Source organism: Ruditapes philippinarum, unplaced genomic scaffold, assembly GCF_026571515.1.
Source record: "Ruditapes philippinarum isolate M1 unplaced genomic scaffold, ASM2657151v2 ctg2598_1_1_1_1, whole genome shotgun sequence".
NCBI classification, from domain to species: domain Eukaryota; kingdom Metazoa; phylum Mollusca; class Bivalvia; order Venerida; family Veneridae; genus Ruditapes; species Ruditapes philippinarum.
The window spans coordinates 61841-133929 of record NW_026864386.1 but is presented as its reverse complement, the minus strand read 5'-3'; the positions used below and the strand labels follow the sequence as shown (position 1 = coordinate 133929).

At 32.0% G+C, this 72089-nt stretch overlaps 2 protein-coding genes across 8 annotated transcripts in view; one reads left to right on the top strand and one right to left on the bottom strand.

Annotated features, from left to right (window-relative positions):
- Positions 1 to 16264: 16264 nt before the first annotated feature.
- LOC132725421 (5-hydroxytryptamine receptor 2A-like) lies at positions 16265 to 46790 on the bottom strand. 3 transcript variants are annotated; one of them, XM_060710547.1, is made up of 4 exons: positions 46671 to 46790; positions 32203 to 32268; positions 31095 to 31445; positions 16265 to 17732 (listed from the first exon to the last, which is right to left on the bottom strand). In XM_060710547.1, exons 3-4 carry the CDS (start codon positions 31360 to 31362, stop codon positions 16351 to 16353), a joined length of 1650 nt encoding a protein of 549 aa, XP_060566530.1. In that variant the 5' UTR covers positions 31363 to 31445; positions 32203 to 32268; positions 46671 to 46790; the 3' UTR covers positions 16265 to 16350. The 3 variants fall into 3 exon arrangements, with proteins under 3 accessions (XP_060566530.1, XP_060566531.1, XP_060566533.1); XM_060710548.1 differs by lacking the exon at positions 46671 to 46790 and adding an exon at positions 35679 to 35948; XM_060710550.1 differs by lacking the exon at positions 46671 to 46790 and adding an exon at positions 35701 to 35948.
- Positions 46791 to 70020: 23230 nt separating this feature from the next.
- The window catches only part of LOC132725419 (uncharacterized), an 18005-nt gene continuing 15936 nt past the window's right edge, over positions 70021 to 72089 (top strand). For 2 of the 5 annotated variants that reach the window (XM_060710544.1, XM_060710541.1), the window contains exon 1: positions 70665 to 70865. The gene's annotated coding sequence lies outside the window, so the exon portion shown is untranslated. The other 3 variants (XM_060710546.1, XM_060710545.1, XM_060710542.1) reach the window with 3 other exon arrangements.

The window sequence follows — 72089 nt, the reverse complement described above, 5'->3', positions numbered from 1 at the left end:
AAACATGAGACAGCATATCAACCTCATTAGTAAAACAGAATTATCAGAAAGAAAGTGACCCTTCGCATAAAACTAAATTCTAGAAACAAGTTTATCTACAACATTTTATAATCTATATGTTAATGCAGCACCTAATTGAAGTCATTTGTAAAAAAATTCTTTGACTGAATTAAACATTAAATTTGTCTGAAGTTAAGAAGCCAATTAAATTACTATCGAATCAATCACTTTAATGCTGAGAGTAAGTATCGGATTGTAGATTTTTTTCTCCTTGGTAAGCTGATGAGGATGACGTGCAATAGAATAAAGATATGATTCTGCTACATATAAATTAAACTATGTTTCGATGTGACACTAATGTTTCTTTGTTTTCTGTTGTCCTTTTTTCCTACCGCGTTGCAGAAATTGTTTGTCCAAAACATGATTTAAATGCAAAGTTTGTGAGGAGTTGTCACGGCATATAACGTTTCAATCTTTTATGCACAAAAGTATCCATCCCGGTAGTACATATCCATAAAGTTTTGTTTTATCATATGATTAAGTGATATTATGCGGGCTTAATTTTGTTTTAAAGCAAAAAAATCGTTTGAACGAAGTTCTTTCATTTCGAAATTCAAAGAATATATATAATACATGTTTGTGACCTTCTTAATGAAATTATGTCAAACTTCTTACCAAGACTTGATGGAATGCAAACAAATTATATCAAATAGATTTCAAACTGCCAGAATGAAAGAATATCAAAGTTTGATACATTTAGATGAAATTTCCCGAAAGGTTTGCAAGAAAATTTAGGTATTTATAGTTCGTGTGTTTATATCGTAACTAATTGATTTTTTAAAAACTGTAATATTTGTAGTCCGTAGAGATATTGTAATTCATACTGTACCTAAGAAAAAAACCTACAAAACAGCAAAATAGAAAATGTTGTATGTTGTGTTTGATTGAGCATTTGCAGTGAACGAAAGCTACTGCCCATGGCTCCTACTACCGGCTTAAGCAGTATTCAACATTTTTACATGGAAAAATATGCCTAAGAAGGTTGTCTCGTACTCCATCTGAGTATTATTATATTTTTGTTCTTTTGGATCAGTGTTTTCAAAAATAGCAGTGAATGTTGAATACTCCTTAGGCGTGAAAGACAATGACTCTCATGAACTGACTTTATTAAATCATGTTTACAATTTTCACTTTTGATTTTTGTTTTTTATTACTCTGGAGGATCGCCTTTCTCCAGAACATTCATGTCATGTCATTCGATGTTAGATTTGTCTCTGGTTGTGTCATGTCATTATAACCCATTTTACTTACCAAATTTCCAGTAATTCCCCTAGACAAAAGAAACAGTTACGTTCTGTTGAAAAATACCACTCTTCTTCAAACTGGTGCTTTGTTTAATGTCAAATCAATTTGTCAACTTAAGTCTTATTCATTGACATCTTCAAGTGTTTACAGGGAATTCAGTCAGTGACCCTCCGAACATTGGCCTATCAAGAAAAACACATAAATGACAAAGTACTTGAGACAAAATTTCTTAAACCCTCACCACGCCAAATATCTTAAATGTACTTGTTCATCTTTTAATCTTGAACAGAAGTAATTACGGGTATTTCGAACAATCAGGTCAATGTTTAAAAGAAAATTGTGATACAAATGCATCCTACATCTAGAGCTGTCGGTTTTAATGTGTGTCTTACAAGGGGAAAAAATAGCAAATTCTACGAAATAATTCGTCTAAAATTTTGAAAATCAAAGACAAAATATGTAAATTTTAAATGAAATTTGTCACATTTTCTAAAACGTCTACGAATAAATGCAAGCACAATGCAATGATAATCAGTGATTTAAACTTTATCAATGAAAGAAGATCCAATTTTGATGAATTTGAATGAAATATCCATAGAAACTTGCAAAGGGGTTCAAGGCTTCTTTTCTAATTAGTTAGTAATTAAATCTTCTTAAATCTTAGTAATTTAACGTATATAGACAGAGAAGCTTGCAAAGACGGTTCAGAATTTAACAAGTCCATTGTAATTATAAACAAACTTGTTAAGTGTGATATTTAAGCGGTTTAGTCTAGCCTAAGCACTCAATCTTCTTATCACGAGTGAGCAGACATAATCTTCAATACGCGAGTAACACAAAAAAATATCGAGGTATATGAAAGTAAATATAAACATGCATAGATTCATTTTAATCGTTAATATATGTGCATTTACAGTCGAGACTGTCATATGTGACTTTCCAAGGGATCTTCAGAAAAAGGTCACATATGACAGGGAGTCTCCAAATACAGTCTCAAAGAAAATTAAATTTAAATATCATCTATCTGTCTATATATCATTGTGACTTAAAGATCCTGTATGTTTTGTGATTGATATTGTTACCGTTGCCAAAAAATATATATGGATATAATTATGCAAATAAAACAATTTTCGAACATCAAAGAATATGTAAAATGTGTACTGCAAATATTTGTGCACATTATATTTAATCAATAAATTACATGCATTGATTTCTTATTGGAAAATTTGACTTAAAATTTATAGAAAATAAAGTCATTATTACCTCCCTTTAATGGCCTTTATTTACAATTGGGTGATATCTTTATAAATAATGCTTATTTGAACTTACAATATTGACAAATCCTAATTTGAGCATCATATTTATGAAATAAAACCATGAAAAAATTGTGTTACAGGATCTTTAAACATATCCATATCCACAGCTTTTTCTGGTTTGGTATCAATATTTTTCCGTATTAATTATGCAGCCATAGAAAGGTAAATTAAAAAAATGCTGCCTCAAAAATCTTCCGTGGCACTCTATAATTAAAAAAAAATCTAACACAAGTCTTAACCCAGTTTACTCAGGCCATCATGTACATTACACACACATCGATTGCATCATGCTTGCTACGTCACTTGATACCTGCATGTATACATGTTAACTGTGTAATTGAGACAGAGGTGTGTAGACTTTGTTACTGGATTATAATTGGACTTAATTATTTTGGCCCTCTGGGTGTTATGATAGGTATTATTTATCTGATTAACGGACAATTAAAAGGTGTGAAAGTCGTTTAAATCAGACCAAACATTGCATTGGGACCAGACAATTAGGGTCGCTTGTCACATATGACCGGGAGTCGTTTAATTCAGACCATTTATATAGGAAAATACGTTGGGAGTACTGAAACAAGGTCGGATAAGACAGGGAGTCGTTTAAATCAGGGGGTCGCTTAGGCAGTCTCGACTGTATTTGACATGATGTACAAGTAATTTATATTTTCTTTACTTTCATCTTTTGTACTATATTTTTACTCTTCTTCTGTCGCGTGCTGACTGCATAATTTAATCTGCACCAACATATAAATGACAAATTATTGTAGACAAACATTGATAAGAATTCTCGTTTAACAGAACACTAGTCTCGTTTAGAGATTATTCATGTGATTTACTTAGTTTAAATGTTATCAAATTAACGAAATGAAACAGGTCTTGTTTTAAGTGTACTATAAGAAGTTTATCACCTACATGTGGGTGAACTTTTGAGTTTTACCTGTGATATTTTTGTAAAAGTACGGCATGTATTTATACTAGCAGAGTTTGGTCTGGAAACAAACTATCAAGAAAAACACATAAATGACAAAGTACTTGAGACAAAATTTCTTAAACCCTCACCACGCCAAATATCTTAAATGTACTTGTTCATCTTTAATCTGGACAAAATCATTCACTATATTTATTAAGAAAATATAAACTGACTGAAAATCAAACAATATATACCATGAACTTAAGGTACATCTCGGTTTGTTATGGCCGCAAAGGTATATCAAGTTGTCACAAGCAAGATAAAGACTACCAGAAGACTGGCCTTATTTAGATATTTCTTTATGGTTTCAGATTTACTTAGACTAAACTGTTCGATTATTAACGAAATGACAATGTAGTTAATGCATACTGTATTAAATATTGTAATTGTATACAACCCACTTAAATATACATTCCACTTTTAAAAACATTCACTTTAAAGCCTCGGATATTTGGGGAAATCTATGCTTTTGTACTTGTGACAAACTCTACAAGAAACGCATTAAAGTATTTTTTCAAGTGACTTTATTTCGTGATCAAAAAAAAACATTTTCAGAACATTTTATTGTGCATGCAAAAACATATTGAACAAAACTTTAAACATTTTTCCAAAAGATAAAGAAAGTATTAGTTTATTTCTTATTTGTCAACTTGTTTAAAAACATATAAAGGGGTCTCTTAAATAAAAGTGTTGACATGATATTAACTAAGGGTTTTATTTCTGTATCATAATGTTTAAAGCATTTTGTTAGAGAAGGGATGGAACATATATATAAAGTTAAACATAGATAGTTAAGTGTCTGAAGCAATGTTAAGAATGGAATCTACAAATTCTCGACACATGATTGTATATAGTAGAGCACGAAGGAATAGCATAACAAACAATACAAATACCGGTCCTTACTAATACTCATTTACATTATAATGTAATATATTCAAGAATGATATATTTTTCACCCCCTATCTTTGATAATATACTTGCATAAAAGATCACTAGCATCATTCATTAGATACAAAAACTTACTTTCACAAAAGAAAAAAATACAATTTCCCAGCGATAATTCATTTTTTATTAGTAATTCATTAAAACTAAATTTTATTGGCACCGTACATTGAGAAAATGATTTTGAAAATACAGTTAAACACAATAAGAATGTCGTGTTACATGCTTAAAAAGATCTCTTTTGAAGTCATTTAAATTTCAGAAAATGCATGCACTTATTCCCAGGAAAAGATTTGCCTTAAATGGTATTAAAGTATATCTTGTAAAGCCCTTCCACTTTCACATAATTTTAGATAACTAAATTTTTTGAGAGTCAAAATACATTTTAAAACATTTCTTATTTCACATACAAAAATTGGAAATATAATGATAAATACAGCAAAGAAATCACAAAGAAAGAAAGAAGGTAATGTTTTGCTAAATATCCATGTTCATTGGTCTTCTTGTTAAAAATGATAAAAGGCCAGTGTCTTGTAAGTCCTGACATGTATCGAGCTTTTATGCTACAACGGTTTCGTTAAAAACGATAGAGGAAATTAGGAAATAAAACTTTATGATTTGCCAGATAGCTACTTTCTAAATAATGTAACTGAAAAAAATCTAAAGAAATATCTTTTAAGTTTCAGCGTGAATGTACATAACATGTATTAGAATTTTCAAAATTAAATATCAAAGACAAATGTTACATATTTGTCATTAATGATATAGATTGCTACTAGTATATAAAATAGTTGAACTATTCATAAAGATATATTTGCTTTTCCTAAAATTAAGCATGTGTTTTCAAAACATTTTATAAGCAAACTATACTTTTGGTAAGAAAATTGATTCCCCCTAGAATAAGTAGAGGTTAAAAAAATATTAAACAAATTACTTAATAACATTGATCTATCATTAGAAAAAGAACGCCTTTCAGTTACCGGGCTGGCCAGTTCCGAAGAATTTGATTTCGATGTTCAAACGTCAATGATAAAGTCTAGATGTTTATTGTTGGGCGTCTTGCATTCTGAATTTGGCAGTCCAGCCACACATACTTGTGTGTCCCAGGTCCATTTCATATGCGTCGGAATTTGTAACGGAGAGATGGCGTCGTAAGAACCAGGGAAAGCACTTGAACAACGTCATGAACCCGTCGATAAGCTGCGTACTGCTTACAGAACCGATATCGCTCGGTCTTTCATCCAGTTAAAACCGTCTACTTAAGCTTGCGAAAACCGTAGCTTATAGATGTAGAACAGATATTCCAATTAAAGTCAATATCTAGTTTAATTGGATTTGCTTTATGACACTCATATAACAGAAACGTAATGAAAAGTAACAAAGACATCGTTAAATATCTATTCTTAAAAAAAACAATACAAGTGTATAAAAGACGTTTAGTGATTTGTAACGCGTCTGAAAAATTATGTCGATGTAAGCGTATTTGCTGTTCTTGTACAAATTAGAGGGACTAAATATGCAAAAATAATTATCCCAGCTGTTTAGTACATGAAGCTGAAATAATTGGACGGTCTTTTTCTCTAGCACTGAACCAATTATCCCTATGGGTTATTCACCAACTAGTGTGTCATTTACATGTATAGTTTTATGATATCTTTGTTCAGCAGTGACTATTTTATGGAAACGTATAGTATTACGAGTAAATGATTACGCAAAGGCTTTCAAAGGGATTCAAACTATTTTTGTATTCATGCATTTATGTATCTCTATTATTCATGCTATGGTAATTAACTAGCTTTCAACCATACTTAGATTGATTATACTGTAACTTATACATAGGACAAATCTGCGCGCAAGAAAATAGAACTATAGGTATATGTTGTGAACCTAAATAGTCGCCAAATACGTAGTCACAATTAAAATATGATGCAGGGTCCGTAAATGGACGGCAGATCTGAATAAAAACACAGCTTGTGTATCCAAGAATGCTTTTGAAGGCGAATTTGAAAAGCAGAAAATATATCCTAATGGTGTTTAATATTTAACAATATTTAAGCAATGAGATTGGAACAGTTCACTGTTTGTTTGAGTAATAAAACAACAAGAAACAGGCCCTTCAAAAATCTTATCTAAAATATGTATTTTATCAATTTTGTCAATACTTTGATTTTGCTGCCTGAAAAAATAGCTTAATCAGTCAACCTCTTTATCAGACACCTCATTAATACATATAGAAATGGAATGAACAGAATGGACTATTTTACCTATTAAAACCCATGAATCGATTGGGTGTTTAAACATTAAATTCTCTTTACATTTACTTAAAAACATTCGACACTATTTCTTATCGATGTGACCCTTAGCATATTACTGCTAGTGGTTCTTTAAAAATATTGAAATTTAAAGAACTAGAAAACATGTAAAATAGAATATTAAGGAAGTGAATGAAGTGTTACATAAAATTGATCAGAATCGGCACTAAGCCTTGCCTGATAAATTTTGTAATATCAGACTCTAGCACGGTATTCGCTCTATATTAATCACCATGGAGACTTAACACATACTCTTACGTGACAATGAAATATAAAAGTATTACAATTGAAAGTTTTTGGAATAACACGCAATATGTTGATCGCATGCCTATAGCTTCTTTAATTATTTGATTCAAGTTATCACATTATGAACGTTTTCTGGCTATTTATTTTATCATGGCAGCCAAAACAATGCTGAGTTTTTTTTGCATATTGCAACCTTTTCGGGTTCCATTAAATGTTATGAAAACATTTTGACCTTATATGGAACCAACCTTCTTATTTTGCTATATTTGTTACCAATCAATTTCATACATCTGACCAGATGAAAATTTGTATGAAAATTCACCAAATTGCTACGATTTGAATTTCATGAGTCTATATGATTTACTTCCTGGATAATCAAAATGATTTCTTGCAAGCCTTAACTATATACATGCTATCTCTAAATATAATCGTTATTTATGTGTATAAAACTATATACTTGCGGGTATGTAGTTGATTAAATTATTGTTTGAATTTTGAAGAAGAAAAAGTGATACTTCCAAAATACCTGCATTCGAGAAATATGAAACAAACGAAACTAAAACATCTGCATAATGTCTATATTTATATTTATTGATATTTCAAGGTTCAAAAACGTTACAAAACTCGTCAATGCTGTGTAATTAAATGATAAGTATAGTCTATGATTTTCTATAATAATTATCTTGAAATTATTAAGACCTTAAATTATAGCTGTATTTTAATATTGATTTTCTAAAAAAAGGAATAATGAATTATGGTATTGTAAAAGAAATAAACAACGCAAATTAACAAATGGTTTTCAGATATTGTCATGATTACACGTTACACGTTAAAGAGTAATTAGCTATCAAGATAATCTTTGATTTGCTATATAAATTACTCAAGAAGCTAAGTCACTCATTTCCTTTTATTTTATATTTCCGAAGACCAATCGTATAAGAGTTACTCAAATTCTTGGAAAGCTTTGATATAATACATAAAACTGTTGACAAATATATTATTATGTCCAAGACGAATTTTTTAGGTACATAGACAAGATTGCTCATAAGGATACAAACTTTTGATCTTACTTCAAACTCATTTTTATGTTAATGATCCTGTAAGAAAACAAAGTTGATGAAGTCACTTGCGAAAAACTCAATGTTTTGGCAACAAACATGGAGATTTTCTCATATCAATAAAAAGGACCGGAAGTGTGCGTTATTTAGTAAAGCATCCCTGTTTTTATTTCCCCCTTGTATATTTATGTATTTACGTTACCATGAGCATGATTCCTATTTGACACTGATTCCCAGATATCAAAATAACCGTAATGTCAGCTACACTATCAACGAATAGGAACCAAAATGTAAATAAACATAAAAACTTTGAAAATATAGTACATGTACACTCTAAATATTTCCGAAAATGAAATAGAGTTGTTGGGAATTTCTACAGAAGATTGAAATAACCTATAAGCCAACACTACTTTTCTTCCATTTCAACGCAATTGTGTATTAGAAACGAAATATTACTTGATTTCGGGTGCTTTAGGGCATGATATCGCACGGTGCGGCCTTCCTGTAGGTATGTGAAGTTGGCTTGTACATTGCACATCGTCCTTCCTGTTTATTAGTTGTCTTCTTATGTCACGAAAGAAGAATTGTCGAAGATGCATAATCTACTTTATGCATTACAACATACGTCTTTTATGTCGTATTTGCACGTACATGTATTTTGTAAAACGGGAAAGGGGTAAAGAGCAAGTTTCGTATTATTGTTGGAATTTCAAGATCGGCATATGCACTTCTTCAAAATAAACAAACCAGAACAGTAATCATATTTTACCATCCCACAGAAACGTCAGTGGCCACTGGATTAGAAATAAATATACCACAAAGATAACTTCTAGAATCAGTACCTGGATAATTTGATTAAATCATACAGTAAGTGAATTTAATTTCCCTATCCAATAAGAGCATTTTGCGAATGTGTTGTACTGCAATTTGATTCATAGCTCAGTTTTTAGAACATTTATAATTAAACTATGCATGCTTTTAATTTCTCCTTGTTTTCATGTATAAAGATATGTATGAAGTATATAAAATATGATTTACTGGGTGATATATTAAGCGGTAAGCGGGTTGTTTTTGGTGTGTTTTTTTCAATTTATTCTTTTGGGGGCGTTGTTTTTGAATTTTCTGCGCCGGCTTAGTATTATTTTTATATCTTATTTGTGATCGCACATAAATGTCTTATGTATAGCAAGCATGAAGAATGACTGCCTTCCGCTGCGCAAATAAAGAATTCGAATCTAATTGACGTCCAATTTGTACAGATATAAATCTTACATTTTATCTGATTGTAATGGAACTTTATTAAGAACATATCGGGTTATGTAAAGAAATTAATATTTGTAATGCATTAGATGATTATTGATTTTGTTTGTTTGTTTGTTGTAAAAAAATTGGTCATAGTTCCTACTAATCACACTGACTACAGGCGTTTTTGTTTGCTATACTTGTTCGTCACAGTTCTTCGTCCATGTTAGTCTTTTATTTTAATTCTATTTCATTTTTTATTAATTTACTTTTTTTTCATTCTTTTTTTTTTTTGTTATTTCAATAAAACTTTATCAATATTTTTGTTTCTTTTTTTAAAGGATAGAAAAAAGCTATACCGGGCTTATCCTATGGAATTCATTCAATCTTCTTGCAGATTTTGTGTAAAAAAATGTCTAAATGAATTTTCATTTGACCAGACATGAACATAAGCGTTAAGACCTTGACAAACTAGTGAAACTGATAAAACATGTCTGTATTATGTCTGTATTTTTGAAGCAGGAACTGTCCTAAGATGAGCATTATGATTACAATATACTTAGGTTTCCTAAAGTAATTTAGTAATGCGTGTATATAGACGCCAGAGTTCTGAATGAAGCAATGTTATAAGGATATTGACCTTTGTTTAACGAATACATTTGTGTATACATTGGTATAGGTTTTTACAATCGGAATGAAAATGTGAGTGTTAAACGTTCTTCAGATGATATTGTCTGCCTTTTTCAGATTTTTGTAATGATTTATTTCAGATAGCACTACATTTTTTTCCACACATTTTAAACAAAAAAGCTTAAAAATGAAATGCTTATCAATCAATTGTTTATCGCGAAATATAAAAAAAATATATTGTTGTTGTTGTTGTTTGTTTGTTTTTTTTGTTTTTTTTTTTGCTAGTTCTTTTTTTGCGTTAGATGATCATATAAAAGATGATGTTAAAACAAACAATCATTTGTATATAAATTTCAACAAATAAAAAGGAGAAACCGACTTTGCAAGCGTCAATTATTTATTTTTATGAACAATACCCATGTGTCCCCTTTCCACATTCTTTTACGAATGAACATATTTTACTTGGCACAAAAGGTTTTGTCACTCAAGAAGTGAATGGGGGTCAGTGTTATTAGTGAAAGAAATGTAAATATATCAGGGCAGTCTTATTTCCCCGGCTGCATATGATATGAATATGGATTTTGAAATCTTTGATCGACCATGGGGGTAAAAATTACTGCTGCATAAGCATATCATGGTGGTATAGTTTTTGTCCAAAGTTAATTGAAAATCTTCACACACAAAGTGTAAATGTTATGGTCTGGAGGATGTTACTTTGCCCTTACGGACGGACAGACGGGAGTAGCATCATTCTAGGTTTATAAGATTTGTCTTCGACCTTAATGTGAGAGTTTTCCATATAAATCCTTTTTTCTTTTTTAAACTGATATATGTTTTTAGCTTCACAAATACCTATTTTCAACATTTTTTATAAGCATAGTCAATTACATTCCAGTATCTTTTAAACATGACCTGCTCGTTTGTAATGTAATTTCATAATCAGATTGTTTTAAAGCACACAAACGTTAAATATATAGATGTTTATATGAGCAATAATCTTAAAGGACAAATTATCTAGATTATAAACTTAGCAAATAATTACAAGAACTACTTTACCTTAATATTTCAATAAAATTCTAGCTTTGAGGATCGCAGGATGGGTTGCATTAAGCATGAAATCTTTCAAGCTTAGGTGATAAATGAGAGTAATTACCTACTTTAAACGTTTCAGATATAACCTAACATATGCACCACTTAAATTAACAACTTCACATAGAACATATTCTTCGTTAAAAAAAGTTGTATAATTAATAGAACTATATAACAGATAACAGCAATTTCATAGCATTTGATACGCCAAATTATAGTTAATTACCTACTATCACTCAGGTATCAATAGTTTTTTCGTAATGGCACGCAAGATTATCCCAAGTGCTTGATAGTAAAGCAATTTCATAATTTTCATGCTACAAATAGGATCCGAGATATGAGAAGCTTCGAGTAAATTATACCGTTCGTGGTAGTAGAGATAAGGAGATAAAGACCTACGGTGAGAATATTTTGGAAATGGGAGCAATGAACAAAAAAAATGTTAATATAGCAATCTGTTCATGACAGTTAATGAACAGTAAAACATCTCACACGCCTAGCATATTCATATACTTGCAGGTTACATTGGCTTCAGCAAGTCGTATGCCTTTAGTATACTTGCAGGTTACATTGGCATCAGCCAGTCATATGCCTTAAGTATACTTGCAGTAACACAATCTTCGTGTACCCTGCGTAATTCTTGGGCGCGTATGTGTATAGCTGCAGATAAGCAACACGTTTTCTTGAGTTGCAATTGTTCTATCAAATAAGAATTAACGAACAAATGCAAATATAATAACGTATTAAGTATTACGAAAACTCGTGATAGGGCGACGCAATCTCACCAAATGTATATAAATCACTTAATTAGAAAAAAAAATATGAGCATACAAGTCAAGGTAGGATTTTAAAAAAAAATGAAATCTGATATCGATCATTTTATTTCATACATCGAATTTTCGAATCCAAGTTAATCATCGTTCAACAGATACTTCTTACTTTTTTATGTCTGCTCTTCTAATCTGCCTTCTAGTCTAATTTTAAATTTCACATAGCTTCTTCAGTAAGATGATAAGTATCGGGGTTATTTGTAAGAAGAAATGCATTTTATGCGGAATATAAATTGCAAAGCTGCGATTCAAAGTTACACAGATAACATTTTATGTGGAAGACAAATTGCTTAACTGTGATATGTATAAAGATATCAGTTGATGATTTGCGCCCTCCTTGAAAACTATCGAAAGTTTGCTTTGAATATAAATGTGTCTATATCACAAGACTGAACGGAACTATTACAATTGTTAATGATCCTGCATACATTTCTGCCTTCTCAAATGTCATGGGTAAGATGTAGGTGAAACAATTGATGCACCCAAATGAATTCTGACATATTGAGTTGTTTTGGTAATCCGTCTAAGTGAAAGCAATCCGGATTAAACTCAAAAGCATAAAGTAGTGACTTTTAAAACGAATTAAACTTTGATGTTATTTAGGATTTAAAACATAGTGAATTTGGACTTGGTTTGAAACACCAACAAATGCAACTGTGTCAGGACAAATATCACGTCATGCATTGTATCACCTGAGCGTCATAACCCTTTCAGTGTCATCAACTTTATACAAATATTATTGAGAAAATAATGATAAGAGCCGGGACAAAGGATCATTACAAGTGAAAAGGACTTTGTTACTCTCCAATATTTCTTAATATTTGTTCATCAGCAATGAAAAAGACATAAAATTAAGCATATTAAAAATCAATGCCGTTTTTTATGCTGTAACCTCCTCTAAATGGTAAACTAACAATATTTCAATAAATTACAACAAATTTGACTTTAATAGAAAGACCAAAAAAAGAAAAGATCACCTTAAACATTATGTCTGAGTCCCGCCGCTTCCTTCTTGATGATTTCATTTGTTTGCCTTTGTCATGTACCATTGGCTTTTGGTCAAAAAATCGTCGTGTCAAAGTTTCTGCACTATTGCAATAACTTATGTTTAAATAATTTTGAAATGGAAAGATATCCAATAAACATACCAAATTTATGAACCATTGACGAAAAATTGGGCTTTCTTTGGGGATTCTTATTTTCTTTACTCTATACTATATCAGTACTTAATTTTGTTCTGTTAGAAAACATTTTCTAAGATTTTAAAACTCCTGCACTATAAAGACCACTTAAAATATTTTCCTGCTACTGGTTAGTAACTTAACCAAAATAATCATAGAAATTAGACGACTAACAACAAGATGATAATTGTTTATAGATTACGTTAAACGTTTGTTTTCAAGACTGACTAAATTAATCATCTTCCGTTCATAGTGATTAATCAACTAATTGTACTTTAGAATTGTTTTCACTTTATTTTTCCTATTCACATAAACAGACTAACTTTTGATGCCGTTCGACTCTTATCAATTATCACAAATGTTTCGCAACTAAAAAAATTTTTTTTTTAGATTTTCTTTTCCTAGTGTTTTAGTAATATAATATATGCAACAATGGGAACAATAGTTACCAATAATGTACTAAGTCATTTACGTGAATATTCACTTCGTTACGTCATGTGGCTGAAGTCTCCAAGGTGGCTGATGTATAGTGTGGGAATATCTACTCATCATAAGGACCTGCATTTGAACTTTTTAAAGAAAAAAACACTATAACACACACTTTTATCTATTCACGATTTGTATTTGGCAAATAGAAGTAAAAATTCTTTGTATGTACAATTTGGTATCAGAATATAAACAAAGATAAATAAATAACTTAGATGGAAAAAAAACCTGACATTAAAAGAAACTGATAAAGAATGTGATACTTTGTTAACAGTAATAACCATACAACAGTGTTGTCATACAACCTTAAATTCCAAAGAATATACAGGTAAAGGAAATGACAAAATAAGTTTCCAGATTAAAACTGAATATGCTGGGTTAAGTTCAAGATAATATTACAAAGTGAGTAATCAATTTTATCCCTTACTTTGATATAAACGACACAACGTCGTAAAGGTATACACTCGTCTAAATCGTAAATTTTGACACAAATACCACTATTTTGTTTAGTTTAGTGTTACATCACAAGTTCAGAATACTGTTTAAAAAGGCATTTTTCTTGATATGAAAAAGAATTTGTGATTTTAATGAACAACTTCATGTAGAACACAGCTTTCCACAAAAGAAAATGTACCTTTAAAACACATTTTGCTGTCGTAACGGTTGTATCTTCGGTAAATTAAAAAAAGGCTTCTTTATTAACAGATTTTCATGCAAAAGATAGTTAAATAAAATAAAATCAAGCATCTATTTCCCTCCAGTAATATGCTAAAAGAAGAAAGTGAATTTCTTAAAAATATAGTTAAGTTTGAAATGTTGCAAAGTCATCATTATGAAGGGAGAAATATCGTTTGTTTATATCTCAGAGTTAATCATAAACATGAATATTACAATGTCATTACAAAGCTGAAATACGCTATTGCGTAGACATCGTAGATGATTAAAAGGAGAATTACCGTTTGAAGAAGCAAAGTCATTATGTACTCACAATAGTACAATATTATTGTACAGTGATATAAATACAATATCACAATGTCATGACAGTTATAAAATCTAAACTGGTGTTAAGCTGATATAACCATATTTTCCGAGCCGCCATTTAACCGTTATGAGTTGGAAGCAAGTTTTACTATATTCTGTATCGTAAATGATAATTTGAAATATCTCATTATTCTGAGACTTTATGTATTACTTACTTGTATGTTTCTATTTACTAGTATCAGGATAAATTAGGGCACATTATATCACACTGATTATAGAGCGACATCTTTGATCTTTGCATGAGACAGTTAATTACAAAAACAAAACTTGTTGCAAACATTTACTGCAATATATTTGTATGGCGACGTGCTGTACTGAATTATGGAGATCCATTGTATAAAATAGACTTGGAATAAAATGATGCAGTGACACTACTAAAACACAACTTCCTTATGTTTCAGCATTTTTATAGTATTATCGTGTAGTGAAAATGCTATATCACTGTGTATATATGAATTGGTAGTGACATTAACTCCTGTGCCAGAGAGGAGCTTATGGTAAAATACGTGTGGCTTACAAAGAAATGATAATCTTAAAATAAGGAGAAAGGAATAATTTCCAAAACATATATTTGACTGTTTCCTAAACAATTGTCTTATTTTTACAAATAATTTGATGCTTATACTATCTGAGGAGCAATGTGCATAAAATCACAACAGTAAATATCAAACATTCTAATGATATCACAGTAATCATCAGAGCATCGAATCATATCAATTGTCTAGTAAGTAAGCTATATAATGGCCAATTGTAATTTGGTCTTGTGATTTTCGTGTCATGATAATTAATTGTATTGAACTTGTATGATACCAACAACACTCTTAGATTGCTTACATACTACTTAATAAATTATATGTGTACATACATGTAAAATATGAAAAAATAAATAACAACAACAACATTCGATTGTCAATTACAGTAATTCAGAACACGAAACAAGAGGAGAATTCAATACAATCTGAAATAATTTAAAATAAGTACCATGATATTGTATGAATAATTTATGTGTACAGAAAAATTGGCGCACTATGTAATCAAAAACCAACCTTATACTTAAAATTCTTGCTTAACGTGTCACATTTTTCGTTAGTTTGTGTACAGTAATATTTATTCTTATTTATAAATGTCTTACAAACTACAACTAAAATTTCATTTAAAGACATGCATAAATACAAGTTTTTAAAGTTAAAAAAGCAATACTAAAAGACTTCATGCGCAGACATACTTAAACATAAACTAAACATTTTAAACACTGACCAAATCAGAGTTCGATTTCTTTATAAAGACTGCATTTTAAGGTTTAGTGTGTCCCTATTCGTTTTCTTGTAGAAAGCTTTTACACTGTTTGCCAAAGAAAGTAAATTGAAGTAAGCTGCATAATATCATTTTCAAACTCATTAATGAGCCCATGACAGAACCAACAAAGTGTGTTTGTAACCAGCATGGATCCAGACCAGCTTGCGCATCCGCGCAGTCTGATCAGGATCCATGCTGTTCGCACAAGTAGAGAAACTGATAACGAACGAACAGCATGGATCTCAAACACACTTTGTTGGTTTTGTCATGACGCTACTCATTTGTCTTTTAATTATCTGCATTAAAACATTGCAATAAGTCACCGGTCATCATACGTAACGACCATATGTAAGAACACATTATTATCTAATAAATATCAACATAAATTAACAGCATGCGTTCATCATAATGGAATTTGCATATCAGCTTTTTTACGATCAGGGACGTTATAGTTTAACCCAACACAAATAGCTTTTATCCTCATCGACTTCTGTACTCGTTTATACTGACACTTCATAAGTTTGATAATTGTCGTCTTAAACGTTCGGTTGAACACAGTGTAAATAACAGGATTCAGCGTACTGGACACATATCCTAACCACATAAATATCGTCACCATCAAATGGTCAAAAGAGCACGACTCACAAATAGCGGTAAGAATGTTAACAATAAAAAATGGTCCCCAACAAAACACAAAACAACCGAATAAAATTCCTAACGTTTTACTTGCTTTCTGCTCTGTTCGCACGGTACTTTTCACTTGTTTCTGTCTTAGCGAATCCTTTTTTGACATAAAACTGCTCGAAGATCTTACCGAACTGAGCCCATGGTGCTTTTTTACAAGGTCATGTAGCCTTGAAGGCGCACTAAATGTTTTAGGAACTCCTGATTGAACAGTCTCATTGTCATTCATATCACTAAGTTTTTGATTGGTTAATACGCGATCTTGCGTTTCGGCCGAGATAGACCGCGTCACTATCCGGCTGGTACTTGTCTCATAAAGTTCGTCTTCGGGAATGCTCTCTTGTCGCAAGCTGTCGAAATGAATACGGTAATCACTGGAAGGTGTGTGATCAACAACAGTGCTCTCTGATGAACTGAGCGGATGAGATGTTGGGCTTTCACTCCTCGTTGATGAACTACTATCAGACTGGTCTGTATCTTTATAAAACAGTGGTTTTACCTGTTCACCTTGTACAGTGGTGTCACTACTACACGATGATTGCTGCCGAAAGAAATGTTCAGTTCCATCTACAGATGACATAGGCGTAAGTGGTGACATTGGTCTTCTACTACTTTGTTCTTTTTGTAAAACTTTCAGCCGTTTCCTAAAACTTAACGACCCGCTGCTTCTATATCTTCTCATGATTATATCTCCATCTCTACTCTCGTTTGGATCACACATTTTCGATTTCGCTCTCAGCAGATGTATCGTTAGACCAAACAAAATCCCCATGATCCCAAGGGGAATGTAAAATGCGCTAACACTTCCGTAAATTATAAAATGGTTATTACTTAGCACACACTGGTTTCCAGGCAATATATTCTTCTCATCTACAAAGCCTAGTATCATGATAGGACTGCTTATTGCCAACGCGGCAAGATAAACGAGAAGGATTTTTAAACGTGTTGTTTTTTTAGTTCGTGTCCGTAACATAAGCGGACTTCGGATGGCTAGAAATCGTTCCAAAGAAATCGTACAGAGGTGCAGAATTGATGATGTACAAAGTAGCACGTCTGAAGTAACAAATAGATCACAGAGTGCCACGTCTAAAGGCCAGTAACCTGCAAATAGATTGAACAAAAATAAAATGAAATATTTCAACATTATTAAAAAACCTGCATAAGTAACTACATGTACTCTTTTAGTTTAAACATATTTTATTCAAGAACATACGCACAATACACGACATACAAATTCGGCTATATACACTGTGGAAATGGATTAGAACGAAATATATCCATTCTTATAAAGTTCTTCTCCGCATAAATTATATATTTACAACAAAAATGGCATGTTAAATATTTATGGCTAAGTAAATAGAAATTTAATTGAAATTAAATAATACTGTATATGCTAAGTTTTCTTTACAATGAGCTTATATTACATAAAATGTAATTCTTGTAACGTTAATTTAAAGAAACGTATAAAATTAGACGGGTTTTTGGAGACCAGAAATTATGTTTCAAACCTCGTTTTTAGTTTGATATATTTTTGAACTGCAGAAAATATGGTCTCATTTGTTTCATTCTAAATCAAATGAAACAAACTATTTTTTCCATCCGAACCTAAATTTTTATATTCAATCGAATTTCAGTAAAAACTCATCAATGTTATGTAATGAATTTTATAATATTTAAATCAAAATATGAAAATTTAAGAATAGTTGATAATTTGACCTGATTTGAAGCTGTATGTCCACACTTTTGAAATAAAAAAAAAAGAGTATGATATTTCAAAAGAAATGAATAACACAACATGTCATATGACATTTTGTAGATGTCATGAAAAGGTTACGCATAATACAACGAACAAACTCAGTAATTTTACACCACGGTATTAAAAAGGCAAGGTCTATATACATGCTTATTCAGTGATATTTGAAAACCACTCAAGCTTTGGACGGGCAGTCTTAATCTCTTGTTAGACAGTATGTAAGTGTTATTATTTTCAGAAAACAGAATGTTGACAAAAGCACATATCACCAGTCTTAAAGGCATTTTATGTCTCAGAAATGAACATTATTTCCATCTTTCAATAGGACTATGGTGAGTTTGAAAATGTTTCAATAATGATTTAGAGCATGCTAGATACTTATCATCTGAACAAGTAGCACTGAATGTGAAATTATTTGTCATTAAAGTAACAAAATGTTAACAAAGTAGTATTTTGACTATCATTTAAATACCAAGTCAATATAGCTATACGAATAAACAAAAGCAAAGGAAGCAAAAGATGTTTCAGGTACTTGACCAATAAGTAAAATTCTGGAAACTTTAACAGAACACCAAAAATAATTTTTGAAAAATGAAATTACAGTCATTTCTGGAGCATAATTGTCTTATAAAGTGATCCAACCATTTGACTTTAAAAAGTAATCTTGACGTTCCAGACTTCGTAATGGGCTTTGCTTCCTTATTTGATTCGGACTAAAACAATAAACTTTTGTCTATATTATCATTTCATAATATTTCATATGCATTTTTAATGCAATATCGGAAGTATTCCAGTAAAATATATATGTACAATTTTCAATAATAAATCTTTTAAAGATATCAGGGAAAAGATCAACAATGTACACCGCGCACCCCAAACATAAGCCGGAAACACCGACAAGGCCTCCATTATAGTAGGGTAACCAGTCGAAAATGGAATATGGGATACTAGAACAGAGAAAGAAGGGGTCGGACGTATCAATAACTGATTTTAACAATTTTAATCGCAAAACGATTCCTTTTTGGTACGTCTTCTGACATTCTTGCCTATGACGTTTGTATATCTCACTCAAGATCAAATTAACTGCAATGTTTATTCTGTAAAACATCAAAAATAATGATTGCCTCAACATCACGCAAATAAAACAATCAGATTGAAAAAAAACAACGCTAAATTAATGCGGATAAAGATCTTAAATTTAACCTGATTGCTTTCTGTCGCTATATAAAGAACATCTAAATTAATGCAAGTAAATTAATGTTTGTACTGCATTAGATCTACTTGAGTTGATTGATTGGCAATACTCTGTAATCATCTCCTTGTTCTACAATCATAGATAAATTCTTATAAAGTAGACAGTGTCAATGAAAATTCTATGCTACATAAAGCGCAAATGATTTTCGTTTCTCTTCTTTGTTTTTGAAAAAAGTTATAGTGTTCCCTTTATGCGCTGTCGTTTATTATTTGCTGATTTACTGACCTCCAAATGTGTTTGAAATTTGTTTGCTTGAATTTTACGTAATATTTCTTTTCATTAATATCATTAAATACAAAAAGTTTAAACTTCATACATAGCTATCAGTATTATTATCTGCTTTAATTACTGGGTTATTTTTATTAAGGAAATAGAAAGAGAAGCTTTAAGAGGTTTATCCTAAGGAAATCATCTACATGCAGTGTTATGAATCCGTGTCCAAATATCTTAATTTTTCTATTTCTATAAAAGCGTCCAGATACACGTGAACCCGTTGTGTCCAAGAAAAAAACGTGTACTGGTAAAAATGTCTGTATTTTTGTAACAAGTACTGTCCTTAATTGAACTTTATGGCTACAATACATTCATATTTTCGAAAGTAATTTAGCAAAGTGTGTCCAAAGACGCCAGTTTTCTGAACAAAGCAATGTTACAAGAATATTTGCCTTTGGTTAACATCGACACATCGACATCTGTGAATATAGTATTGTTTATACGTTTATATATGGTTTCCGATCTCTAGGATACAGCAAGTGTTACTTATTTATTGTTCAGATAAAATACTCTGTTTTAGATGGTTATTTTCTTTATTTATTTTTTTATTCTTGTAAGATTAAAACAACAAAAAGACGAACTTATTTATATAAATTTGGGAGAACAGAAAGAGATAAATAATGTGATGTTTAGTTATCGGCCCTATGCGAATATGTTTTGTAAGGTATGCTTTATGTAGCCTAATGTCCGTATAAAAATTTTTAATAAATAACAATATTTTTAGCAAGTTTACTTCAGCAAACAAAAAGTTAAAAGGGAGTCTGCGGTGTTTAATATTTTGTTTTGTTTCCATTAATCATGAGGGATGTCCCAAGTCAGAATTTTTTAACGAATACACATACATGTCAAAAAAACCTCAGGCTCCATATTTACCAACTTTGTTAAATGTTTTGAGTTAATGTTGAAACAAGCATTAAAAGATAAACAAGCATTTAAAGATAAAATTTTAATAAGCATTAAAAGATAAACAAATGTTTTCTGTAATATTTCAAAAATTTTAATCAATCGTTCAATCGTACTAAGGATTGTTGGCCGCATGGGTTTAAACCTCGTCAGGGGCAAGTTTTTGTTTCCTTGAGCAAGAAACGTTACACTTATTGCTAAGTACTGATTAGTTCCAGGAACGGACCGAGTGTTTCCATAAGTTTATCTTCCAACACAAAAAAAAAAATTTTAAAGCATAAAAAAAGTTTGCCAAAAAAAAATTTTAAAATTTGAAATTTTAAAGCTAACAAACTTTTGTACCCGTAGGATTTTTTTTTTAAAAAAAGTAATTTTTTTTTAAAGTAAAAACAAAAGATTAAAACCGTAACAATGTGAAAAAGTTAGAAAAGTATTACAAAACTTTTAATTTAATTTTGAAATAAGTTGTAGCTATGAAAACCCCATGATGAGGTTTATTAAACATGACAACTTTTCAGTAAAGTGATAAATGAGGATAATTACGACTTGTTAACATTTTACATATCAGTGTGTATACAAATACACATAGTTCTTCATCTACAGGTTTTGATATAACATATGCACCACTAACGTATATTCTTTGTAATCCTTCCCTTGCATATCTATATTTCTAAAACAATCTGTATACCAAGAATACTTTGTAATTACACATGCAACAATATAAATTCTTTGAATCTGTAATACCATGCTTGATGTCATTTTTGTGTATTTCGTTTAATTAAGGATTGCAATCGTCTATGGTTTCGTCTAAATCTTCAACTTTTAATGCGAGACAGTAGTACTATCAAATTATCTTCAAATGCCTAATGCAAATTAAATCAGAAAAAAACTTTAGCAAAGACAACCATGATGATGGAAAGATGTCATCTCCCCCGCTTTATAGATCACTCTACAAGTTAGAGAGAATTGAAAATGAACATGTCAATCAAGGGGAAGATTGGCCGAAGAAATTCCAAGTATTGATCACAATATTTCTACTACTAGATTTTCGAATATAGATTTATCAACGTTCCACAGGCTCGTCTTCTGTCTAAAAAGTCTAGGTTCTTTTTTTCCATTTCACAAAGCTTTACTAAGATGAAAAGTATTAAGCTGTTTGTGATAGAAGGACATTTTTATTCGGAAGACAAATTGGAAAATTGTGATTCTCACTTACAAAGATATCAGTTGAGGATTTACACCCTTCTTCAACAAAAATTCTAAAAGTATTTTTTGAATATAAATGTGTCTTGATTCACAAGATTGAAATTCAGATATTTAATCGAAATTCGAAAGGAACTATTACATTTGCTAATGCTCTTGCATGCACTTCTATCATCTATGCTTGCTACATACAGTTCTTTATGTATTGAACATTTTATAATCTGAACTATATTTGAATTGATGAAATTCTATTCTGTAGATAATAATTATAAACATAAATGACTTTGGAATAGATATTTTATACATATATTTTTGCAGAATCACACATGTCAATATTTACGAATGTTCAATCTATAAAAAAATTTAAATGATTTCAATTATAGGCATTTAGTAAGTGTCTAGTTTGAACTATGCATGTTTATTTCTTATAACGAGAACCGGTGAAAAAGACTGACCTGTCCATCTGTAATATAAGTCAATGGTAAAAAAGAAGAATTCCAACCAAAATCATGGCATCTGGAATTATACCTCTGAAGAGTTTATAAATAGTCATCATTTACATAATGAGATATATCAAAGTAAAATGACTTAATTAAATCAGACGATGGATAGTCAATCCAGGAAACAAAGGACTTAAGTATGATCAGAGAAAAAAATACTCAAATTCGTTTCATTATAAGTCTAGCTGATCATGGAAGTTAGTCTTTGTTCTTCCCAAGGTTCATGTTTGAATGTGTTGCATTTCTCGAGGTCCACTGGATTAGGCAATAAAACGTGCCAAATTTCTAAGCTATGAAGAATGTAGTTCACACAAAAATAATTTGAGCCGCGCCATGACAAAACCAACATAATGGGTTTGCGATCAGCATGGATCCAGACCAGCCTGCGCATCCGCGCAGTCTGATCAGGATCCATGTTGTTCGCTATCAGTTTTTCTACTTGTAATAGGGTTTCTAAGACAACAGCATGAATCCTGATTAGACTGCGCGGATGTTGGTTTTGTCATGGCGCGGCTCATATATGTTCCTGTATAAATCTATGTAAACTAAGCGTGTATTATTAACAAAACATAAACTAAGTATTTAGCATTCCGCTAGTTGTTTTCAAATTGTTCGAGAAACTGCTGGGTTTATTTTTCTAAACAAGATCTGAGGAATGCAAACAAAACAATTCAATTTCACTATCTCATCAAATAAGATTGAAAATGAAACAGTTTAATTTTGAGTACTATTTGAATATAAGCTGTTTAAATACTGGAAAATACGGTTAATGTAAATGCCACTGCAAGAATCTTCCACAGAAGCATCCGTTGAGTGTCAACCGGGTATTTGAAATGCGTGTTAAACTTGAATCACACACGAGTATGATTGTTTTAACGGAAGAATTTGATATTGTTGAAACTTCAACAATTAATAATCATCACCATTTATTTATTCATTCAAAATTAATGACATTAAACATGCATTGATCAGACAATAATGCTTAAAATGTTACGAAAATATAAATGGCGGGCACCTTTACAAACCCCAGACATTTTGTCAACCGGTTAGAGATATCAGGAAATCTTAACATATTTCAAGACTACAGGGAGAAACAATTGTAAGCGATTGACTGGGGTAATTTTGTTGTAACGTGTCTCAGATTTAATTAATATCGCAAGGTTGTGATCTTCTTTTATTACATCATGATTTATATCAATTTCTCTCGCAATGATGATGTTTTATGCTTCCCTTTCACACATTCTGTACGTAAATCGCCAATTAACGCCACTGAGATGGCCATTTTCATTAGCAGTAAATAAGCACAAGATTTATATCATGTATCAAAGTTCAATTTCTCACACGCTATTATATGTGTTCCCTATATTTTACATCATCAAATTTCAGGTAATTTTTAAAAAGTAAATTTTTGACTAAAGCCTGAATAAAAGTCTGTCACACAGTGAACAAAATACGGGTATAATCATCAAAAAACGTTTCCGTTACAGGTCCCAAGTAATTTCTATTTGCCAACTATAACTCTCGTTCAAGAAGAGCTGTGATCAAAAATAGGGAAATAGGGATTGGGGAAGGGCACTATGGGGTTGCATCTTGACATCATGATGCTCTATAAAATCAATGTAGGAGTAGTTTCCATTTCAAATTGTACCTGGAGCTCTTCAATGCGCATTCATTATTATTGTCACAACAATAAATGTTTAAACATTTCAACACAGCAATGCCTATTTTAAAGTCTTGAAGTCCATTCTGAAAAGACTTTAAATCCATTCTGAAAAGACTACACTTGTTAAGGCGCATCCTGCAAAATTACACTAAAAACGCACTCGAAGAGTCAGTTATATTGAGTAACAGATCCAGATAAGCTTTTAATTAAAATTGGAACAAACAAAAATATAAGGACTAAGTTCATATGTTTTTTAACGATTAAAATAGATTTACATACAGATTTACATAGCCTATTTTGACAGGTGCAGCTCAGGCAACGCTGAAAGGATATCTATTTTACTTTAATATGGGAATTTGCGTCAGGATATCCGTCCCATTTCGAGATTACTGTTTAAACTTCTTGGTTTAGTAAGATAAGAATACTGTCTCGTGTTATACTCATAGAATTATAATCAAGTGAACATATATTTATCCGTTACCAAGCAAGATATATTAGAAAAAGAACGCACATGCGTCTCTCGTTTACATACACACTATAGTATTTCTTGTAAAGAAATCCTGCTCCGAAATTCCTTTCTACAACTTTGTTTCGTAGAAACTACATCATTAATTTCAGCACTTAATATGTCATCATAAAATTGATAAAACAGGCGCTTATCACTTAGCATTATTTTCATATTCGAATAAAAAGTGCATAAAAAGTGTACGTCCAAGATAACAATTAATCTTTAGGAAGAGTAGAGATCAAAATTGGTCCTTGGTCGAATGTTTTCCAACTTATTTGTGTGCGAGCATGCGTGTGTGCGTATTTGTGTGTATGATATCAAACGATCACAAGGGCTATAACTGCCCGTTAGACATATTTTTCAGACAAAAAGAATCGCTGAGATATATAATAATGCAAGAAATGTGATATGCCGTGTCCCTTCGCCATTATGACGATGATACGTAAACTTTAAATACAACCATGGTACAGAGTAAGGTTGCTTTCTTTAATTAACTCGACAATATAGCTTGCATTATCATTTAAATATTTTTCATGTATGCATCTTTTTGCCATTCGTTTTACAAAAAATGTGACCTTTTGAATCAAATTATGTCAGCTTTTCTAAACAAGAAATGAAGGAATGTCAAAATTATAGAAATTAAATCCTACAATATCAATCAACAGAAAAGATCTAAATTTAATAAAGTGGAAAGCGATATCCTTAGAGGATTACAGATAAATGCAAACACTTTAAATATGGATAATATGACGTGCTCTTATCCTTGAACTGCATAGTGCAGTAAGTTGGCTTATGCAGCTTTTTGGGGGAATTTTTTGTTGTTGTTGTTGTTTATTGAACAGTGTTAAATAAATAATACGTACAGACGTACATCATTATAAAGAATCTTAAATTAAAGGTGAGCGTTTACTGTAAAAATTTGAGCAACGGATAAAAAGAAACTTCAGCATTGATAATTATATTACCGATACAAAATCACACACATCTTTTTGCATACCCATACCGTATTCCTACAGAAATCTAATTTCATAATTATAGTCAATTCTAGAGTTATAAGCCTTGGACAGAAACTTTCAATTATGCTCTTAAATAAATACGTGAAGCTTCAGTAGCTTTTAAGATACCAACTTGCACGCAAAAACTTACCGTGAGTACATATAAAATAGCTCTCCCTAACAGTCAAGCTAAAAATGATTCATGCATATTTGGTTTTTAAAAAGTCTAACCATTGAAAGGTTTAATAACAGATTTATTTCCAAAATTCCTAGACCAATAGTTTCATCAGGTATTCTTGCTTTAAAATCTATGGAACGGCTCGACTTTCGTTCTCTGACAATTTTATTCATAAATAAAGGGAATGTTAATTCACTAAATATATTCACAGTAAATTCAAATACATGTTTACTTTTTTTGAGGAATAAACGTATCACCAATAGATGGGCGTAATAACTTATCTAAAGAATGAGTATGGTAAAGTGCTTACTTTCTTTTCTTTCTTTTTTTCACCCAAAAAATATTAATGGGCATAAATTATATTTTTTATGATACACTGCTATTTGGTAAACTTGTTGATTGGCTTACCGTCTTACATAAAATGGTTTGTTTGAAATTCATTACAACATAGGCAGCAGAAATGTTAAATGTGTCTTTTTTCTGTTTTTCTTTTTAATAAATCGTGTATTGTAGAACATCATTTGCATCAAATGCACACTATGCCTATGTATAGAATATTTTTTCCTTCTTTGGAAAGAGCAAACATGAGTTTAATAACATTCAACATTATTGTTTGAGAGCATGTCATATGCTAAACTCCTGAAGTATATAGCACTTGTGTGAAATTATTTCTTGTAAAAGTAGCAAAATGAAAACAAAGTACAAAATGTATATTATTTTGACTTCAATACAAAATACTTATCCACAATTTCTGAACTAACTGTCCAAAAGCAACAGAAGCGAAAGATGGTTTAGGTAATTCACCAATGAGTATATATTTTGGAAACAGAACGCAAAAAATGAATAGATTTAAGACATTTCTGGGGCATAATGGGTAAAACAGACAGTAGTATAATCTAAATAAATCTGAAACTTAAAGAATAAAATGAGACAGTCTTAATAATAGAGGCTGAATTCTAATACAATTTTGTCTCAAGTAATTTGTAATTCACATGCTGATGTTGATAAGCTAATTCAGACGTTAATTATAAAGGGTCAGTGACTGAATTGTTCTTATGAAGATTGGAGATGACATTAAATCAGACTTAAGTCGACAAATTATTTAAACTATTATCCAAATGACAATTTGGTAATACAGTAAGCAACGGAATGTAAAGATTTTCTGCTTTATGAAGCGAACAACCTGAGAAATTGATATAATGAAACATAAGAGAGAGAGATGAAATGAACTTTTATACAACATGATATACACCTAATGTGTATTTGTAATATCTAATTTATTTTACGTGGTATAGTTTACAGTTACACGTGGTTTGGCCTACAGTAACACGTGATCTTGTCTACATTTAGACGGGGTTTGGTCCACAGTAACATTAACAAAAGACGGTCATATAAAGACTTCCAAGCCTCACTTTCCTTGCAGTATGTCAGTCACGAGCGGCCAACCGAGTTAAAACACCTTCCATACATGAGCTAGCTGGATAGCTTCTCACGTACAAGAGTTTTTAGTCCATTTTTGTATTCGAACCTTCAGCAGTAAGTGACAATAGTGATTCGAAGTCAGTGAACTTAACCACTTGGCCACGGAGGTGCCTGCACTTCCTACTGAATTTTAGAATTTTGTTACTCACGTTTACAGGCTATTGACCTACAATTTCTGTAAAATAAAAACTCTATAAAACATATCAATCATCATTGAAAAGAGATATTGATATAAATTACTGTTCAATGAAATGAGATCACAGCCTCGCAATATTAATTAACGTACAGACATAATACAAAAGAATTTTCCCTAGCATCCGCTGACAATTATTTCTCCCTAGCCTTGAATAAGTTAAGATCTCAAGATATCTATTACCGGATGACAGAATGTCTGGGGTATTCAAAGTGTCCGCCTTCAGATTTCGATCATGATTCAAGTATCATAGAAAGACAAGAAATGTATTCGAATTACACATTGATATCAAGGATTACGGACCCTGATATTGAGCATGTATTTGAGACGCCATATTGGAATTTTATCAAATAACGACGTCACAGTTAGAAATAACCCCTCACGTGACAAATATACAAAAAGATATACGAAACTGTGGAAGGAAACGAGAGTGGCTTCGAGCTATTACTATATTACCCAAAAAATAACCGAAATATAACTATTCATTAGGGTTCGTAGTCCTTTTAGAGCACTTTTGGCACGGATCACATTTGTCACACCGGCCTACAGTGCTTTCAATTTATAAATGTCGATAGGACATAGTACTTGACTATTCTCAGTAGTAAAGCAAGATGTTGAAATTCTATATTCAGAAACTATGAGATGGACACGGATGATGTGGTGCCCCAACAAAGTACTTTCTTCAAAGATATCTTAAGGTCGACGACTAGTCTCTTTTGTTAATAGCTAAACATCACCCTTGATTAAGAGCAGTAACTTGGCAATTAATTATATACCTGACAAATCAAAATAAAATCGCATGTTTTGTTAAGGTAATATCTGACTAATTTTAATCTTTCAAAATCTTCCTATCTTTGGAACCTTGTAACAGTTTCCAAAAAAATACTCATTTGCAATATATACATGTATAAACCCTCTTTGCTTATTTTGCTCTCTGTTTGCAAATGGTATATAAACATTAGTGAATAGTAGTCAAAATACTACTATGTTAACATTTTGCTACCTTTACGACACATCACTGCATGCTCAGCGCTACTTTTTCAGCTGTTAAATATCTAGCATGCTCCGAGTCCATCATCAAAACATCATCAAAGATTTTTTGGTATTTCTGAAGCAAAATATGACTTTATATACATGTATAGCAGGCGTACAACACATGTTATTTTTCCTCTTAGACAATAGTGGACTGATAATATAGGTAGATTCAGTTGCCGCAGGAAAATTACTGGTATTATCACTCCACAAATGATTTATAATTGAACTATATAGAAATCGTTATAAAGTGTTTAGTTTGGTTTAAACATATTTTTAAGCTTGATTGAGAAACAAGTTCTAGCAGCTTATATTAATCACTTTCGAGGACGCTGCCTGGAACCAACTAGTACTTGTGTCATATGAAGAAACATGGTCATTTCCCGATCAGGGCTCGAACACATAATCTCTGGGTTTAGAGGCAGACACCTTAACCACTAGGCCACATTTCCCCTCTTTTAAAGTGTAATGAAAATAAAAAATAAGACAATATATTTTAGAGATCGGGATAGAATAAAAAGTGCCTGGCTGTAATAAAAGCTAAGATAGTCTCAACGACCTATAAAAACATTGTAAGCTAGTTATCTATAATCTAGTTATTTCACTTAAAACGTCAATGGCTTTCATATGAAAAGTTTGATAATGTGTTTAGTATGTGGATCATTACATTAACAACGTGATAGCCTGAAGTGCCCAGATATACTTATTTATTATAACAGTTTATATTAAAGATAATATTTAGAATCTGGTATAAAATACTGGTCCATATTTTTCCAAAGTTCATACTGTTTGATTGATTTATTTCAGTTAAAGAGAGAAAGAAATAGTTTGAGTGCTACCCGTGGCTCAAAACGTGTAAGATAAAAATCATTTCTACAAGTAAAAAAAGAAACTTTTTCAAATAGGTTAAATATCCCGTGAGGAACGATCATTTTATTGAAATATTTGAGATAAAAAGGATTGAATCTTTGAGCGATTGGAAGTATCTCTTTGCGCTGCACTTAACCGCGTGATATATAAATGATAACGTTCTCTGTATTGAAGGTTTTGTTCACGTATGGTACCGAGGCATTTCTAAGGTTTAGCTATCCAGATTACGGATATCGCCAAAAAATAGAAAGCCCAACACGGCATAATTGAAAATGTTGCAGGCTCGGTTTGATTGAGCCTGTTCATGGACGGTACTGGAAAGTGCAAGTTACCGTCCACGCCCCCTAGCACCGGCTTAAGCAGAATTCAACATTTAAACATGAAATAGTAAAATTTTGAATTTAGAAACATCCGCAGATGTGTTCATACGGCGGTTATCATGGAACCTTCAATGTGACACTTCCGTGCCATTCCATGAAAAGCGGCGTATGGTCCCCAAGTAATAGAAAGCGTGTGCCCTAAACGAGAAAACAATGGGCAGAACTAAATAAAATGAAATTTTGAAAGTGGATCAGAGGTTATGACGCCTGCGTATCACAGATAAGACGTCAAAAGACAAATTTAAAAAGCAGGCAACATATCCTAAGGGTGATTCAACATTATTCAAGTAGGAATATTTGAACCACCCAACTAGAAAATGCCGAAAAGTTGAAACTAAAAATACCACAAGCACAACAATAATGTCGTCATACCCAAAGTCGATCATGTCAACTACGGGCGAGTACTAGTAGTTCAATTCACTGGGCTCAAATCCAGTGAGAGACTGCTGTGCTATTCTTACTTTATACGAGGAAGTTATTCAGCTCGCTTTAGTTAAGACCTTATAGAAGACCGGTTGTGCTCAAGTTTTCCTCTGTCAGTGGACATTAAGATGTCGCCATAAAATTGTTACAGTGTTATAAATAATGTTATTGGTAGTGATGTTGATATTGTTGACATCGACGATTGTATAAATAACAAAAATTAAATACTGAAATAGTATTCATTCAAGAGCATTCTGTATCAAGTTATCTATCTCAAAAACTGAAACAAATTATCTTCAAGATTGTTAAGATTTTATAGCTGTTATGCACTTGTCTTCTTATTCAAAAAGATGAAAATTACTTCGCGATTTGAGTATTCAATCAACTGTAAAAATACTGTTGTCCTAGTTTTGTCCCTTGTCCTGAAGATGTTCCTCGTTCTCTTTTATAGCTATATCAAGAATTAGTACAATATCTTTTGACTTTTTCTCAAATTTTCTAGGAATAACCAACCTAAACAAAAAAAATCTTAAAAGTTAAAAAGGGACAAAACTCAAATAAAATAACTTTCAGAGTATGTTGCCTTGTTTTATAATTGTACCAAGCATTTTAACCCCCCTTGTCCTTTTAATGATAATTTATCATTTCAGTTACACCGTTTAAATGTTTGGGTAATGTGCTTCTTTAAATTTTTTGTTAGACAACGAACACAACGACGTGAACTACAAGGATGGCGACGACTCAGCTCTCATAATACATGTAGCTCGAAACAGACGAGCTAAAATGGCATGTGTAATAATGATAAATTAAGTGAATTATGATATAAATTATAGAAAGAAGTTGACAACTTACCTAGAAACTCATTCAGAATGCTAAAGGGCCAAACTATTATGCAGACTAGAAGATCTGTAATTGCAAGCGATAACAGGAAGTAGTTTGTAACACTCTGAAGTCGCTTTTCCATGGCAACCGCCATTATAACAAGAATATTTCCTGCCACACCAAATATCACAAGTGGCAACATGAGCAAAACCTCCCAGTTGTTTTGTGGGGCAATCTCGCCGCCAGCTGATGCATTCATGTCGACTTCATATCCAAAATATGCAGATGAACTGTTCATGAGTTTATCTATGTATTACAAAATTGTTCAAGATCAGCAGGTCTAATTTAATTTCCGGCCTACCAGTCTGTTCCGTGATGTATCTACAATTATGAATAATTAAAACTTTAGACTAGAAATATTAAGTAAGTTAAATTCAATTAATCCTACATTATCAAAACTTGCTATCGTTCTTGATGTCTTCTGAATGCTTCCTCGGCTTAAAATGTCATTTACAGCCAATATTAAGTCTATAAAACGATTAAGAGAACATATTTCGTCTAATACAGGTTTCGGGTGTCTGAATTAATTTCATGCGCCAACCCATAATGAGCATCTGTCTTACGTAAGAATATAAATACTTGTCAAAAATCCATTATACGATAAATGCCGTCTCGAAATATGATGCAATTAAGATAAAACCTGTCTCATAACTTACACGCTTTCATATTTATCAATTATTAGCATACGTTTTCTGTATTCCTTCACCTTGAACCTACGAAACTAAATTTTCGTTTCAATATCAGCCTTACCTGCTGACGATGGTAAGTATGTTCCTGCTCAAAAGTTAATTTATTTTGGTATTTTTATTTCCTCATATCCATCCAATTAGCTGAATGGGGTAACGAGTAAAGTCGGTCACAGTAGCTATTAAAGAGGTCATCAAAACCATTAATAATTTAGTTTCGCGTCCAGGGTACTCTAAAATGTTGTTTTAGGATGCTTAGTTGTACATCATACAGCGATAATTGGGGTATCGTATGTTATAATGCTTTCACCCGGTCATCTAACCATTTGATTAAATTACTTCGGGTAGATAGATACTTATTATATCAAACAAGAAAGTATACGTTCACTTACTTTTCGCAGGTTAAAACAGTCCTTGTGTAGAGCGACGGGGATATGTTGTTAAATGGAACGATCATTCTGAAATAAAGGATAAAGACTATTATCGTGCATGGTCAAAATATATGTTGCAAGAATATAACAAAGTATTCTTCAAATAAATGTCACGATAAACTAAATTTGAACAATGATTTTTGCAGAAGATATATAGTTTTATACATTTTAAACCATACAATATATGATAAACCTTACTAGTATTGAAGTGTAAAAACAACAAAAAATACAATTGCAAAACTGAAGTAAAAATAGCACCAGATCTTTAGTTTAAAGGCAATTATTAGCATATATATATATATATTCCTCACAAATACAAGTGTGAAAGAAAGAAAAAAACGTCTTTTAATCATTGTTCATATTTTCAAAAATGTCCAAGGCCCCTTTTTACAACAAATGAATAAGAATTCTGTATAGAAGAAATAGTGAGATAATTTAATTGGGAATATTTCAGTTGATTTCATTTTTAGAATTTAAGCTGGTAAGTATCCAACATAACAGACTGAAGAAAAAATCTAAAATAAAATCTTATGATGATGTGTGATAACAAACCGGTGTGAATCTTGATGAAGATGATATTAATGCAAGCTGTTGTCTATAAAATATGAATCCCTTATCTTACTCGAGTATTTCTCAGATTAAAGCTTAACACTAACAGCGAACAGATACGGAATCCCGGGAGGGTCATCAATGACTTTAGTGCAGGCACGAGAATATGATTCAGAGATACAGGTGCATTGCTTATCCGCAGGTGGTTAAAACTAATAAGACCAAACCTCTAGAATTATGGCACTCGGCCTGATAAAAGTCGCGTAATTCTGTATTAATTATCGAAGAACTCCCTAGCAACGGATCTCGACAAAAATATAATTAAACGCCAAATGATAATGATATAAATCTGTTGAAACGGTTTTATGTTTGAAGCTTTATTTTTACACTGAACAATGCCAATGCCTAATGGTTCCATGTCGCTAACTTAACACCGTACACCATAAAATACATAATACATAAACATTTTCAACAGACAACTTTTATTACCGAAAAAATATCGCAAAGTTGGCTAAAATAAATATATTCCATTATAAATTTAATGACTTATCACATCTGTACAAACAGACGCTTCACTTCTCCGTCATAATATGCCCGCCATAGTAGAAAATCACACGCATTTTTCGATAGATAATACGTACCGGTAAATTATAAGATTACAAGCTATTAAAACGCAATTAAACGGTTTCAAGATGGAATTAAGAAGTTTTGGCACAAATGATAATTCAATTTTACGTAAAAATCAATGCAGAAAAGCCTAATTTCGATCTGGGGGTAACTTTTCACGGTTTTATTTTATGCAACTAAATTATTTAAAGTGACGTAAAATAATTTTAAGACCAAACATTATTACAGTATGAATGCTGATGAATGAGGACAAAAAAGCCTGAAATGAGGAATTATGAAAATTTGGATAGAACAGAACAAAAGCGCCACATAATTTAGATCTGTGCCAATATGTGTTGTCTATATATATTATATAATGACAATATAAATAAATAAATAAATAAATAAATAAATAAACACGGTTAAGAAGACCACTGTCAGACATTAACCGAGAAAGCGTAATAAGATTCTATTATCCCCCGGTGAGTTGTTCCTTTGTTATCCAGTCATTGTATACCAAATTGTTATGAAGATTGATTTGATTTACTGTTTTTACATACAGAATATTCATGCTTCAGGAGTATCGTGAATACAAAGCACACATAACAACTTTTTCTGACCCCCCCCCCCCCCGCCCCTCCACACACACACACGACTTAAGGGGAGAAGAGGCTTATGCTACATATTAGCCTAAATGTCCGTCCGGCAGGCATCCCGTCGTCCATGGACAACTAACAAAGCAGTGGAATGTACAAGCATCCGTGCCCTAAAGACACATCTCTTACTTATAAACTATAAAATGCGTGACATTTTCAATTTCAGATGGCTTTTCCAATCCAATTAGATAGTTTTCAGACTTATGTGGTATTACGTTAACTTTAATGATTTTGTTCCTAGCATTATTGCATTTTTTTCTCTTTAATAATTCCTGTCACTGTGATTAAACGTGCAAGTTTATCGGTAATAAAGACATACTTCATTATAATCTATTACTTATATATACATGTAGATACTAAACGTATGTTTTTGCAAAAGGGAAGGACAGCTGCTAATGTTCACAGTGTACATGAACTCGATGTCCATCCCTTTTGCCTTCTATCTCGTTTGTCCGATTCATAACTGAATCATATATACAGAAACTGTAACGGGAAAAACTAAATCCAATAGATTAAAGTAATATCAAATCAATTTCAAAAACTATTTATAAAGATTTTTAGTCCAGGCTCTAAATAATTCTCTTTATTAAAAGTTAACGAATAAAGTATTCAGTACAACAGTACAGTATGGTTTCAAAGCTTAACAAAAAATAAGAGCTAAATAGTTGTAGTTCTGATTGAAATGTTGATATACATGCCAATACAAAAAGGTCATTGAAACATAAATGTGAAAGATGGTTTACAAAAATAATCAAAAAAATTTAAGTTATATACCATGTAACCTTGCTACTAGTTTTCAGCCATTTTTTGTAAAATTAAAAAAAGAAATAAGTTCTAAAAATGTCTCAGGGCACTAAAATCATCTTTTTTCCCTACCTTTTTCAGAAGAAGGGAAAGTGGGCATTCCTTTAAATTTGGAAAAAACAGGGTATATTTCCAAAAGGGGAGAAAAAAAACTTTGTGTAAATTTTGGTTTAAGGGAAAACCTCTTGATTTAAAAAAAAAACTTTAATGTGTGATGGCACCCTCAAACGGGCCATGCCTTGTTAAATATTGTACATGTAACAATGACCCTTATTTCATTAGTTACCATGTACAAAAAAGGTGAAAATAGTGGATTTCGTCATACTTTGCTTAAAACATGACAAGCGTCGCATGGGGTGTAGATATATATATATACAAGTTTCCTAAACCATTTGCATATTTTTTTTCTACAGTTATATACCTTTCATAAATGTACTTCGAATACTCAACTTTAAAGTAATAAGATATTAATAAAACTGAAAACAACGTCAATTTAATTGAATTTGTCAAACATGTAAAAATATTTTTTCAAAATAAAGGTGTTGTAAGTTCGCTTCAAAAATCACAGTGTATCCCTGCGAATATATTTCTAAGCTAAAGTGTAATGTAAAGAGTAAGTGGTTTATATTAAGGCTATATATAACATATTAAAGAAGAGTATACTAGTAAAACATGTATTCATTAATAACGTTCGTTGCATGTTTATAAAACTGAAGCAAAACATATACAATGTATATAAATAATAAAACCTTCGCGTGAGTTCTTATTTTAAAGAAAAAAGTACAATAGCAAAAGATAACTAACTTGAAATATAATACATACAGAATGAAGATGAAATACGCACGCTTCAATAGCACTATGCTTGTAATCATCCATTATAACTTCCAGTGTTAGTAAAATTGTTTAAAATTCCCGTATGTAATATAAATTTGAAGAAAAAAAAAACTTTCTCGCTATTATCAATTATCATGTAGGTTTGATGTAAATGAAATTATTCCAATATTTCATATGCCTATCGCATCACAGATGTATTCCAATGTGAAACAATAAGATACAAAGATATGAAAATTTTATTGGCAAACAGCGCTATAGTTTTTTCATCACAGCTGCGCGCGCTGTTGCCGTCGCGCGAGCGTTATTATTCACGATGTGTCAGTATTTGCAATGAAATCGTAACGGTCAACAGTTGGTGCTATAGTTTTTGCGAGACAAGAAATAATTTGTTCCCATTTTTGCTAACCCTACATTTACATATCGACATTTGTTGCTTTTTAAAAGATTTCATTATACATGTATAATTGTAGAATAACCTAAACACATCACTGTAAAATATAAATACAACGTACCATTTTTATTATTCTATTTAAGCAATTATGTTATTTTAGGATGTGAACGGTATATGAGGACCCTCCCCCCCCCTTTGGATTTAACCTTTCGCATTAGCTTCTTTTCGCATATTCAAACCTTCAAAAGTATGGGTAAAGTTGTTTAAAGCAGTAAGTCCTGCAATAAGACTGCTCAGTTTATTTCCCCTTTTTGTCATGCAAAAAATAATTTTACACGCTCTTTTACAGAAAGGTGTAAACCGGTTTACTAAATCTTTGCCAGAATTTACCTCTCAATTTTAAGAAATCTTGTTCTAGTTTGGTCAAGTGGTCATACACACAAAAGAAGAAAAAACTACAACTGTAGTTCCGAAACTTTGCAGAAATAAATTATCACCATCGTATGTGTTTTAAACGTAAAAAGACCCTACTTAAATGCGTTAAAAATCACTGCATAAATGACACTGGCAACGTTCATGCGGCAGTGCTGTTATAAAAAAAACGACGTTACATGGTCATAGAAAAATGTGGTACCTTAATTAATTTAACAAGTTAACTATTCAAACCGGAACGAAATAGTGGCCTCAATGGAATATTTTCTTTTCACGACCTTTAATTGGATGTGATCTTTAACACTCGTAAAAGAACCATTTCTTTGTTTAGCATTGACATTAAAATTGTTTAAGTTCATCAAACAGTGATATTTAGAATATTGCAAACTAACATTTTTGTGATATTTCCAATGGGGAAAAATGTTGAACATTCCAAATTTGCAAACTACATGTACAAACCATATCGCGTCCAAGAAATATGCTAAATTCGTGCAGCAAAGATTAACAGTTTTTATAAAATGAAAATTATCCATATTATGTTGATAGTATTTAGTATCATATACGTGATACCAAACCATAAAACAATCATACATGGATGTTGATGATAAATATGAGATACATGATACGATATGACATATCTATACTGTATATAGCAGAAGGCTCTAAAATAAAATGAGCCGTGTCACGACAAAAGCAACATAATGGGTTTGCGACCATCATGGATCCAGACCAGCCTGCGCATCCGCGAGTTTCCTAGTTATAGGGTCTGTAAGCGAACAGCATGGATCCTGATCAGACTGCGCATCCGCGCAGGCTGGTCTGGATCCATGCTGGTCGCAAACCCATTATGTTGGTTTTGTCGTGACGCGGCTCAAATATTGATATTCATCATTCATGTATAAATGTTCAATCACAATGAAACGCTTACAACCTTTGACAATATTTTTTTCAAGAAATACTTTATAAGACTATCTAAATGAAACGTTTCTATTGTTTTTTGTTGTTGTTGTTGTTGTTGTTGTTGTCTTTAATATTTGAAATATATACATATACTTATGGAAAATGTAACCATTGTGACCTATCCACTATCAAAGTGAGTTTAAATTCATTCTTACAACATTCAAAGAAAACACAGACCTGCTCACCAAATTAAAGAAATTGTTTACTAAGACATGAATAGCGAGTTCTTACAAGAGCTGTCACAGGAGACAGCCAAGCTCGACACTTTACATACTGGACGCAGAAAGGAATACAAAATATAAAAGAAAAACCAATTATGATATAAATATATTTTTTCTTATGACATGAAGATATAGTCATTAATATAAATTCAAAGTTCAAGGGGAAATAATTCTGGAAATAGTCACACTATAGTTATGGACCTTGTCACATAACACGTGTGTAATGATAAGAAACACATATTTGAAGTTTGAAGAAGATACCTTAAAAAGTAAAGAAGTTATAATATTTCTTAAAGAAAAATTTTAAGTTCAAAGGGAGATTAATCTGAAAATATTGCTTCAAGAGTTATGAACCTTGTCACATAAGATCTGGTTGATGATAAGGAATGTGTATTTGAAATTTGAGGCAGATACCTTTAAAACTAAAGAAGTCATAATAAAAAGTAACATTTTTCAAGTAAAAAAAATCTAAGTTAATGGGGAGATAATTCTTGCAATATTGGTGCTAGAGTTATGAATCTAAGATGTAGTTAATGATAAGGAACAAACATTTGAAGTATGAAGTTGATCCTTTCATTAAGTAATAAAGAAGTAACTGTAAAAGATAATATTTTTAAAGATAAATTCTAAGTTCAAGGGGAGACAAATCTAAAAATATTTGTGCTAGAGTAATGAACCCTGTCACATAAGACGTGGTTGATGATAAGGAACATACATTTGAAGTCTTAAGAAATGAAAAAGTTATAGTAAAAAATAATATATTTTAAGGAAAATTCTAAGTTCAAGGGGAGATAATCTGATAATATTGGTGCTAGAGTTATGAACCCTGTCACATAAGATGTGGTTGATGATAAGGAACATATATTTGAAGTATGAAGTTGATACCTTAATAAATGAAAAAGTTATAGTGAAAAATATTTTACTGCACCAAACTTTAATCTGAAATCTGGACGCGGACGCCGACGCCGGGGCAAGTAAGACAGCTCTCCATATACTTCGTATAGTCGAGCTAAAAATCATTGCAATCGTAAACAATTAATCCTTAAGCTGTTGCATTTCTTAAATGGATTTGTCCAGCTTCCGTTTTAAGAACTGCCCATTATCAATTTTAAGAAAACTTAAGTTACTTAGTCAACAATAAAAGGCCTGGTCAGAATGCATGGATAATTAATACATGTACATGTATAGGTATAATACATGTAGGTATGCTCGAGTGGTACATGTATGGACAATTGTCAAGAGGCTCTTGGAATTGGAATTTTTCAAATCGGACTGCCTACTATGTGTTATTATCAATTCAGTCAAGATTTTTCTCTCAATACTTATATAACACTTAAACAGAATATTATACGCATGATAAAGAGGAAGTACGTGACAATGCGATGGAAAACGTGACAGTGCATGGATTAAGAACGACAGTACAATAGTGACAGTACGATAGAAAAACGTGACAGTGTGTTGGTAAAGAGCGACAGTACGATAGTGACAATACGACTGAGAGCGTGACAGTGTGTTTGGTAAAAAAACAACATTACGATAGTGACAATGAGATGGAAAGCGTGACTGCACGTTGGTAAAGAGCGTCTTAACGAAAGTGACAATGACGGAAAGCGTGACAGCGCGTTTTTTAAGAGCGACAGTACGAAAGTGTCTATGAGATGGAAAGTGTGACAGTGCGTTGGTAAAGAGTGACAGTACGATTTTGACGGAAAGCGTGACAGAAAGTTGGTGATGAGCGAAATTACGGTAATGACAATAAGCGCGACAATACGATGGTGACAGTCCGATAATAAAATGGTGGGCTTCCGCCATTGTACTGTCGCGCTATGCGATTTCGGGAAGAACCCGCTGGCACTAACGGAAAACCGTGACCGTACACTTTTATGCAGTTTTAATTATCTTCTTCTTATGTTATACTTCTTCTTCTTCGTCTTCTTTTTCTTAATTATTATTATTATTCTTATTATTATTCTTATTATTGTTATTATTATTATTATTATTATTATTATTATTATTATTATTATTATTATTATTATTATTATTATTACTATTACTATTATTATTATTATTATTATTATTATTAAATGTGCATTCCATTGTTAATATCATAGTCATTCATATCACCTATTTCAACATTCTCTCTTATCATGATTTTACTGAATCATATAATAGATATGCCAATTTCCAAAAAAAAAAATATCAACTTCCCATCATAGCGCCAAGTCACTTCTTTGGGACGAATATTTTTTACAGTCAAAACCGAAACTTGCACTCTTAGATCTCCGTCTTTCCAGTATTTAGCAACAGGAAACAAAATGAACACGTTCACTCTCAGAAGAATAAACTTTATTCAAAGAGAGCACTAGGGGGACTAGTTTTAACAATACAGACTATTGTAGTTGTTCGAGAACATTGTATCCTACAGCCCATCAAGCCAGAAAAAAACTTTTTTCAACCATTACTTGAAAAGGCAAATTCTATATCTGACTGTCTTGGGTAAAATTAAACACACCTTGTAACGACAACTGAGCCTTCGTTCATAAACGTATCAAAAGGCTAATAGAGGAAAGTCATTACTGGCATGTCGGAACCAGACCTTACCGCATTTACATTTCCCCAGGGGTACAGTCTTAAAATTTCTTAATAAGAAGCGGAAACTGTCGAGATCGCAAGTCTCGTTCATATTGTTATAAACGTTTCACATTATAAGAGTTAAAATGGGAAAGGAAAAGGTCACTAAGTGAAGAAACTTTGTGAATTAATGTGCGTGAGAAGTCATGATCTTAGATGTTTGTTGTTTTGTTGTTGTTTTTTGTAGTTTTTGTTGTTGTTGCATTTGGACTCTTGTCTAGAACTTAAGTAAAAATCATATGTAAGTATTCCATGTTTCAAAGCAATATCTCAAAGAGTCCCACTGATAAAATTTCTTAATAAGAAGCGGAAACTGTCGAGATCGCAAGTCTCATTCGTATTCTAAAAAACGTTTCACATTATAAGAGTTTAAAATGGAAAAGGAAAAGGTCACTAAGTAAAGAAAGGTTTGTGAATAAATGTGTGTGAGAAGTCATGATCTTAAGTGTTTGTTGTTTTGTTGTTGTTGTTGTTGTTGTTTTCTGGAGTTTTTGTTGTTGTTGTTGTTGTTGTTTCTGGGGGGTGTTGTTTGTTGTTTTGTTTTTGTTCTTTTTTAGGGGGGAGGGTTTTTGTTGGGTTTTTATTGGTTTAATTAGGGTAAGGGATTTGAAAAACATGCAAGACAAAAAAAAGGAATAAATGACATAGGTATGTACTTTTGTCTAAAACTTTTGTAAAAATCAAATGTAAGTATCCCATGTTTCAAAGCAAGTATCCCATGTTTCAAAGCAATATCTCAAAGAGTCCCATATATATGGTGGATGATGAAAAAATAATTAAATTTTAAATGGAAAAGTTAGCAAAGTTTTGTCAAAATCAACCAAAGAAAAATAGATACTGTAGCCTTCAACTTCACTGTTTTGTCGCTAAATGGACAACTTTTTACTTTTGCATGCAACTGATGTTGAAGAATTGGGTGTTGATTGTAAGTATAAAAAATATTATGTTACAAAACCTATAGCCAAAGGGTTCAGTTACTAAGTGGGTAAGTTTTCAAAATAAACTTTTTAAATACCGCAAAGACACACTTTCAACAAAAGTTGTGACAGAGTTATGAACTCTTGCTACATATGAATGTAATGGCCATTAAACAAATCAAAGCGTGCTGCTCAAGTGGATTCAGATGTCCACGCCCGGATGAAAATATATATTCATATGTAAATACAGTTGAGCTAAAATAATTTGTAACGATAGATCATTTTACACAATTTGTACAGCTAGTAAAAGTCTAAGAAAACACGTGATCAAATCAGAATCAGTTTGTCGTCTGCTTTTTCCGAGCGTTCGACCTTGACATTCGGAACAGTCTCAATTGGCTTTGATGGACACCTTGTCTTATCTAGAGAATAGACTTTTCACAAATGGAAGCAGATTACTCTTTTCATGTCAAAGTAAAAAGTCTGAGTTAGAGATCAGCAATCAATATTGAATAACTAATGTGACAAGGACCTTTTGAAGTAAAATGCTCAAGTATATTGAACATCGTTTCACCATGGCAAGTATATCTAAAATAGGATGCTTCCTTTTACATACGTGACTCTATTAATCTAAAAAAAGGTATGCCTTGTCGGTGAAAACAATTTAAATGTAACATAGCATAAATAAGCATGAACCCAAAGAGCATTGGTGTTTTGTTGGGAAAAAAAGTGCAGTTACAAATAAATAAAAATAATGACATTTCCAAAACGTTTATACGAATGTATACATCCGTTAAGAACCAGAAATACGTAATTTAATAGGACCACAGGCCTTAATTGGACGGAAAATATAGCTACATGTAAATGTTTATGCTAAGGAGTAAAAATTGGTGCGCAAATAATTTATAGTAAAGTTTGTATTGAAATTGTTTTTTGTTTTTTTGTAGCAACTTGTTAATGGCATGGTTTCAATAACGAAAAGTAGTCCTGTATTTCGAAACAATCAGCAATTCGTAAGAATCACTTAGTCCCATATACACTCCTTACAAAAATAAGGCCATTTAAGCACGTTGATTTGTATGATTTTCAATATTTTAGAAGATCGTTCGAATATCGTTTAGGCCTATTTGATTTCTCATGTAACTGAAAATTACTATACAACTTGTATTTGCCTTTTTTCTCAGAAACAAATCAAAACGAAAAACGAACAAATCTTTACAAACGAGAAAAAAATATCAAACTTCCGACAGAAATTAAGTGTATATTCATGAGGATACAATTCACGGGATATACCACCGGAACAAACATATTCGTTAATGTCGATTCTATTTTCCATCTATTTTCTATTGTTGCTAAGATAAAGTTACGAAACTTCAATGCAAATGTCTGAATATTATATGAAAAATAGCTATTTTCTTCCTTTCTACTGACAGTTCTATTCAGAAAACCGTCTGTAAATTTATGTAATTTGTTAAGAAAGAGGTACATAAAGACATAGACAAATCTCTGAAATAACTTAATGAATTTATTTCATATTTTGGATATAGACATTTCTCAAATAAGGCTAGGAATCACGACTAGACAAGTACATGAACAATACTGGGTCGATCGGCAGATTTGGAGAGTCATGATATTAATGGTCAATAGCGAAGAAATCCTGTTAATTGAAATTCAATATATTATCTGACGAATGCTTATTAATCTCGAACAAATTACGAAGGAAATCTAAAATCAGTGAATGAAGTCGTGTTAGAATAGATAATTATTTGACTTCCTCATTTTTTTTCATGTTAGCCAAATATTTGACTACTGCTTTTTTTGTCACGTTTTCAACGCAGTGTATATTTCCGACATTAATTTATTCTTCTTCTTTTTTTTACTACGATAAAATAGTATTTGGATGCAGCTGAGCTTGCACGTGCATGTTAAAATATATATGAGCCGCGTCATGACAAAACCAACATAATGGGTTTGCGACCAGCATGGATCCAGACCAGCCTACGCATCCGCGCAGTCTGGTCAGGATCCATGCTGTTCGCTATCAGTTTCTTTACATGTAATAGAGTTGGTAAGCGAACAGCATGGATCCTGATCAGACTGCGCGGATGCGCAGGCTGGTCTGGATCCATGCTGGTCGCAAACCCATTATGTTGGTTTTGTCGTGATGCGGCTCATATGTGCACTTTAGATTCTTTGTAAAATGAACGACCGATGAATCATCGTACTTTTCCTAAAATTGAATTGCAGTCTAACATGCGGGTCTATATTATTTATGAAATTCAATTACGAAAACTTCAATTGAGCAGTGCAGCTTCTAGGACTAGTCTTTGATGATTAATTTCAATACGAAAATGCAGACAGACTGTTGCTTTTTAAAGAAAGAAGGAAACACTCGGATATCGCACCGTTTGTAGCAGTATTGAGCCACGCAACTCTGTACACCTTGGTTTTTACTCTACACCTTGGCCGGCAAAAACAATCGTCCGTATTACCCAGGTTGTCCCACAGCCTGTACGGACAAGTAAAATTTTTTAAGAATTAACTATGTAACAAGTTTAAAATGCTTCACACACAAAACAAGAGCTGTCGGTAGGACAGCAACGCTCGACTATTCTTAGTGCTTGATAGTAAAAAAAAATGCTTGATACAGTTACCTCCTCCTGTTTACAGGTTGGGGTCATGATGGTGAACAAGTGTGCAAAGTTTCAAAGCCATATGTCAATGGACTTTGAAAATATTTGAACTAATACAAAAACTTTAACGTAAATTCTAAGTCGAAAAAGGGCCATAATTCTGTCAAAATGCTTGATAGAGTTACCTCCTCCTGTCTACAGGTTGGGGTCATGATGGTGAACAAGTGTGCAAAGTTTCAAAGCCATATGTCAATTGACTTTGAAAATATTTGAACTCTTACAAAAACTTTAATGTAAATTCTAAGTCGAAAAAGGGGCATAATTCTGTCAAAATGCTTGATAGAGTTACCTCCTCCTGTCTACAGGTTGGGGTCATGATGGTGAACAAGTGTGCAAAGTTTCAAAGCCATATGTCAATGGACTTTGAAAATATTTGAACTATTACAAAAACTTTAACATAAGTGGTTACGCCGACGCCGACGCTCGGGTGACTGCAATAGCTCTACTTATTCTTATCGAATAGTCGAGCTAAAAACGGACAAGAAAGTCAAAATCAGATTTTGCCGGCCCTGAGATTGCACAATTTTAGCACTTTAATAGAATGGAATGAATGAGTTCAGTTTCAAAACAGCGCCTTACGCAAAACAAAATTTGTTTTCAGTCTCTTATTTGACTTTCTTTGTGGAAAAAAATACGAATAATTACATACATTTGTATATTATGTACGACATCAATCCTGTAACGCACCCTGTAAATCTTTTTATTGTTAGAGAAAAAGAGTATCGGTTTATTATAGAAGAATATCAAGTCCAATTTTCACTCGACTGACATGTAAGTTATTGAGATTCTGAATCTACACGTACCAAAGGGAGTTGAAACATGTTGTGGTACGCGTAAAATCATCCTTAACAAGAGAATCACATAATTTCTAATCTAAAGATCGTAATGCGTGCATATTACTTCGTGAGGTTAACGAGTCTAAAAAGATCAGCGTATTTCTATGTTGTAGAGCCGAGCCTATTATATATATATATATGTGGAATCCATCCTCAAAACAATTTTGAATCTCCATGTCGGCGATGTTTTTTGGTTTGTTTGGTTTTGCATTTTTGGGGTTATTTTGCAAGTTTTCCAGTATCCCCTAAACTTTGATTAGGCTGTTTCAAATACTTAGCTGGTCAAATCCATTTCACATATGCAGTGAATTAAAGCAAAGTTTCTGTTGTTGTCTACACGTCGCATTGATATCTATTTTTTTTTTATTAATATTGAACATTTACTATAACATCCATTGAAGTTTTAAAGACATAGTCAATGGGAAAAATAAGGAAAAAATCTAGATACAGTCAATTTATTGGGATTATGTGCTAGGCAGTGTAATATTCAATTTTCATTACATTTATTTCATTTGTATTTCCGAATGAACGGACATTTAATCTTAAGGATTGGACATAACTTCCTGAGTCGAGGAAATAATTAATGTCTCTGTTTGTTCATGTCCACACCTCGCTAATGAACGTATCAAAATCAGACAATGTCCCAAGGCTCGAAAAATTATGTACAACTTTTCTACAAAAAATTTGGTGGTTCAGTTTTGTACGTTCAAAAGAACTGTTTTCCAAAAAGAAATAATTTTACGTCAGGACATTATAAACATTGAATGGCCCATATTGTTTTAAGGTTCCGTGATATATGCATGAAGATTCATAAACATGTAATCACACTTTAGTAACTTGAGGAAAGGTATATATCCCCGTATTTCGACGTGATATTATATGTGATTCGTTAATGAACACTGTTTATAATTTTGCACAGATTATTGACCTTTTTAAACCAAATCATTTCTGACATACACTCCCACTCCCACACTAAAACTTCATTTATTTCGCGTTTTTCTGGGGAAAGGAAGCATTTACTAAACTTGGGAAATCAGTGGCTTTGGTTCTATAACTGTATCTCTTCGATTGATATGTAAGTACCTAATTCCCATGACAACATATCTTTAGCATAAAATTTACTTTTATATTGTTTTGTCGTTCTGTTATAGAAGGCTCGTAACATAAATACATTGTTTGATATGACAATAACAAAATTTCATTTCATTCAAGGCAGATTTACAGCAGTAATTAAAACATTTTATCCACAGGAACTTGAAATTCTATCACTATTAACGATAATATGCAAAATATACCCCCTATATACTATAAAAAAAAACACAGTGTTTTTTATAGTATATAGGGGGTATATTTGGATATTATAATTAATATTGGTTATTTGATAGAATTTCAAGTTCCTGTGTTTTATCTAACTTTGCAAGTGGGCCATGATCTATGTCAGACTAGGACAGGACATAAACAATACTGAATGTCTGGAGCAATTGTTGAATAAATGTACAAAAAAAATCAAAGTTTCTTTGGTGGAGGGACAAAATGATGCTAAATTGTGAGATAATATTTGTTAATGAATTCTGAATATGATTTTAATTTTTTGTTATCATAAATAAATGTATGGAATAAGTTCAATAACTCTACATAAATTCAACTTTACCAATGCATTTAGAATAGTCACAGATTTTATATTCTTTAATTTTATTTAAATGAAGCAAAGCTATCATATTTAAGTTTAGAATTAAGAGTTCTCAAAAGTATCACAAATACACACAAGGCCAAGGGGTTGGAACAAAAATGGTAAGTCTACCCGGGTCCGGGAAATTCAAATGAAATGAATTAAAGTCTAACAGTATACAGATCCAAAACGGAAGTACATTTTAACAGAATAGATATAAAGATTTGTACCTGTATTATCCTTGTAGAATTTCTTCATATGATTCCATAACTATCCAAAAAAAGTTGAGCTGTCAAATTTTGACATCTATTTTCAAAACTTCCGGTGAGATACACTACGGAGCGAATTTATTTCGAGGGTATGATCGGATGAAAATATTAGTACGATTTTGATTATATTATTTTATGACACATTTAAGAACAACTTTTCAGAATATTTAATCTTTTTACTTATAATCTGTACATCGCGTAAACTATTATTTAATGTTGCACATTTTTATTCGAAGAAAAATTAGTCTGACGTCATAGCGCGCGTGCTAAGTTATATTATATGGTAGGCCGTTACTGTAATATAATGGTTTGAACTCTGACCGGTTATTAAACATTTTACCACATAGTTATAAATGATGAATGAAATAGTTTGTAATTTGTAGTTAGTAATTAGATCTAAGCATACTTCTCTCATGAATATTTCTCTCATGGTTTATTTTTAATATTATGCACAAATATGTTTTTATCGAATTGAAAACCCAATCTGTCTCTTTTAAAACTGGTCAAATTTTACGGTATTATAAAAAAGACAAGGAGTGACATCCGCCATTTGCCGCAACGTTTTCGGCATGAGTTTATCCCCTTTGGCTACAATTGATTACTATATTTTCAGAATTTTGTTCCCGTTATTTTTGTCAACTATCAGGTATCGTCCGGATATAACGTTAACGGTTTATTGTTTACACGTGTTGACATGTATAGGCGGCATTATAACGGGCGTATTCGTGTTTTGATTTGTTCAGACACTTTAGTAATATGGTTCAACTAATTTTGCCTAACTGAAAAAGGGAATATTAAAACATGATCCATAGATAAATATTTTAGGCACTCATCTGGTATTCATTACTAAAAAAATTAAAACAAAAATCAAGCATATCAAGGGGAATAACTTACGCCGAACGTTGCGGCAAATGGCGGATGTCACTCCTTTTCTTTTTTCAATATACCGTAAATTTGACTGATTTTTAAATTAGCAGATTATATTAAATTGAGATTAGATAGTTAAAGACCACCCGCTCGCATAATATGAGAAGATATTCAAAGGTCGGACAAACAATATGTAAAGCCGGTACGGATTCGGATTTATGCGCCGCAATATGCGGTCCTGTTCCAGAGTTCCTATGATTTTACATAGTTATAAATGATGAATGAAATAGTTTGTAATTTGTAGTTAGTAATTAGATCTAAGCATACTTCTCTCATGATTATTTCTCTCATGGTTTATTTTTTAATATTATGCACAAATATGTTTTCGAAACCATTACTAAAGAATAGAAAATGGAGCTTTTGTAATAAAGGTCTCTAGATTTATCAAATAATGTGTATGTAGCGAAATCTACTATATGGATCTCGACAAGAGTCATCCTTTTTGAATTCAGAAAAATGTCAGTCCTTCTGTACAGTACAGTATACAACAAAACAACAGATCGCTTCGTCGTTATACTATGGACGTTTTAGATATTCAAATTAACACAAATCTACTAGCTTCAAAATATTATTAAAAGCAACATTAAGATGTCTACTGTATAAACATATAGATCTATATCTAATTTTGGGTTTGAATATTAATTTTATTCGCTGACAACTCTCTAGTCAGAGTTTTTAAACTTGAATTGCGTATGTCTGTAGCTATTTCTGTATAAAAATGTTAGACATTTCATAAGCTCTTAGAACTCCTCCATTTTGATATGTGTGCCTAAAAATAAACCAGACGCCACAACTTAATATGCAGATTTCTGTTGTTTCATAGTTGAGGGGGCAGGTTTTCTGTTTTTATATGTAGCCTACGCACCCGAGAAAATTTTATCAAAGTAAAGATTTTACCTGCAGTTGTCAAGACATATACTTGTATAGGAAAACTGTTTCATAGCATTTCTTTGTATGATCTAAGACTAAGATAAAATTAATATTTTAATCAAAAAAGGTTTCCTTTACCTTATGTGTCCTTGAAACTGATTAAGTATGGGAATTTTTCATTGTTGTGATAAAAAAACAACAACAATATGTGAATAATGTGACCTTTGTGCGTGACTGTTGTTGCCTCATACATGCTTTATATAATGATATATTTGTTAGTGGCACGAAGAATCTACTAAAACTTATTAAATGTATTACTTTTAGGCACGAGCCTCTGAATTAAATGGAATTAAATGGAATACTTACATGTATATGCATTACATTGAGAAGTTAAAGGGAAATAAGACATATTATATAGCCGGACATAATTATATGCAGTTGCTTCCCTTTCTATAAATCAAAGCACAGAAGGCGCTGAATTTGTTTCGGTCTCAGAATGTCAGAAAGGTGAAGGTTGTGAGATTATATACCAATTTGTTTTTGTATAGTGCCACCAGTGCTTTCCAGCGTTTTAATTGTAGTTAATTGGCTTTAAGACTAATTGCAACACTGATATTCAATTCAATGTTTATTTGACTTAAACAATTTGAAGAAAAAAAGAGTTGCCTTCCTGGATTTGTACTCCAGACCCCTCGGCCACGGTGAAGTTATATGTAAAAGGCCTGAAGAAAACCATATTATTCTAAATTAGGGTTTGTAACCCTTATTATTTCGACGCTAACTCTTGTTTAACACAGATGTTAATAATCATGGAGTTTATTATAAGCATGTATATCTATAAAGGATAAAACAATATTAGAAATCTTCGACCATTCGGGAATTATTTTGCTTGAAAATTAATGCGCCTGTCATTTGACCATCTTTACGCAGTGATCTCCCCTGATTTTTTTCGGCGTTAGTGTACATATAAAGGGAAGTAACCGCTTCAAAAAAGCGGCCTACTTTCGGCATTTGCAATTAACAGCATCAGACTCTGAAATTTCGCTACCATTATTTGTTTGGTCTGACGACCCAAACAAATAAAAACTATTACAATAAGCTATGAAAAAATGCCATATTGTTTCCAATTTTACGTGTCGTCTGCTAGAGAGATGTCATACCTGTAAAAAAATGGAATAGTACATGTACATGTCGGAGGGAAAATACAATGTCGCCGTACGTAATAAAAAACACATAAATTGTATCTAAAATGAGTTATGTAATACTTTTATTGTCTGTATACAACATATTAAAATTAGTTAGTATTAAATATTATATTATATCTGAGTCTAGCTCCGTGAATGAATTATATTTTAGAAATTAAAAAAAAAAACTAGAATGAATCTCGCTGTTACAGTAAGCAGACATTATTCCAAAAGGATCCGTCAATGATTCTTTCATATCCCGTTGTTTGCTTGTCGTCTGCAATTATTTTGATCGTCTGCTACTGCTGGCATATAGGTTGTCGCGTGCTCGTCTTCAAGGCTTGGTTTTGAGAACCGTGAAAATTCACCAACTGGATTAGGCGATCTGCTTGATGGTTTCTCGTTTGTAGTGAGCAAATGTGTTTCCTTAGGTTTTAAGTATCCAAAAGAGATACGTCTGTCTATGCTGAAAGCGGAGTAAAACATAAATTTGAAAATCGATTTCGGTAAGCCTGTTGCATTTTAATAGAGCTACATGTCCACAATAATACTCTAAAACATCTTTGTTTCTTTTTTTAAAAACAAATATTTCGTATATACCTTTTCTTCAATTTAAAGACAACATTTCCGTCTTCGTTTTTGAATATCTGAAATCTGAATCAAATATTTTTTGATATACCGCTGTTAAAAAGCAGCTGTCTTTGTGGGTAATGTATAGCGTATTGAAAACCACAGAGCTAACGTCTTTTTTACGCTAACTTGGCGCTATTCTCAAAATATGTGCAAGGGCGACAATTTTGTAAATGTTTCTTGTGGACTCGGCCCGGTGAATTTTCGTACTATTTGTTCTATTGTAAATCAGTCAAATTTGAGGCTTAATTCTGGATCCCACTGTTCTTGATGAATTATATACTGTCTTCAACTTTAAACATTAATACTATCTAAGTCCAATGAGGCCCAAAATATAATAGGTTAGCCATCTACTTTTTTCAGAAATCTTCATTCTGTTGTGACACTTTTTAAATTCACCACTTTAAAAACTCCTGACAGCTGGTGGGTAGTACATCTTTAATCCTTCCGCCAACAAATGAGTTCCTGGAGAATACACAAAAAACAACTTTTAAAGTCATCATATAACACACAAAAACTACACATATGCAATAAATACACTTTAATTATGACCAATCTAACTAGAGATGACTTAAATTGGGCCATTTCAAAATTTTAAAGAACTACTTTCTAGACTACAATGGGTTGGGTCTAATTCCGTACCGGGTTGAACCCTTGTGTGTTGCGCATGAGTATCGAGAACGTAATTTTAAGTCATACAAAAAGTTTAACTCATTAATGCAGCATAAAATAATTTCAAATCAAATCAAATCAAAATTTATTTATTGTCGGTATACATATATAACATTTTACAAAACATAAGCTATGTATAGCTTTTGACCGACATGCATGCATATAAACATAAAACTCTTAAAAGAAGCACATTAAGATAAACTTTGAAAGACAAATGGTAAAAGACAAGTTAAATTACTATAATGTGGTATGTAGATGTGGATTCTGCTGATCTTGACCCAGGCCTAGCCTGGACTGTTATAAAAGAAAGGAAATAAGATATTGAAAATGAAAAGGATCACAAAAATGTGACCACTAATTAGGTTTTATAAATAAAAAATCCCCAATTCAAAATTTGCAAGAAGTGATCAGCAGCCTCCTCAATAGGCAAACTTCGCAATAAGCTGACAATAAGCAAACAAAATTCAAGCACACTGAAAAAATAATACATGTACATAAACATTTATGTTGAGAATATTAACAAAATTAAAGCCAAATGTGAAATAAACAGATACATGTAAGTAAGCAGCAAAACAAAAGAAAGCAGGCAAGAAACAAAACTGAAGATGGAGCTAAACTATAGATGGAGCTAAACTATAATGAGTTTTTATATTAACAAGATCATGTAAGTATGTTGGTCCTTGTTTATGAATAATTTTATGAATTTCGAGGGCTATAGTTCTGATTCGTCTTAATTTTAAATTTGGTAGTTTAGATTTTATTAAAAGTGAGTCATAGTCTGATTGATAGTCATCATAAATGAATCTTAATGCTCTTTCTTGAATTTTCTCTAGTTTTTTTGTGTACTTTTCTCCACAGAAGTGCCAGGTGACAGGGCAGTAATTAAAGTTTGATAGTATAAAAGAGTAATATATGTTCAATTTCCCCAATTTACATAAATTTTTACCTATTCTCTTTAGCACGTTTAGTTGTTTTGAGGCTTTTTTACAAATGTCAGAAATATGATTATCAAATTTGAGTTTAAAATCAAAAGTTACCCCTAGAAGTTTAACAGATTCATCACATTGGATTGTACTATCATTTAAATTGAAACTTATATTTTGATCCCTAGTTTTTTTACCAATAGCAATAGCCTGGAATTTGTCGGGGTTTGCTTTCATATGATTGTCCGAAAACCATTGTATTAATGACTGACTATCTGACTCTAAAGATTCAACAACATTGTCAATGTTTGTGTCACTGCATGATAAAGTGTGGTCATCTGCATAATTATAAAGATCACATTTGTGTACAAAATCAAAAATGTCATTTAAAAATATGTTAAATAATACAGGGCCTAGAATAGAACCTTGAGGAACCCCTTTATAAAGATCTTTGAAAGAACTTAAATTAGTAAGAGGATGCATTGTAATGTGTAGGAGAAGGCACGGTTAAACAGAACTTAAGTATCTGAAATTTAACTTGAAAGTAAAAGAACTTAATGAATGTGAAATTTAACTTGAAAGTAAAAGAACTTAATGAATGTAAACAGTATATTACTATTTGTTTACATGTTTAGGTTAGACCGAAATGCCGTAGCCGTCCTATGCCGAGGTCCTTATCCGAAAACAGACGGAAAGGGCCGAAAAGTTGCGATTGGAATTTTACCCCGCCATATTTATTTTAACAAAAGAACACTTGGTTAAATCTATTGTTGTTTCAATAATGAAAAGGTCAGAGTTGACCTTTGGCGAAAACCACCGGACAATTTTCCCGCTTCACACATTATAGGTCACGTGATCATTTGAGCACAGAAAAGACCAGTTTAGGAGGGAACGTCGAACGGCTAAGATGGAAAATTGATTTTGCAGGTGTATTAATATTGCGTCATTTGATTTTTTCAGGTATGTACAGTACTGGAAGAAGAAGTAGAAGAAGCCTGTTTAGGAGGGAGGGTTGCACGGCGAAGATGGAAGAACTGGCGTGCAGGTGTGTTGATATTTTTATTGTACTTTATTGTGTCATTTGATTTTTTCATTAGCCTATCGTATTCACAGACGCTTGTGGTTTGGAGCTCAAAACGCCTTTAAAATCCAAATAAAATGCATATTTGTCAATCCCAGGACATGTACTGATCATATATATCAAAAAATCTTAATATATGCCGTTTTGAAAAAAAATCATATTTCAACAACTATAATATAGTTACGGCATATATTAAGATTTTTTGATATATATGATCAGTATATGTCCTGGGATTGACAAATATGCATTTTATTTGGATTTTAAAGGCGTTTTGAGCTCCAAACCACAAGCGTCTGTGATCGTATTGAATGCCTTTGTTATATGACTGTTTATTTTTATTTTGATGATTTGTATACATAATTGCTCCTGATAATTGAGACACCTGACCGTTTTATTACCCCGCCCCCACATGACTTGCTAGTTCATCGTGTTGATAAAATATGGTTGATGTTTAATTTGACGATCTCGATTGGCCAGTCTGACCAGCCGCGTGACGCGCGACATAACATACTTCGGCGTTTTTTGTTTAATTTTTTTTATTGTTTATTGACAAACTCTCCCGCCGCGTTCTGATTATTAATACATGTATTTTGTGCATGTCAATCAGGTTTATTTATAAATATATAAAAGGATGTATGTTTAAAAAAATGTGTATACAAAATTTGTATGAAAATTGGTATAAAAATTGGATATAAAAATGTTTTTGATCGCTCGGTGATATATGTTAAATGCATAATGGGTATTAAATGCATAATGAGTATTAAATGCAAAAAAAGGAGTGGACAAATCGCAAACAATAGTTTAACTGTAAATATGTCAAAGAAGGTTTTTTTTAAATATGTACAAATGTAAAATCAAAAAATGTGTATAAGACTGTGTATGAAATGTGTATCAAAAATGGTATAAAGAATGGGTGTATAAAAATGGGTATGAAAATTATGTATAAAAATGGGTATAAAAGATGGGTATAAAAATTGTTTCTAGTCGGCAGTTTTTAGTACGAGTGGAAAAAAGTGGTAATTCTATCGGAGAAATCCTATTAAACTTAATTGTTAAAGGTTTTTTATAGATATGCAAAAAATTTTTTTTTAAAATGTTTATGAATAATTTGTATAAAATGGGCATCATAAAAGGGTATTAAATGTATCTGGTCTCTCAGCCTCAGGTTGACTGCTTCAAAAAGCAGGAGAAATCCTGTTAAATATGTCAAAGAATGTTTTTTTTAATATTTAAAATAGCGAGTTTCAAAAAAAAAATGTGTGTAAAAATGTGTATAAAAATGGGTATCATAAAAAGTAAAAAAAAATCTGGTCTCTCAGCCACAATATAATTGGCTGGGGGTCTGTACACTCAACGATGGGTATCATAAAAGGTATAAACAAAAATCTGGTCTCTCAGCCCCAGTATAATTGGCTGGGGGTCCGTACTCTGAACGTAAAAACATGTACAAATGTACATGTATAAAAATGGGTATCATAAAAAGGTATAAACAAATCTGGTCTCTCAGCCACAGTATATAATTGGCTGGGGGTCCCTACTCTGAACGTAAAAACATGTACATGTATAAAAAAATGGGTATCATAAAAAGGTATAAAAAAATCTGGTCTCTCAGCCACAGTATATAATTGGCTGGGGGTCCCTACTCTGAACGTAGAAACATGTACATGTATAAAAAATGGGTATCATAAAAAGGTATAAACAAATCTTGTCTCTCAGCCACAGTATAATTGGCTGGGGTCCGTACTCTGAACGTAAAAACATGTACATGTATAAAAAATGGGTATCATAAAAAGGTATAAACAAATCTGGTCTCTCAGCCACAGTATAATTGGCTGGGGTCCGTACTCTGAACGTAAAAACATGTACATGTATAAAAAATGGGTATCATAAAAAGGTATAAACAAATCTGGTCTCTCAGCCACACTATAATTGGCTGGGGTCCGTACTCTGAACGTAAAAACATGTACATGTATAAAAAATGGGTATCATAAAAAGGTATAAACAAATCTGGTCTCTCAGCCACAGTATAATTGGCTGGTGGTCCGTACCATGAACGTAAAAACATGTACATGTATAAAAAATGGGTATCATAAAAGGTAATGTGTATAAAAAATGTGTATAAAAATTATTTCTGTTTTTTATCTTTATTTTGCAGTGCTGAGGGATATGGAGTTTCATGGTATGGAAGTGGCCTGGATGATGGCTATAATTGGTAAATATCTTTTGGTAAGCAAACAGACACAAATACATTGTTGTATTTTCATTTTGTGTCTGAAGTGGCGATGCGGAATTTCCTAGATTTTTGCCATCATATCCTTACTTTTCATCATAAATTGTTTTGTCATTTACTTATAAATTGTATTTATTTTCTCCCTCCGATACAAATATTTTTCGTTTTGTTCCCACCCGGCACAAATATTTTCGTTTCGTGCCTGACTATAGGCAATGCGGAATTTTCGTGGATTTTTCGCTTCTTTATGGATTTGTAAAAAAAAAACTTGTGTATCAAAATAATTTGTATGAATATTTTGTATAAAAAGGGTATTATAAAAGGGCATTAAATTGTATCTGGTTTCTGGTTGGCTGTTTCTCAAACAGGAGAATTTCAGCTAAACTTGTCAAATGTGTTTTTTATAGATTTGTAAAAAAAGTGTGTATTAAAATAATTTGTAATAATAATTTATAAGAAAAAAGTTTCATATAAAGAGTATATGTATCTGGTTTCTGGTTGGCTGCTTCAAAAAGGGTAAACAGGAAAAATCCTGTTAAACATGTCAAAGGTTTTTTTATAAATAAGTAAAAAAAATATCAGTTTACAGAAAACTGTATAAAAAATTTGTATGAAAGTCCTTGTGTGAATAAAGAATATGTATAAAAGTTGTTTCTGGTTGGCTGTATGGAGTATGCTCCATAATATTCCCCATGAAATCAAAAGATGATATAAATTGTGTGGTAAAAAAAATATCGAAAAGTTATAATTTAAAAAAGGGTATTACTTTAAAAGTGTGCATCTTTGATGTTGGTATAACACCTACTAATTTTGGGTTCTGAGCTCATCGTGCAACTTTGTGCGATTTCTTCTTTATAGTTAGAAATTTTAAACACAAAGATGTTCAAAGGGTTAACTCATATGTTAACATTGGTATGATATGCTATGAATGGTCTTTATAAAGTGCAATACCCGGTATGTGGCAGTAATAAAAAATGGTATAAAGAATTTTATAAATATACCGGTATGTAAAAAGAATGTGCTTGAAAAATGTGTATCAAAAAAGGGTATAAAATTAAAAATGTTTCTGGTCAGCTCTTAAAGAGCTATATGTACGTTGTGTAAAAGTATGTTCTGGGTATGGAATGTAAATTTTTTTTTTTTTAAACTTTAATTTCAATCAATGTGACAGTTTTAAAAAATGGTATAAATTGTCATGTTGTTGTGTTCATGAAAAATAATAATAGAAGCTATATGTAATAAAAGAAACAATAAAAAGAAAACATATCAAAAACATAAAAGCTATATTATTATAAAAATAATAATTACCTAAAAGTAATAATAATTATAATAATAAACAAATTATTATATTAATAATAATAATAACATAAAAGTAATAATAAAAAAATTAAATTATAAAAGTAATAATGATTTTTTTTTTGATAAAAGTAATAATAAAAATAATAAAAATAACAATAATAATAAATCACATACCAACCACATCACAAGATTTGTTAACTGAATGGTGGGAGAAGTGTAGCGCGCTTTAAAAGTAATAATACAAAAATAATAATCAAACGTCCATTCAGTTGTGCGTTTATATAACGGTTCGACGTATACTATGACTACACTTCTTCCAATGCTGCCTAGTTTTAATAACTAGCATGTCCCAAGCCATGATAAAAGCAGAGGGGAAGAAATGAAGTTAATAGATTTTATAGTGATATCAACAAAAATTGTCTTATCACTGTTCACAATTCAGTCAGTATAATTATTTTGAAATTTTCCCTAAAATAAGATTGAAAGATAGGCAAGTCCATTTAATATACAGCTCGATTTCATTAGTTCTTTCATTAACCTGTTTTTCATTTTTTGCTCAGTTATGCCCCTTTTTTCCACAGAAGCTATTACCGTATATATATTCACTTTAACCTTATGCATCCAATTGGCATGCATTTCTAATGGGAAAATAACCTTGACAGAATTTTTCTTAATTATCTCCCTTTTAGTTTAAGACATTTTCCTTATTTTCATAAAAAAAGCATCATACATATTCACTACAAACTTGAAGAACTTGTTTACTATCAAGGGCATGTAGGTGTGTCCATGGCTGAGTGGTTAAAGTTGTTGACTTTAAACCACTGTCTCTCAACACTGTAGGTTCGAATCCTGGCAGGAAATCTGAATCTTTTCATGTCAGGTATCCACCAGTAAAGCTGGAAAGTCACCATATGACCTAAAACCAGTAAAAAACAAACACAATCAAGGGCATCATGTAATTCTGCCAAGCACTTGCAGAATTATGCCCCTTTTTACTTTGCCATGTAATTCTGCCAAGCACTTGCAGAATTATGCCCCCTTTTTACTTTGCATTTATCATACTACTCAGCACTGAGTAAAATAAGAGTGTGCTGTTCATTGACAGATCTTGTAATTTTGATAATTTGTCTAATTTATGCCATTTGTACTCTTTTTATTCTCCAATTGGTGAATTTACCGTTAGGCTTGTCTGGTAAGCATATCTTACTCATTATATGTTGGATTGACTCCAAACTTGGTATGCATGCTTCTTTCAATGACTCAAAGTGCAGTGCACAAGAATCATTACTCTGCACTTCCTATTTTTAGAGTTATTGCCCTTTGTCCAGGCCATTTCTCCTAAATATGAAAGCTATGGACTTCGTTGGACGATAGATCTCAAGAAAAAGTGCAGCACACTTAAACTGGTATTTTGTATTTCATGATATATTTTTGAGTTATTGCCTCATGTAAATTTTCATAATTAAAATGTCCAGGCCAATTCTACTACTCTTAAAAAGCTATTGACTTGAAACTTCATAGGATGATGTATCTCATTGAGAAGTGCAGTGCACAAGAACTTGTTCGCTGCACTTAATGATTTTAGAGTTGTTGCCCTTTGTTAATTTCAGCGTCCCTTAGGCTTGTCTGGAGTATAACTCACTGACTTTCGGTCAGATTGACACCAAACTTGGTATGCATGCTTCATTCAATGAGTTTAACACTAATTATTTGTTGAGATATTGCCCTTTGTAAATTTTCATATATGTATTTCAATGTTGCAAAACAGTTAAATATCAATTTTATTTCACAATTTCAAAACTTGTAATGCTTACATGATACACAACTCGTAATGCTTTGTGAAAGGAAAATGATGAAACATCACTTTAAGTGTGCTCTTTAGCTCGACTATTTAATAAGAATAAGTAGAGCTATTGTAGTCACCTGAGCGTCGGCGTAACAACTTATGTTAAAGTTTTTGTAATACCTCAAATATTTTCAAAGTCCATTGACATATGGCTTTGAAACTGTGCACACTTGTTCACCATCATGACCTCAACCTGTAGACAGGAGGAGGTAACTGTATCAAGCATTTTTACAGAATTATGCCCCTTTTTTGACTTAAATTTACGTTGAAGTTTTTGTTATACCTCAAATATTTTCAAAGTCCATTGACATATGGCTTTGAAACTTTGCACACTTGTTCACCATTATAACCCCAACCTGTAGACAGGAGGAGATAACTGTATCAAGCATTTTTACAGAATTATGCCCCTTTTTCGACTTAAATTTACATTGAAGTTTTTGTTATACCTCAAATATTTTCAAAGTCCATTGACATATGGCTTTGAAACTTTGCACACTTGTTCACCATTATAACCCCAACCTGTAGACAGGAGGAGATAACTGTATCAAGCATTTTGACAGAATTATGCCCCTTTTTCAACTTAGAATTTACATTTAGATTTGCATACCACCACAGATATTTTCATATTCTATTGAAACAAGTTGAAATTTTATACTCTTATTTGAGAGCATAAAAGGACTCTCTTCAAGGCCTATAACTGTTACATGGATTTCAAGAAAAATTTTGTTCTTTTGTTATTAACTATAATATTAAATAAAATTTTACATTATCAAGGCTCTTTTATTATCAAGCATTAAGAATAGTCGAGCGTTGCTGTCCTACCGACAGCTATTGTTTTAAAAACAATTCTTAAACATGCAGTTGAAATGATTCTTGTAGTTGAAATGATTCTGAGAAATTCTCTTTACAAAAAAATAAGAATTTTCAGGATAAAATAGTGTTTTTTTTAGAATAGACCTATAGCACTTACCTATATTTGGCTGCTTAAAAACTGGATGCAAAAAAAGTAGGAAGAATGTTAATCTTTTAAATGTATTACAAGCCATGGCTAGTAAGTTTTAAGCTCTTGTAGTTTAATTGTCAAAATGCCTCTTTAGTGTATCACATAAGAGGAGTTCTGAGTTCAAACCTCAGCGGGAGCACTTATATTAATATGCTAATTCATGGTTTGTAAAATTAAAACAGGGCTGTGAATGTTATGTCTATATCAAAGTCATTGTTTATTTGACATTTATTATAATCAAGGTTTTGTAAATTTAATAAGATATTTGACAGTATGATTTTTAAAAACTGTATCACCTTAAAATAGAGAAACTACATTTTCTAGTGTGTCTCAAATCATTTTTGTAAACATTGCTTGCATTTTGTATACATTGCTTGCATTTTGTATACAGAGTTATAGCTACATTTTTGACATTTGCTATTATAGGAACATCACTTCCGGAACATCACCAACCTCCTGAAAAAAAAAGTGATAAAATTGATAGAAAGTTGTAAAACTGTATAAAAATATGTCCAAACATCCAAATATAATTAGTTAACCTGATTTACATTTGGGCAATAAATTTTTCTATTTTCAAAATATTTTTTAAAAATGAGCATGGAGTTCTGTAAAAAAATTTAGCTGTGCATACCACAGGTTAGTCTTGTGAATAAAGGTCAAATTATCATAAAATAATCTCCCTTTGATCAACAAGAACAAAATTACTATCCAGCATTCATTTACTATATATACACCTGGAAATAAGTTAAGCACACCCGGCATTTTGCCTCAATTTGGACAAGATGACAATTGAAATTTTAAATTTTATTTGGGCGATGGTACGAACCACCTGTAGTCAACCTGCACCATCTAGAACAAGCTCTGCACCAAGAATGGCAAAATTTACCTCAATATCGCATTAGACGCCTTTCTGGTAGTATGAGGAGAAGGATTGAGGCTATCATCCAGGAACATGGCGGTTACACACGTTATTAAAAATTTGGCTACATAATGTCATTTTAAGTTATATAATCAACAAAATTTACCAAAAATATCCACCAGTAAATGTATTGTTAACGCTCTAACATCATGCTCATAAACACTTACATTTTTGGTAAAAAGAACCAACACATTTGCTTATACTTCAATAATTTGATTAAGAATAAATAGAGGATATTCAAGTTTTTTCTATAAATACATGATTCATTTTCATTGAGTGGTATGAAAATAAATATTTTTCATGAGTGGCGGTAGCCACGAGTGAAATATGGTAATTTTCATGCCACAAGATGAAAATAAATCATGTATTTATAGAAAAAACTTGAATTTTCTGTTTATTATGTACATTTTTCTCTTTTTTGCGATAAAATTTGAAAAACTTTCCCTTAAATTTTGTGTCCTGGTAGAATTTAAAAGAAAGTAGTCCGGCAAGACACCAGTGAAAATACGGAAAATATGTTTCACTGCAGTGAAAAATAAATTTTTACATTGAAAATACGGAAAATGAAAATACGCATTTTATTTCATCAATATTTCTCAATATTTCATTTATAAGTATATAATAAACTAAACTCATAAACTTACTGGTTTATGATTACTATAACTCATAAATTTACTGGTTTATGATTACTAAATTGGTATCATTAGTTATCAAATTACTGTTTCCTAGTTCAATCAAGTCATCATCTCATGACAGTGCTTTCAATCACATTTAAATTTTCAGGGTAGTGCTTATTTATTATAACTTATTTTCAGGTGTATATAATATACATGTATACACATGAATTTTCCTTTCAATTTTAAATGCCTTAGATTTATGAACCTGAGTCAACAATATCAATAAACCTTTGAAACTTTCTTTAAACTGATGTAAATCAGACAGTGAACATAAAGTGTTGAGAAATAAATACATTAATTTATTTTCACAAAAAAAAAACCCAGAAAAATACAAACATGAATTTTGCCCTCAAATTCTGAATAGTGTTGTAATATTTCCCATTATACATGTAAATGTATCAATTCAGAAATACTGATTTTATGAGAGAATAATTATAGTCTGCATATATGCTGTCCGTCACTTCCAATTTTATTCTTATTAACCGATTGATATTGATATGTCACAGCCTGACAGGGACTCAAACACCTAGCTAACCCTTGGAACACTGTTCTTCGAAATGAGGCCGGTATTTTACCCCTATCAATTAGGAGAAAGTCACAAACTCTTATTATTAAACCAGGGTTGGAGCCTTAAGTGCAGACAATGTTAACCTGATGTTCGGGAATACAAGGGAAAATACAACATTGTTTTACATTTATAACCTTTAACTTCATTTGTAATAGTAGTGCCATTTAAGCTCTTAAATTGTTTATTTAAATATAATTTTGGTAAAGATCCCAGTAGTACCTATAGTATTAAAAGTCATGACAGGTCTTTAAAGTAACATGCATTGCCTATTCCCTTCTGACATTAAACTGAAGATATCATCAAAACTCTATTTATTGCAATGTTTCAACATCATATATCTATCTATCTATCACTTAAAACAGGTGTTTATGGGGTCCCTGTTTGTTTACTCTAGTCTTTTTTTTTTACTTTTTGACACCTGTTTATTTCATATAATTTGTAAGTTTTATCTCTAGTAAAGTCCATACCAGATTAGTTTTTTTGCATTAAATATCACCTAATAACCTAAACTATAGAAGAGTCAAATTAATCTATAGATATTCCCTATAAATTAAATCAATAAGGATCATGTTTTTACTTAAATAACCAAATTCATTAAGATTCTCCTAAAAATAGAAAATATTTAGTGAAATAACCCTAATTTAATAAGATTAGGCTTAATAAATCCCAAAAATAACCAAAACAGTTATAAAAATCCATACAATTGTATGATGATTATTAACAAACATCTTTAAGGGTCCAAACCAAAAAATCCCTATGAAATTCTATGAACTTGTATAAAAGTTACAATGATTATCCTATATAGCCTAACAATTTCAAGATAAGAAGTCAATCCAACAATAAATGAGGTAATTTTACCCTAATTTAACTTCTCCTACAAGAAAAGGTCTATAGTTTATTAATTTGATATAATAATATCTATTAACAACAATATTTAACTGACTTGGAGAAGAAAACCCCATCAAATTCCATCGGAAACTAAATAAGTTATGACATAATCAATTATAATGCCATTTACAGTCCAAGGGAGAGAACTGTGAAAAATGGACCTCGCACTGATCTTTCAGCATGCAAATTAAATTAACTGAATAAGTAGTTCTATACACACAAGATATATCCAATATAATTGAATACACTTTTTTTTACTTATTGAGAGTTTAAAAGAGTTAATCTAACCAATTACAACATAAGATTCTTTAATAATATAGGAAAAAAAGAAACTTTTATAGCCAATAAATGAAAATACCACTAAATAGCAGGAGTTATCTGCTCTCCACTTATATGACACTATGATATGTTTTAAACTTAGTTTGTGTAAATATAATCATATGAAAAGTGCTGTGATAGGTCTACAATGTTAATAAATTCTAGAAAATGTCCTTAAACTACTTTATTTAATGATTATTCACTCCTTAAATAACACTTATAACATGTCAGAAGAGAAATTAAACATAATATGATAAATGTTGAACCCTGATATAAATTATTTGTTTACCTGGGTGCCAGACCATACTTTAAACCTGAAATATTTGAGCCACGTCATGACAAAACCAACATAGAGTGTTTGCGACCAGCATGGATCCATGGATCTATGTTGGTTTTGTCATGACGCAGCTCATATGTTAATAATCTTATTATTTTCTATATATATCAATAAACTAAGTTATAGTCGTTTTCCTCCCTACAGTACGCGCCTCCTCCATGAAAAATAATAAGTTTAATATTTTTAATCTTCTTTTACTTTAAAAAAACTTTATAAGAAATTGTTTATTTAAGCTTAATTCTACCTTCTTTTGATATATTAAAGACATGTTCAGATATAAATAACATGTTGTACTTTATGTAGTTGTACAAATATATGTATGTGTATGGCAATCTAATGCTAAATATTCATTGTTAATTAATATTAGTTAATAGGAGATAGACACCAAGAATTCGAGATTTGTGCAAAAAAAACAGATACGTTACCATTTTTATATGCCCGAAAGGGCATATTATGTGATACCCCCTGGCGTCTGTCTGTCTGTCCGTCCGCACTCACAGGACAGTAATTATGTGGCTAGAGGGACAATAGGTAACTGTTCTTTCTCTTTGATGTCATTCATTCCGTAATGCTTTTATGTGGCTATTTTCTTTTGTGTGGCTAAAAAGAACAATAGTGAGAAATATAGAGTAGCCACATAATTACTGTCCTGTGAGAACTTCCGTCCGTCCGTCCGTTAGCAATTTGTCTGTTAGCAATTTGGTTTCCGGAGCATAACTTAAGTTCCATTTGGCCAACAATGTTCAAACTTCATAGGATGATTGTCCATATTGGGTAAAAGACCCCTATTGATTTTTGGGTCACAAGGTCAAAGGTCAAGGTCACTATTACCTTGATACTGAAAACAGTTTCCGGAGCATAACTTACGTTCCATTTGACCCACAATGTTCAAACTTCATAGGATAATTGTCCATATTGGGCAAAAGACCCGGTCACTAGGTCAAAGGTCAAGGTCACTATTACCTTGATACTGAAAACAGTTTCCGGAGCATAACTTAAGTTCTATTTGGCCCACAATATTCAAACTTCATAGGATGATTGTCCATATTGGGTAGGAGATCTATTGATTTTGGGGTCACTAGGTCAAAGGTCAAGGTCACTATTACCTTGATACTGAAAACAGTTTCTGGAGCATAACTTAAGTTCCATTTCACCCACAATGTTCAAACGTCATAGGATGATTGTCCATATTGGGTAGAAGACCCCTATTGAGTTTGGGGTCACAAGGTCAAAGGTCAAGGTCACTATTACCTTGATACTGAAAACAGTTTCCGGAGCATAACTTACGTTCCATTTGACCCACAATGTTCAAACTTCATAAAATGATTGTTCATATTAGGTAGAAGACCCCTATTGATTTTGGTGTCACAAGGTCAAAGGTCAAGGTCACTATTACCTTGATACTGAAAACAGTTTCCGGAGCATAACTTAAGTTCCACTTGGCCCACAATATTCAAACTTCATAGGATGATTGTCCATATTGGGTAGAAGAGCCCTATTGATTTTGGGGTCAAAAGGTCAAAGGTCAAGGTCACTATTACCTTAAAATTGAAAACAGTTTCCGGAGCATAACTTAAGTTCCATTTGACACACAATATTCAAACTTCATAGGATGATTGTTCATATTGGGTAGAAGACCCCTATTGATTTTGGGGTCACATGGTTAAAGGTCAAGGTCACTATTACCTTAATACTGAAAACAGTTTTCGAAGCAAAACTTAAGTTTCATTTGGCCCACAATATTCAAACTTCATAGGATGATTGTCCATATTGGGCAAAAGACCCCTATTGATTTTGGGGTCACTAGGTCAAAGGTCAAGATCACAATTACCTTAAAACCAAAAACAGTTTCTGGAGCATAACGTAAGTTCCATTTGGCCCACTTTATTCAAACTTCATAGGATGATTGTCCATATTGGGTAGAAGACCCCTATTGATTTTGGGGTCACAAGGTCAAAGTCACTTTTACCTTAATACTGAAAACAGTTTCTAGAGCATAACTTAAGTTCCATTTGGCCCTCAATATTCAAACTTCATAATATGATTGTGCATATTGGATAGAAGACCCCTATTGATTTTTGGGTCACAAGGTCAAAGGTCAAGGTCACTATTACCTTAAAATTGAAAACAGTTTCCGGAGCATAACTGAAGTTCCATTTGGCCTACAATATTCAAACTTCTTAGGATGATTGTCCATATAAGGTAGAAGACCCCTATTGATTTTGGGGTCACAAGGTCAAAGATTAAGGTCATTATTAATAACTTAAGTATTAATCAACCTACATCTGTAAAATTTTATAGGATGAACAGCTAATTCCCATGTCTTACAAATGCTTCATCCTTACTAAAAAAAAAACACTTTCGGGCATATAATGCTCCGCCTAGCGGTGCTCTTGTTCCAATTGCTTTCAGAGACTAGATAAAAATACTTAGCATGAATATACACAATTTAAAAATTAATTATCATTCTTTCAACAATATAGCACCAGTATAAATTACAAAATATTATGCATCAATATGCATTTAAAAAAAAATCCACGTCGAACTGAAGCTGATGAAAATGTTACTTATTAATCAGACTCGTTTATTCCAAATACATGATTTACTTATAAAAGCATTTTAGGTCAATAAAAATACTGATGTTCCATACTTATCTATTGACACAATGTTGCTCGGATTTACTTAACAGTATAAATTTAATCCAGTAAGTAGAAACAAATATTAAATCATAGTAACGTATCTGTTTCACCGTTTTACTATGAACAAAATTATGAAAAACCCTAAACACGTAGATAGATATTCATAAAGTTTTTTAAACAACTGACCAATAAATAATATATTTGAACCAGTACTTTTAATATTAAATAGAACACACAGAATCTTTTCCAGTTTTTTAGGTTTTTATTGTTTTCTGACTGTAGCTTCAAATAGTCAAATAACATTGTGACTTTAACAAGAACATTTAAATAAAGACACCCATCTATTAGAATATGTAACAGCTTGATTAATGCGAGTCTTTCATAGTGTGAATTGACATTCTGTATTTCGTTTGTCTTTTTGGTTCATCTGCTGTTCAATTGTCTTTATATACTGGTACAATCTCGATCCTTGATTGTGTTATACTTGGTGATATGAGTAACTTACATGTATATGCTTATCTACATTTAACAAAATTATATCAGAAACAATGGTACCGCTTAAAGAAAACCAACGTTGTATTATAATCAATCCATATATATGTGCACCTCCAAGATTTTGATCTATATCCAAATTAGTCCATTCCTACCATAAACAGACTATCTTGATACGACGCTGACTAAAATTTAGAAACTAACGGGCATTCATTTAAAAATACTTTAATATGTTGTTTTTGTTTCATTACGTTACAGTGCTGTTATATATTGTCTAACCATATATTACTAATTTAAACCAAAGTTTTGTTGAAGATTTAGTTATATATATTAAACAGTACTCAAATCTCTTTCTAAACAGATACGTTACAATGATAAACAGATACGTTACCAGAAGTTATACAGTCCTCTACATTTTATTTTTAATACAAATTTTGCAAACCAAAAAGATATCAACATATATTTATTCCAGGAAATAAAACAGTAAATCTTTATATGTTTCTTTCCTGTTTTTCAACATTTTATTTTCTAGAAAACTAATCCTTGAATTTCAAATTACTGATTAACATTTTCAGTTTTCCAATGAAATCGAGATCAATGCATCATTTATCGGCTACACTTACGTTATGCTGTGATTTTTAACATGAAACCATTTCAAAACTGAGCAAAATCGCCAATTAAGATTCAACAATGAATATTGGTAACGTATCTGTTGGTAACGTATCTGTTGGTCAAAAATCTAAAATATATCAGATATACACATATGTTTGCAAAATAGATCAAATATTAAGTTTTTTTAAGCATATATTTGAATAATGCATAAATGCGATCCTACTTTTAAGTGCTGGTAATAGGAAATGTTTCTCAGTAACGTATCTGTTTCACTTTAAAGTATAATCCAAATTGCCTCATCATTGCAAAGTCATCGTGGTTCTAGCTTGTATATTGTAGTCAAAATTATTTTTGAATTATAAAATATGATAAAACTTGAGTTCAATAGCAAACTATTAATATGTTACAAGTTCTTATTACTCTTACTCAGGTTTACCTTAAGTGTGGTAACGTATCTCTTCAAATATATGAGGGACTTGCATTTAAGCTGGTAACTTTTTTTTCAAATTCACTGTAATCGTTCACTTAGCAGGGGCGTAACTGAGCTATTGTGATATGTACTCCTTAAATAGGGGGGTTCGGGGGCATGCTCCCCCGAGAAAATTTTTGGAAGAGGAAGTGATATCCTGGTATTTCGTGACTATCTAGAGGCTATATTGACAACATATTGGTGATGATTTAAAACTCTTTTTATTAAATTTAAAATATGTAAAATGAACAAGTACGTTATATATACCATAAAACTGTTCTAATATTTATAATTGATTTTTTTTTGCAGCACAAATTTGTTATTTTGCGACTTTCAAACAGATGTTATGGCAACAAATCTCCCGTGTTCAGTAAATTTTAAACTAAAAAAGGCAACAAACGAACAAACCAACAAACAAAATCAAAGCACGGAAGGCGCTGAATTTGTTTGGGTCTCAGAATGTCAGAAAGGTGAAGGTTGTGAGATTATAAACCAATTTGTTTTTGTATAGTGCCACCAATGCTTTCCAGTGTTTTAAATAACTGTAGTATTGGCTATAAGACTAATTGCAACACTGATAGTCAATTCAATGTTTATTTGACTTAATTTTTTTTTCATGAGTTGCCTCAATATTAGAAATCTTCGACCATTCGGGAACTACTTTGCTTGAAAATTAATGCGCCTGTCATTTGACAATCTTTACGCATTGATCTCCCCTGAATTTTTCGGCGTTAGTGTACATATAAAGGGAAGTAACCGCTTCAAAAAAGTGGACTACTTTAGGCATTTGCAATTAACAGCATTAGGCTCTGAAATTTCGCTACAATTATTTGTTTGGTCTGACGCATTGAACTGTGAATCGGAGGACCTGGATTCGATTTCCAGACGGTACAGCTCACTTTCATAGAAATTGAACATGAAATCCTTTCTACGTTCATCCGCACAGTACTTTTGCTTTTGCAGAATTTGTACGGAAGTGAGGTAAACTGCTTGACAGCCTGCCCAGGAACGATGCGGTGGCTTCACTGTGCTCGAGTTAATTTAATTTGGCTTACTGCCGCGATCTAGCATCACAATAACTGTTCTGTCGTGTTCTGTTCTGATGACGGGTCAATCTGCTCTGAAGGAGGATTTATAATGTAAGATTACGCAGGTAGTAGTAAGACCTGTTCAAAATGATAGTTTTCACGGAATTCCCTGCTCTACAGTTTTCAGATGCCCCGAAATTATCTGAGTGTCGGATAATCCATCCCTTTTTAGCATAACCCGCCGAACATTAAGTGTTTTTTTGGTGATGTTCTTAGAATATAAGAGTGTGGCAACATGCTTCTTTCGCCGTTATGAATTAAATTCAAGAAAAAAAACTATCTACCGCTTACTTTTTAGCTGGGACTAAAAATGTAATGTTTTCATCTTTCAATTTTTAGAGAATACTTTGGAAGATAGTTTACCGGTCAAACTAAAAGGGTATACAGCTATATCTAATGAAATAATTATAGAATGAATTAGCTGTAAAATTATATGGTCTTCATAATTATATGGTCTATTCTGGGACAGAAAGATACTTGCGTCCCAGGTCTATTCTCGAAATAGATATAACACTGTTTGACTCAGTTATATTACATGATCATGGAGCTAATTAAATTGTATATATATCTGTGACATGATGTTCCGGAACAAAATGTTATGCAGCTGTTTAAATTAAGCATGTGCCATTGACTCATAAGGATATACTCGCCATTGGTTCTTATATAAAGATATATACTAACATAGTTATTTCATATGTAGGCATTTTGAGAGTATACTTTGTAAAGCTGCATGCCTCCAGAAGAGCTAAAATATTTCAAGCAAATTAAACTGTAGAAAAGTGTACTATGACTTTTAGAAAAGTAAAGCGATTTATCATTCAAGCAATAATGTACAAGTCAAGTGCGACTATAAGCGCTAAATTTGCAGTATTCATCCCTATATATTTCTACTGCGTTACTAACGCAATAAGGGCTATTTTTGTGTATTTTGATCACTTTTCGTAATTTACACGGACTACAAGTGCTCTTTGGAATGTGTAAATTATTTTCTTTGTTCACTTCTCAATATTTTACCTTTAAATACATTTGAGCCGCGTCACGACAAAACCAACATAATGCGTTTGCGACCAGCATGGATCCAGACCAGCCTGCGCGTCCGCGCAGTCTGACCAGGATCCATGCTGTTCGCTTACAAACTCTATTACAAATAGAGAAACTGATAGCGAACAGCATGGATTCTGATCAGACTGCGCGGACGCGGCTCATTTTTTTAATTTATGAAAATAAGCATCAATCTGGAGGCTCAAACACTAATGTTTCCTTACACTCTGGCTAATGGGTCTAACTAGTGGTAAGAATTTAAGTAGATAATTAAATGATAATTGATTATATAATTAATAATTTATTTTGATCGACTGTTTGAAAACTGTAAATTTTGTTCCGTCTGGGTTATGCACCAAGTTAGGGTTCAGTTCCCAAATGTTGTACAATAGCGTGTTGCTTGGAAATATTCGTTGAATTTTATCGCAAAGTGCGGTGATTTTTTTATATTATGTTTTTTGTTGTTTTTTGTTTTGTTTTGTTTTTTGTTGTTGTTTTTATGTAACATGTTTTGCTGTCAATAGTAGATATCTGAGATAACGATTCACGTGAGTGCTTGTTAAGAGATTAGCTTATTTAAAACGGGCAGTCTCACATGCCACACATGTAATTTGATAATGCATGGGACATAATATAACGTTATATAGTTAGTATTTCGCAGGTAATACTATAATACATATAATTTGCATCATTTTTCTATCGACAAATCTATTTTTGCTCATTTAATTCTCTGTTTAGCTAGTATGCACGTTGACTACAATTACAATATTCATTTTATTCAAGGATATTAACATGTTTATTTTTAAGGCATTTGAGCCGCGTCACGACAAAACCAACATAGTGCGTTTGCGACCAGCATGGATCCAGACCAGCCTGCGCATCCGCGCAGTCTGATCAGGATCCATGCTGTTCGCTTACAAACCCTAAAAAAGTAGAGAAACTGATAGCGAACAGCATGGATCCTGATCAGACTGCGCGGATGCGCAGGCTGGTCTGGATCCATGCTGGTCGCAAACCCATTATGTTGGTTTTGTCACGACGCGGCTCATTTATTGTACTGAAGCACGGCTTGACTTAATTAAAACCGTGACTATGTAATGTATACCCTGATTATATGTACTCAAATTACACAATGTTGGTCAGTCGGAAAAACTATGGTGGCTGATTATGCCAACTTTTATTGAGCGAGTTTAAGCGAGGCGGAAGGTCGTCTGGTTCAAGTGTATTCGCCATAATTTACATCATACTGTCGTATTTAGATCAGAAGAATTATTCAAACTGAAACGAGTCATGTTTGAAGGACTTAAAAGAACATGGCTATTATTGGACACCATAGTAAATCAATGAGCGTATCGATCGGCAGCATCATCCAGCGTATTTATATACACACTTGTAACATACTAGAGTGTGGTAAAATTACGTTTGTTTGGATTTAACAATGCAGTAAGTACGATTTATAAGCAGATCTTTGTCATTCGTTGTTTTAATTAAGGTGTTGAAAATATGTTGTGTTATTTATAGTAACAGTACCTGTATTGTAGCATCAGGCTGTTAAAATAAGTCCAGGAACACGTGCTAGTTTGCGGTACATGTAGGTTAGATGGTATTTTTTATTTGAAATATTTTTATATAACACATAATGTATATATATTTTCGTAAAAAGAAATTATGGGGCCGAAATGTTATCTTATGTCAATGGCTCAAAGTGTCTCAGCTTTAATTAATATTTATATACAAGTTTTGATATTTTCTAGACAAATATAAACCAGGTAGTATATTAATATATGTACCTGTATAAACACAGACTCATTGTAGCTCTAACAGATATTTGGCATTAAAATTGTTTGCAGAGTGATTTTTGTGAGAATCTACCTATTCAGCAGACTTAAGTCAAGATTGGGAAACAAATATAGTTTTTATTCTAGGCCTTGCTATTTATTAGGAATGATGATACGCATGCATGCATTCATACATGTATGTTATAATAGGTATAAAATGATCATGTGTACTTCCTCATATATATATATACAGAGTTTAAAGCTGCATGCCTCCAGATAAAGGAAATTAGATAAAGGCCAAATGTACTATTGATGTGCAGAAAAGTAAAAAGATTCAATATGCATGTGACAAATAAATTTACATTTACAATTAATGGATGACAGATTTTGTAATATTTATGGCCATATTTCTACTTAGAGACTTAACACATAAAATCAGAGACATAGATAACATCTTATCTACATCTCTGATTAATAAGTTTCTACAACAGGAAGGTATGGTGGCTGATTTGGTACACTTTGTGCGTTGCGTTGTCGATAGCGTCACAACACAACCTATATCGTTATAGTCTTTTCATCTTGTCGCTAGCGAAATGTGTCAACCGGTGCGTTGTCGCATTGCCAACTTGTTGTCCTCAGTCTCTAGCTGAGCACACCGTACGGCACGTTGTTGTGCAGCGCGATGTCACCCTGTCACTTAGCTTATAAGCCAATCCTTTGATTTGAGCAGAGAGACAATGTGACACCGCGACAACATGCCGCATGACAATGCGCTGTTTGGCGTGCATCATTAGCGCAAGGCCCCGTGTTCACAAAGAAAATATCAGGATCAGGATCAGTTGATCCTGATTTTATTTTCATTGTTTTATAAAACTAAAACTGACCGTAT

What these genes read in the sequence shown, in the direction of transcription:
- LOC132725421 (XM_060710547.1), bottom strand. Translation starts at nt 31,362, where the DNA reads ATGAACAGTTCATCTGCATATTTTGGATATGAAGTCGACATGAATGCA. An exon ending in CATTCTGAATGAGTTTCTAG is followed by an intron (nt 17,733 to 31,094) that starts GTAAGTTGTCAA and finishes ATCTATTTGCAG; the next exon opens with GTTACTGGCCTTTAGACGTG.